The 72,089-nt window shown below is 41.8% G+C and overlaps 1 protein-coding gene across 1 annotated transcript; it reads right to left on the bottom strand.

Annotated features, from left to right (window-relative positions):
• Nucleotides 1-17,965: 17,965 nt before the first annotated feature.
• On the bottom strand, nt 17,966-63,620 carry LOC118557027 (NACHT, LRR and PYD domains-containing protein 12-like). Its single transcript, XM_036125896.1, has 14 exons — nt 63,582-63,620; nt 55,235-55,313; nt 54,847-55,075; nt 48,105-49,905; nt 47,820-47,993; nt 47,382-47,555; nt 47,059-47,232; nt 31,005-31,178; nt 30,399-30,572; nt 30,140-30,186; nt 29,413-30,000; nt 29,090-29,216; nt 18,295-18,412; nt 17,966-18,220 (listed from the first exon to the last, which is right to left on the bottom strand). Exons 1-14 carry the CDS (start codon nt 63,584-63,586, stop codon nt 17,966-17,968), a joined length of 4,119 nt encoding a protein of 1,372 aa, XP_035981789.1. The 5' UTR covers nt 63,587-63,620.
• Nucleotides 63,621-72,089: the final 8,469 nt, after the last annotated feature.

Below are 72,089 nucleotides of genomic sequence, written 5' to 3'. Positions count from 1 at the left end.
CGTCAGCTGGTCTCTCAACGCTATTGATAAAATTTTTTCAACTGGAAAGCAAAGGACCGGGGAGCGTGCCTGTCCAGACGGAACTTTTTTTGCGGGATACATCTTGGACCCGTGGCAGAAATGGTCCACGGTGTGCCTCTCAATTCTTTCTGTTGAGGACGTCGAAGATGTCTACTTATTCGGATTTATGATACTTGGATTCCTCATTTTTGGCTTTGGAGGATATTTAATGTATCAACACCTTCAAAAGCTGCTGGCGGTAAATATGGCCCTGATGAGACTGCCAGTGGCAGTCGACGCGATCACGAGGTCGTTGAATGAACAGAACGGACGGCTTGATAAGCTGACCGCGGTTGTGGTACAGAGGTGAGATGGGATAAAACCTGGAAGTGTGAACGTTAACTAGCCCATCGATTGGATTATTGGAATATTGGATCCTGGAGCCAGCGGCGAAAAGACTCTAAGGCTGACAGAAAAGTTGGTGTCAGCTTGTTCTCATAACAAATTCTGTTTTCTTCAAATCGGACTCCCCGCTATCAAATTCTCCCTGGTTGTTATGGCGACATCGCACAAATTCCCTGCTACCCCACATTCCTGCGGACATCTGTGGAGGAGTCAAGCCGGAGCGGCAGAGTGATAAGACTTTCCATCAAGGACACTTGCCTGCCGGAGGACGGCCTTCATGGACATACAGATTTCCACACAACATGCACCCAGACACACATATGCTCACAAATACAGATGACTTACCCGACCAGAACTCAAATGTTTACCTTCTGCATATATGTGTCTCGTCATTGATTGTGCTTTTTGTGCAAATGAGGTTTTTTTGTCGGATGCTTCACATTTTGTGTGGAAACACAAATTGTGCAGCACCTGTCTTTTTTCTCTCCTCCACTCGCCCAGTGTAAATCTTTTTTCAACAGATCTCAAGGCAGCGCCTAGGGACCCCGTGTAAAGCGGGGTCTGGGGCAGTTTGGGGAACGCACCTCACGGCTAGCGCTCATGTAGCAGCGGCCGACTGGGTGTGTTCCTGGCAACGAAAGGCCTCAGTCAATCGTTCCCCCAAAATGTTTGTTAAGTGTATGTGATGGACGGTTGTACTGGAACTGAAATTTTGATTGTAATGCAAATTCCAGTTGACTAATAAAATTGATTGATTGATTGATTGATTGATTGATTGATTGATTGATTGATTGATTGGTTTCCTTATATAGGACATTTTTGACCAATCTGTATAATCTGACCCAATCTGTATAATATGATTGAACTTGACTTTGTAAAGTGCCTTGAGATGACATGTTTCATGATTTGGCGCTATATAAATAAAATTGAATTGAATTGAATTGAATACCAAATGCTGTTATGAATCAATTAGCTTATTTAGCTTATTCCATGTTGTTTGGATGAATTTAATAATTTAATTCAGATTCTGCACTGCATCCTGCTAACTGATGATCTCATTGCTTAGTAGCTTCAGTTAGCCTCACGCCTGCAGAGAGGATCCGTAATTAAAAATAGTATCAACCAGACAACAGCACCTTCAGTGATGCTCTCTGGATATTCATCTTGAATGAATTCTTGAACCTAAAAGAAGAAATAGACAATCCCTAAATACATGAGCAAGTTGCTGTTAAAGATTGCCCAATACTCAAACCATCCCCACAGCCATCCCGATGTCGGGTCCCAGCTGACATTCAGACAATACCTACGAACAAAAACCTTAAATAACTTTAACATGTATAATTTCACAACACCTGAAGAATTGATTGGCAAAACATTGAAATGACAAGAGTGACAGAAGTGGCCTGGTCAGCATAAATGAGAAGTCTGAACCCAATACAGACCAGTCCAAGCGGATGCCAAATTGCACCAGAGTTGCAGCGGTTTAATAACGATTGGTATCAATTGCTGAATTTAAAATGCACTTCATACTCCAACCAGTAGGTGGCAGCAATGCCACCACAAGCCCGGTGGCTACCGGCAACACCAGAAGAAGAAGAAAACGAAAACAAACATGGGTGAATACATATTACCTGAGCTGGCTCCGAACGCATTAGCGAGTGAATGAGAGTAGATCCGGCTGAAAAGTTGCGGCCGGGACGAGCGGCAAGGTGGTGCCGCAAAGCCGATGAAAACCAGAGGAGGTCCCGGATGAGTCGGCGGATCCGCGAACCAAGAGCCAGCCCCACGGGATCAGTTTGAGAAAGACCCCGGCGCTATGAAGCGAAGCTGACCGGAACTTAGGCAGAGTTGGGACGCGTCTGCGTCGCTTGCGAGTTCTTTGCGCCAGGAATCGGAGCTGACGAAAACAGAGGTTGGAAAGGAAGATGTGCAGCTAGACAGTATTCCTATGGCAGGAGGATTTCAGGATAAGTTATTGTCTCTTGAAACTGGTCATCAGAGTCCAAACCGGACACGGCGCAGACACCGCTTGCTCGCTGAGCAGAAGGCCGAGACGAGGATGTGGAGTTCTTTTTAAGATGAACCCAGGATGCTGATTGGCTTCGAGGAGGAGCAGTTCAAAGCTGATTGGCTTGCGTCGGAGGTGGATGAGTCCCTGATTGATGGAGGTAGGCAATAGAGTTTCTTCAGTCTGAATTTTCGCTTAAGCTGCATTACGGAACACAACCCCATTAGCGGCTAAGGACTGTCATATAGCTAATCTGAAGTACTTGTAGGAAGGTTCCTGTGCTCCACAGATACACCAGAAATGGGAGTGTGAAACAGCAATTATCAAACCACTGCTGAAAAAGAACAATTTAGACAAACTTCTACTCCAGAACTACAGGCCCATCTCAAACCTCCCCTTTATCAGTAAGATCATTGAAAAAGTTGTATTTCAACAATTAAACACCTTCTTAACTACGACCAGCCGCTTTGATGTTTTCCAGTCTGGCTTCCGTGCTCACCACAGTACAGAGACCGCCCTTATCAAGGTGTTTAATGACATCCATATAAATACAGACTGTGGAAGAACCCCCGTGCTGGTTCTATTGGACCTCAGTGCAGCATTTGATACTGTTAATCACTCCATTCTGTTAGAACGCCTGGAGAACTGGGTCGGCCTTTCTGGTACAGCTCTCAACTGGTTTAAATCCTACTTAAAGGACAGGGACTTTTTTGTATCAGTAGGTAACTTTACATCAGAGATGACAAAAATCACATGTGGGGTTCCCCAAGGGTCCATCCTGGGTCCCCTCCTTTTCAATATCTACATGCTCCCTCTAGCCCAGATAATAAAAAATAACAACATCAGCTACCATCACTATGCAGACGACACACAGCTCTACATCACCATGTCACCAGGTGACTATGAACCAATTCAGGCACTGAGTAAATGCCTAGAAGAAATCAATGCATGGATGTGTCAAAATTTTCTTCAGTTGAACAAAAACAAAACAGAAGTAATAATATTTGGACCAATAGAGGAGAGATCAAAAGTTAGCACACAGCTTCAGTCGCTTCAGCTAAAAATCACTGATCAGGCCTGAAATCTGGGAGTAGTGATGGACTCAGACCTGAACCTCCAAAAGCATCTAAAGACAATTACAAGGTCAGCTTTCTATCACCTGAGGAACATTTCCAGGATTAAAGGACTGATGTCTCAGCAGGATCTGGAAAAACTAATCCATGCGTTTATATTTAGTAGAATTGATTACTGCAACAGTGTTTTTACAGGACTTCCTAAAAAGTGGGTCAGACAGCTACAGCTGATCCAGAATGCTGCTGCCCGCGTCCTCACTAAGACTAAGAAAGTAGAGCACATAACCCCAGTTCTAAAGTCCTTACACTGGCTCCCTGTATCTCAGAGAATAGACTTTAAAACCCTTCTGTTAGTCTATAAATCCTTAAATGGCTTAGCACCTAAATACATCACAGACTTGTTATCAGCGTATAAACCCTCCAGACCACTAAGGTCTTCTGGCTCCAGTCTACTCCACATACCTAGAACCAGAACTAAACATGGAGAAGCAGCATTTAGTTCCTATGCTCCACTTATCTGGAACAAACTTCCAGAAAACTGTAAAAGTGCTGAAAGCCTGAGTTCCTTTAAATCAAGATTAAAAACACATCTGTTTAAAATTGCCTTTGACTGTTCTAGTTAAACAGTTTTACTGTTTTTAATGTTCTTTTTTGGTTACTACATTCTATCCCTACTTGCTTTTATTCTATTTTCTATCTACATTTTATTATTTTGGTATATCTTAATCATGTAAAGCACTTTGTATTGTCTTGTACTGAATTGTGCTATATAAATAAATTTGCCTTTCCTTGCCTTTGACCCGACTGCTAAGGCTAGGAAGCTCTGATCTGGATGTGCATGTTGACTGAGTTGAAAAGCCTGATTAGACGATTAAAACAAGACCTCCCCTTCCTCCATAAGCAGTTGGCAAGTGCCAGAACTCAACCCTAACATGACAACTAAGGTCTTCTATTAGGCATAGGCTGGAAGCAAGGACTCTCGTTCATCAAAAGCTTAAAAGCTATCTTTCTCTGGGGCCCACTGGGGAGCAGCAAGTGAATAATAGGAGCATGCATGGACAATTAATTTTACCAAAAAGTTTTTTACCATCAGTGTGAGAACCGAGGAGTCCAACCAACTTTTTCTGTCATGTTAAGTAATTGAAAAGTAAATGTACTTAAGATTTGAAAATAAACATGTTTTTTATGTTTTCCTGATTAATGCACTGAAGAATAAACCTATGCTGTACATAAAATTGAACCTTGAGGTTGTCCATTCATCCATCCATTTTCCAAACCGCTTTATCCCTCATGGGGTCGCGGGGGTTGCTGGTGCCTATCTCCAGCGTTTACTGGGCGAGAGGCGGGGGTACACCCTGGACAGGTCGCCAGTCTGTTGCAGGGCAACACAGAGAGACAAACAACCATTCACACCAAAGGACAATTTGGAGAAGCCAATAGGGGGTTTTCACTGACGTCACTGGCCAACTTCCGGTCCGCCATATTGGGTGGCACACTTCCTTATCTCTAGTTGTCTTACACGTATTATCGTATCGCGAATGGATAAGTACGCCAGCACGCTAGAGCGACCAGATAAGGACGTATATCTGAGGAAATGTTCCGTGATCGACCATATGGACCCCTATGCCCTCCACGGTGCCTTGTTTAGCCGTAATCCAGATGATTGGCCAAATGTAGAGCACGGCGACATAGTGCATTACCTGGTGTTCGGTGAAAACCCTCTGCACACTCTTGAGGAAATGAGAGCTTACAAGGATCTAGAGGCTCACAACCAGTTCACATCTGGTTATGTACATCAAGGAAATCGCCATCATACGTGGACGGGTGAGTTTTAATAAGATGGTAAAAATGTAAACAATCCGACGCAAATGTGTCGCATGCTTCTGCGGTGGCTGACGGCGGGCGGTGCGCGAAGGCGCTTGGCTGCAGGGCCGATCGACGCCGCTCGCGGCTTTAATTATTTAAGCAGAACAATGACCAGTGAAAAATTAAGTTGTATTTACCGTGTTTACGCCGGTAGGAGCTGCAAATCATAAAGCCAGCAAACAGTGGGAACACAGCAACTCGTTCAAAGGTAAGCTGCGCTCAGACGGGCTCTGGCACATGCTAGTTTAGTAGCTGCTAACCGTTAGCGCTAACAACCACTCACGCATGTAATGTACTTTTAACTTGCTGCTATGTGTTTCAAACGTTTAGAACACTCTCTCATTGACATCGGGATACTGTGGAAAGTTATGTTCGGTCTTACAGCCGCGATCCAAGCGAGCCGACGACTCTTTGTTATCTATGTAACTCGTTCAAAGGTAAGCTGCGCTCAGACGCGCTCTGGCAAATGCTAACCGTTAGTGCTAACAACCACTCGCGCATGTAATGTACTTTTAACTAGCTGCTATGTGTTTCAAACGTTTAGAACACACTCTCATTGACATCGGGATACTGTGGAAAGTTATGTTCGGTCGACTTACAGCCGCGATCCAAGCGAGCCGACGACTCTTTGTTATCTTATCTCTTGTTCTCCGTGGTTGCGCCTCCAGGCAGGAAAGCGGTGGAAAATTAATCTGTTTCTATGTTTTTCCCATGGCGATCATGTGTTGCGCTGTTACAGCCCACAATACAGCAACGGTTTACCATGGTTGAAATCAAGTTACGGTGAAATTAATCAAATTAAAACACGGCTGAGAGACGGAGTACAGTATGCGGTAGTAATAGGCAGTAGAGGCGGCGGAGGCAGTCAACATGACAGCCGCGGAAAGTAATAAGTCATAACGCCCAAGCCCTATTATTAATATATTCTTCTTATATGTTTTAAATACTTAACAGTTTATTACCTGTGACAAAGTGAGCACCGCAGACTCTGGTGTATTCCAGCTTAACACCGTCCAAATCGGACCTGGATATCCGTGTCAGCCATAGGTGACGGCGTTGTTCAGACAGCTGTTTTTTTTTTTTTTCACACTGATTCACTATCACGGCTGGTAGGCGATAGAAAGCGTTGATCTCCACCTCCACGGGCCGTGCAACCAACCATTAAACACGTTTTCCCCATTGTTCACTTCCAATACTGCCTAAGGCGTCATACAATGCAGGTCAACGGTGCGAAACGACTGCCACCCAATATGGCGGACGCGCTGAGTAGTCACGTGAGCGCGACGTCAGCTAAAAACACCCTATTAACCCAACAGAGCCACCCAACCTTGAGGTTGGGTGGCTCTGATTTATTACCCCCTGATAAATTAATAATTGTAACAAAATAATCCATTGTACTTTGAATAATGTTTATTTTAGAAACAAAGCATTTTTGTGGACATGAGCAGAGCCTAACAACTGTTGTTCCTAATCTGCAGCATGAATTCCTCTTGCACATTGCAGAATCCACATGCATGACTGTGATTGGATAATAGCTTGATGAGCCATCTGCAGGTTGTGAATGTTGCAAAGTTGAGGGTCGGGGAGGGGTCACTCAGTGGTTGCTGCCTCTGACTTAAGTCTGAGATGTTTTCTTAAGTAAAAATAGCCATGACTTTGCACTCTATTCTAGGGGCATAGTCACTCTCGTGCGTGAAAAACTGATTTTTTCACGCTTGTCTTTGCTCTTCAGACACAAAACACCTGGGGTCTGAACCATGCATTCTTTTAAAAACTCTCCCGTGGAGAAAGCCTTGCTAGCCTTTGCTAATTTGAATGCCAGCAAAAAACTTGCCTTGGTACTTGAGTCTTAGAATGCAGTTTGCCGATGAAAAAAGTTATGCTGAGTTTGTGAATTAGCCGCCAACTGCCAGTTCTTGCATTAGCTGTTTCAAGCATAACTGGAAGCTTCATAGCAAAGCGAGAGCTGAAATGTAGTCTTTGAAAACTGTAACCATTTTATTGGCATATCAAACATACATTGTTGATCGGACTTCAGTAAAAAAATATTTTGTTGTCCACTTCTTATAAAACACTCTGCACTCACTGTCCATTTTTATTTTCTTTGGTCCACTCATTTATACTGAAGAGTTCAAAGGGCAAAACATATGAAGAAGTGTTAATAAAGGCCATTGGGGTTGGAGTGTTCCACCTTGTGGGAAAATGGTGCATTACAGGAAAAATGCTAAATTAATTAAATTTGATTATAATTTTAATTAGACAAGTAAACAGGCTGGATTAAAAAGCTTGAGGGGCCATCTATGGCCCGTGGGCCATACTTCGCCCATGCCTGATGTAGAAGGAGGAAATGCGTGGGCTTTTAGATAAAATAAATTCATATTCATTTTGTGCAATCCATTCTTTTTATTTTGTACGTGCAAAATAAAAAGCTGTTCGGGGATCAGAAGATCTTTCTGTAGCTTTATTAGATGAACAACAGGTTAATTTAAAGCATGTGACACTTAATAAAAGAGAATAGAATGGAACATGGCGATAAATAAAATGTATGCGCAGCTCAACAGCACATTGGCAAGGTATGTTGGTTATGGGTTCTGGGTCATGGGTTGTAATCCTTTTTCTTTCACCCCTTCTCATTCTCTACACTTTCTCAATTATCTGTCTTGCTTCATGTTATTCCCCTGCTTCTTTCCAGTGGATCAGACATTCATAAGCACTTTATATGATGTCACTTGGGTCTATGTATAACTATTTCTATAGAGTCATGCACTTTCCAGCTTTAGCTTCTCGCTCAACCAAAGGTGAATCTAAGGTTTGTGACATGGAATGGGCATGGAGCTGGCACCAGAGAGATGCAGTTTAAGATTTTTAACCAGCTTAAAAGATTAAAGGCAGATGTTGTCTTATTGTAAGAAACCCATAAATCAGATACAACTGTAAGTGATCTTAACTCACCTGAGTTCCCCAATGTGTTTGCTGCCTGCTATAACTCTAGACAGAGAGGAGTAGCAATTTTAATCCACAAAAACGTTAGTTTTAAAATATTAGACAAAATTATTGATCCTGAAGGTAGATTCATAATAATTAAAATATCTATTCATAACCAGAAGTTATGTATTGTTAGTGTATATGGTCCAAATGTTGATGAACCCTCATTCTTCCACAAACTCTTCCATGCACTTTCAAAACACGGGGATTGTTCTCTAATTATTGGGGGTGACCTCAACTTTGGTCTAAATGAGGAAATAGACAGGCTGAATACAACAGGGGCTCAGCGTAGTTGGCAGTCATTAAATATAGTCAAACAATACATGAGTGATTTTGGTCTTTGCGATGCATGGCGTTCTCTTCATCCTAATAGTAAGGAATATACTTACTGTCCACCATTCTGACTCTCATTTGCACTTGTTTGTTTGATGCTATAATGATTTCATATTGTTGTCAGTGATCATGCTCCTGTGTAACCTCGCAAAACAAATTACAGAGATTTAATACATAATTTGTTAGGGATGAAGAATTTATCAAATATTTTAAAGAAGAATCGGCAACGTACTTGGAGTACAATGATCCACCAGGGACATCAGGCTCCATCTTCTGGAAGACAGGAAACGTAAAATAATTTCATTCTCATTTCATAAAAAGAAGACAGAAAAAAAAAAGGATTCAGGAATTAGAGGAAAAAACTAAGTTACTAGAAACCTCCCAGAAAGAGAAAAAGTTGGGTAAAATTCAAAAATTACATTAGAATTAAACCAGTATATTGAAAAGCCAAATAAATTTCTAATACAAAGACTTCGAATAGAAAACTTCAAACATGGCAATAAGTCAGGAATCTTCTTAGCTAATCAGCTAAAAAAAATAAAAAATAAAAAACAACTTTATTTGCAGTTACAAACTCTACTGGTAATACATTATGTGGTCCAGAAAGTAGAAACAACACCTTCCGAGATTTCTACAAATCTTTATACACATCGCAGATAAATCCATTAGATAATGACATTAAGCAATTTCTGGATAAAATTACACTTCCTAAACTATCAGATAACCAAAGAACGACACTGGATTCCCCGCTGACAACAGTTGAACTTCAGGAAGCTCTAACAAGCATGCCCAATAAAAAGGCTCCAGGTCCAGATGGATTCCCCACTGAGTTTTATAAAGAGTTCTGGAATATTCGGGCACCAACGTTCCATAGAATGTTGCAAGAAATTCAGGAAAATGGCAGATTTCCAGCTAATATGAACTCTGCCACCATCAGTCTTCTGCTCAAGCCAGGCAAAGATCCCTATGTTTCCCACCAGCTATCGTCCCATATCCTTAATCAACGTAGATATTAAAATACTCTGTAAAGCTGGTGCAAAACGATTAGATAAAGTCACTCCTTTCATAATCCACCCAGACCAAACTGGCTTTATCAGAGGAAGACAGTCGTCCACAAACACACGCAGATTACTTAATTTGATAGATTATTCCTTCAGTAAAAATATAAAAACCAATATAATGTCTTTAGGTGCAGAAAAAACATTTGCTACTCTGCATAAATTTGGTTTTGGCAATTTTTTCATAAAATGGTTAAAAATCTTATACAGTTATCCTACAGCCTGTGTCAGGACAAATAATCAAACATCTTCCAGCTTTTGTCTCCAGAGGGGCACTAGGCAAGGATGCCTGCTTTCCCCCTCACTTTTTGCCATTTTTATTGAACCTCTAGCAGCAACAATTAGACAAACAAAGGTTGTGAAAGGTATAAAATGCATGAATATAGAGCATAAGATTAGTCTTTATGCTGATGATGTATTACTCTATCTTCAGCACTCAAACTCTTCCCTCTTTCAAGTAATTAGATTACTAGAATCCTTCTCAAAGGTTTCAGATTACTCTATAAACTGGTCTAAATATACGGTACTGCCAATTAATTGCTCTTTTCAGAACCTCCTAGATTTACATTTGCAATCAGGAAATATTAAATATTTGGGTATTACTGTGTCATCTAAACTAGCGAATTTAGTAAAATCTAACCACATCCCCCTTTTAAAAAAGATTGAAGAGGACCTTGAAAGATGGGAATCGCTTCCAATTTCACTTATGGGCAGGGTAGCTTCAATTAAAATGATGGTTTTACCTAGAATTAATAACTTATACTCGATCCCCAATTAACCACCTTCCGTCTGGTTTAAATCTCTGGACTCCTCCATCTCTAAATTTATTTGAAAAGATAAAAGATAGTTACAGCCTCAGTTGTCAACAAAGATACACAGCTGAGCAATCACGTCCAGTCAGCACATAATCTTGTAGCTGAGTCTTCTTGTTTCAGGAAGGGAAGAAACAGAGTGTCTTCTGTTTCTTCACACAGACATGATTAAGCTATCATGTGAGTAATATGATTATATCAGAAGCTTACATTACTACATCATAACAAGATAAATCGATTAATGAAGTATAAACATTAATCCCAACATTTCCCCCTGTTTATGGTGTATAATGTCAGATGAAAAATACCATTACAATTTTCCCTAAACTGACACTTCATCGACGATTTTCGGCTGCTAGATCATGGAGTAACAGCAACATTACCACGTACACTGGAGGGGTTGTGAGTTCACACATGGTCGACAAATAAAGTTTCTATGTTACAATTGTCTTCTTCTTCCTGGTCATCTGCATGGTCACTGGGAGCAAAAAGAGGATACTGTTCCTGCGGAGGAGCTATTGCAGTAGTTATTAACTGCTGCGTTAAACCTCGAAGAAATGGGATGCAGCAGCACCCACAAAGGGTCAAGATGGCGGCAAACACAGCTGTGGACACAATCACCGATGAAATAAGGGTGCAGTATTTCCCAAAACCATCCAACCATGAGTCCCACATGGACATGTCCACTCCGGAATGCTCCTTCATTTTACCATTCAGTGACCGTAGGCCTTCGAGGGCAACAGTGAGACTGCCGTCTGAGGCTGTGTTGTTTGGAATAAAAGTACAACATTGCTCAAAAATTGCACAGATTCCTCCTTTTTCTGCCAGCAACATGTCTAGAGCAATTCTATTCTGAAAAGCCATGAGTGAAGTCGCAGCCAGTTGTCCATGTACTGCTTCAAAACCCCTCTGTGTCCAGTTTCCTAGTTGTTGCAAATTGTAATGAATGTAATTTATTCTGTCCACATTCTTGTTGATAGTACACCACCAGCACAATGCTGATTCAATGCTGATTCAAGAACAAAGGTTTTTGTTCTTGTGCCAAAGGGTACATTTTGTCCCATTGTGAACAGTTGGTAGTTGGAACAGTTTTGTTCATTACCTCTAGTAAACATTCAGCATCAATTACTGCTGGAACAACTTGGAGTAGCGGCCTGGGACCCATACACACTACGCAGCTTTGTCCAGACATGTTAGCAGCTTGCTCTACCATTAACAGCCAGTTGTTTGTTTGTCCTGAGACTCCTGCTGTGACCTGAAGCCATTCATTGGTAGTGAGGGGGCTGTTTAATATTAAGGGTACCATCTCTGAATCTGTTTTGGGTCCCCGTGTGAGTGTTCCTTCTTCAGAGAATTTGTTATTCATTTTGCTTACATTGAAGGTAGTTACATTAGGACACAATCCTAAACAAACACAAGGGTCCTGTTTGTGTTCTCTACAAATACAAAGTATTAATACATGACAAGGAGGATCTATGTATTGACCGGAGGATTCAGGTTTTACTGGCAGTGGCTCACTAGTTGTATTGAATGTAAAAAATAAATATTTTCCTGCTAGATGCATTGTCATCTTCTTTTCCATATTTTAGCTCTATTGAAGTGGCCATATGATCTTTCTGGCCATCAACCAGTGGTTGCAAAAACATTTCCTCAATAATGTCCTGACTGTTTTAGGCCGGTGCTGTCCAAGTACCAATCTTACCCTTTCCAGGAAACTCCGCTGTAGCCTCCTATCTTTATTTTGCTGATATCTTGTACCAGAACTGCCTGAAATCTTGTACAGTTATAACAGAAATACAGATCTCATGTTCTTCTATGTTCTGTTTTTAAACATGGGTCCGGGAAGGTTGTTGATAATTCGGGTGATTTGTCATCAAAAGTCTATTGTGGTTTCTACCAGATTGAAGAAAACACCCACAGTCAGCAGTAAAGGAGTATTAATTTTTTCCTATTTAGTGTAATACAGCCTAATGCGTCATTCAAGTTGAATTCCTCTACTTGGTTCCGTATCCTCTTTTTCTTCACTGACTTTCACCGACTTTCGGATCTTCCTCTGTACTCTAAATGTCTTGGGTCCCCCCAACACTCGACCCGTTCCAGTTTGCCTACCGACGGAACCGCTCCACTGAGGACGCCATCTCCTCTGCTCTTCACCTGAGCCTGACACACCTGGAGGAGAAGAACACGCACGTGCGGATGCTGTTCCTGGACTTCAGTTCAGCGTTCAACACCATCATCCCACAGCATCTGGTGGGAAAACTAGAACATCTGGGCTTCAACACACCCCTTCAACTGGCTGCTAGACTTCCTCACCAACAGACCTCAGTCGGTCCGGGTCGGACAGAAAACCTCTGATGTCATCACCCTCAGCACGGGCTCCCCTCAGGGCTGCGTCCTGAGCCCCCTGCTGTTCCCCCTTATGACACATGACTGCGTCCCCAGGTTCACCACCAATCACATCGTGAAGTTTGCTGACGACACAACGGTGGTGGGCCTGATCAGAGACGCCAACGACCAGGACTACAGAGAGGAGGTGGAGCAGCTGGTGGGCTGGTGCAGAGACAACAGCCTGATCCTGAACGTGGAGAAGACGAAGGAGATCATCGTCGACTTCAGGAAGAACCGGCCGCACCACGCTCCTCTGCTCATCAACAGCTCAGCTGTGGAGGTGGTCAGCAGCACCAAGTTCCTGGGGGTGCACATCACGGACAACCTCACCTGGACTGTGAACACCACGTTACTGGTGAAGAGGGCACAGAAACGACTGTACTTCCTGAGGAGGATGAGGAGAGCCCGCCTGCCCCCGCCCATCCTCACGACCTTCTACAGAAGCACCATAGAGAGCATTCTGACCAGCTGTCTCTCTGTGTGGTGTGGAGGCTGCAGTGCCTCTGACTGGAAGAACGTGAGGAGAGTGGTGAGGACAGCAGAAGGGATCATCGGGGCTCCTCTTCCCTCCATTAAAGACATTTCATCGCAGCGCTGTGTGTCTCGAGCCCGAAACATCATCAGGGACCCCTCACATCCCCACCATGGACTGTTCTCCCTGCTGCCCTCTGGAAAGAGGTTCCGCAGCATCCGCTGCAGGACCACCAGGTTCTGCAAAAGCTTTTTCCCTGCTGCCATCAGACTGTTGAACTGCTGAAGTATAAAATGGACTGTGTACCACACTCGCTGATTTGCTCATTTGTATCGTATCCTTATCCAGCATTATAAATACTGCTCAACTCTTAGTCTCCAATATCACTGCAGCACTTTATCCGGAAACTTACTGCATAATTGTTTACACTGCAACTGTCTACTGTTAAATCACTGCTGCATTTTATTGGAAACTTACTGCATATTTGTTTACATTTGTTTACATTTCAACTGCCTACTGTTCACTGCTGCACTTTATCCGGAAGTCAATTGAAACTTATCCTGTAACTGACTGCGATTTATTACTGCATTTTTATCCTGTACTGTAATTCACTGCAAGGTATCCTGTAGAGTTACTGCAATATTTCTGAGCTGTGTGAAAATGAAAACGAAATTTCGTTCTGTATGCACTCTGTGTATACAAAATGACAATAAAGAAAGTCTAAGTCTAAGTTTTGTTGCTGTAACAACAGCATAACCTGTCTGTGTTTTAACATTGCTGTCTTTTCTTGATGAGCCATCTATGAAAAGAGTTTGTCCCTTGGTTAAGGGTTGATCTTTTAGATCTGGTCTGGATTTAGTCAACTGTTCAGCTGTTTGTTGACAGTCATGTTTTCTGCCGGCGACGATTACTGCATGTACACATGCTGATAAGGTGCAGCCCACACTATCTAGTTTAGGTGAAAAGTAAGCAGTTGGCTTCATTTTTGCACCGTGCTGCTGTACTAAAACAGAGGTGATGTAATGGCCTTTGCAGTCTACCATTTGAATAAACTGTTTATTGTAATCCGGCAACGCTAGAGCGGTGCTGGAAATTAAGGCCTGTTTTAGATCACAAAAGGCTTTTTCTGCTTCTGCCGTCCTGTTTAATTGCGCTGACATTTTCAATTCTTGTTTATACATTAGTTTTTGTTAGGGCTGGGCAAGTTAACGCGTTAATTTCGCGTTAACTCATTAGACTATTAACGGCGATATTTTCTTTAACGCGCGTTAACGCATGTTGCTCACATGCTTTTATTTTGTGAAGGTCTGTTGCTGCGGTGTAGGGGTTTGAATCAGAACAGTAGGTGGCGATAGTGCGCCAATAACCTCGCTGTCAGTCAAACCTCGGATTCAGAGTAAGAAAGGTGCTGGCTGGAAAAAAACACAGCTGACATGCGGAAGGCGGTGTTTCCCTGCTTAGGCGAGGCGGTGAGTTGGTGAACGGAACAAGTTTTGTGCGGAGCGGGGCGGGGGGGGGGGGGGGGGGTCTGCTTAGACGCCGTCGGTGAAGTCGCTTCTCGTTTCAAAGTATCCATGTGTTTTTGCCTGTTTTTGCCTGCCATTCACTATATGCACGCGAGAAAGCAACAACAAAAAACCGCGTGTTAACGTCAAATAAACGCAAGCAACGCAAGCATATCGAGTTAGCAAGCATTTCAGTTTAAAGTTCTTCCAGCATGGAATATGACAGAAACAAGTTAGTTGTAACCACTGCCAAGTTAAACTTTGGTATTGAACATAAAATGGTAATGCTGCTCCCTGCTGTTACCTCAGAAATTGCCTGTTTTTGGTAGATTTTTTCCCCATAAAGAGAATTCCCTGTCAGTGGCAATAAGCTTTAATTTATTATTATTGCTATTTTTTGTTTTACATGTTTAAGTTGAGCTTTACACTAAATATGTGTTACTGATAAGTGCTACAAATGTTACAACACTTTTGTTCATATGGCAGCAGAACATTAAAATAAAAGTGCTCTTTACACTACTTTTGAATTAATTCTTGGAGTTTGTAAATACAATGCGATTAATCATGATTAATCAGGCAAATTATGCGATTAATCGCGATTAAATATTTTAATCGTTGCCCAGCCCTAGTTTTTGTAGAGGCCCTGCTATTTCCGAGTAATTTGGGTTCTTCTTTCTGCAGTAGTTTGTGAGGCCTAAAAAGGACATCATTTGCGCTTTCGTTACAGGTTTTGTTATAGCTGTCTTCCTTTCCTCTATGACGGTTCTTCCTTGTGCACTCAGGTTATAACCTAAATATTACCCTCACTGTTTTGCATAGTTGAAGTTTGTTTTTGCTGATTTGTCCACTGGCACAGAAAAGAATGCATTGACGATGTCGACAACAATGTAATATGTTGAATCTGGTCTTAAAGTATTGGCAAGAGTGTAAGGATCTGATACTCATGGTGCTCTTTGTACTACTGTGTTGTTAACTGCCTGTAGGACCATCCTCCATCCGACTGATGGGGCTTTTTTCCTCACAGGAAAAATTGGAGTGTTGCATGGTGAGTCATCACATTAAACAACTACACCTGCCATAATGAGATCTTTAATCACTGACTCAATTCCTTGTTGTGCATCAGGTTTCAAAGGATATTGTCTGACACAGGGTCCGTAGTCAGATCTGGGTGTTATTTGCACTGGTACTGCTCCTTTAACTAGTTCTACGTCAGTGGGACCCTGGGACCAGAGGGAAGGTGGTGATCTTTTAGATTTCTGGTTTAATTCCCCCCACTGGGGTTTAATTCTCCCCACCAAAATGGTTCATACAGATTTAGCATTACTTCTTCCTCTGAGGGTTCTTTTACATTTTCCTCTTCCTCGGTTAGTCATGCTAAATGGTTTCTCCCTTGTTTTGGAGTACGACAATCTCTACTGATGTGTCCCACTTGTCCACACTCCCAACATTTATTTGATACTTTATGATGACCGTGGAGTCTTCCTCTCCTTCCTCTGCCTCCACCTCTGCCTCTGTTATCGGGCTGGCCTCTATGGCTTTGATAAAACACTTCTTCTTCTGAGAGGAAGGTGTCTGACTTTGTTTTAGTTTTTTGTCGTTCTTTATTTTTATTTACGCTTTCTGCGTGGAGTGCATGATTAATGTACTCTTCTGTTTTACCAAACACCATGCCTATGTAATGTCGATTTACCCATTGCTGTATTGCGTTACTTGAACCTGCATGCAGAGCGTTCTTTAACTGCTGCTGATAGGGACTTTGGGCGTTTTGTTCCTCATTCAGACCTGAATGCATTTTGATCACAGCAGTCATTCTTACTCGGTATTCATCAAAACTTCCATCTGTTTTTTGTTTGGTTCTTCCTATTTTTATTTTAATATTAACATGAACTTGGTCTGCAGGCCCTGTTTCATTATCCTCCTGCCTACAAAACATTGTTCTGCTTTCCTCCTTTTTCTTATTTCTTTGCCCTTTTTCTCTGGATTTTGCTACATTTCCCCACCATTCTAAATCCTCTTTTAATTCTGCAATTTTTTGGGAATTGAGGCGTCCCTCAAATCAGTATTTTTCTATCCATTTGTCTAAGTGTTTACTTTTATCAGGATCCCTGGCTTGCACAAATTTCCAGTCGCTGCATATTAATCCTTCCCTTAATTTGCTTAAGCTTTTTCCCATTTTGAATCAATTTGGACCAGTGTGTTTAACACCTGGGGTGTTCTAAAACACTGGGGTTTGTTTTTCAGCAGGACAATACTAAAAACTATTGTGGTAATTTCTGCTTCAACCTTTTCAGGTTGAAGCAGAATTCTTGCCTTTGCATCCACAAAAGTCGTATTGTACTTTTCCTGCTGTTTTAGAATGGAGCAATAGAACCTAGTGGTTCTATTGCTCCCAATTACACTCTCAGTCACACTTTAAGGCCTATTTAATTGAGATGACAAATATCCTACTTTTACCACAGACAGTTTCGGGGGCCTGCTCCCCTGGTAGGAATTATTTTACTCCATTTTGTCTTTTTCACTCAGGTTTTTTGTTTCAATGAAAAACCTACTTACGAAATTTAGGACTCCGCCGTCCTCCTTTGTGCCTTAATCCCTCGCATCCCCGTCAACCTTCAGAATCCTAGGGGACGGGATGAAACCCAGTCCCGTTAAAGGGTCTGAAGGACTCTTCAGTCCTGCTGTGGCCACAGTCTTTCTGGATTTTACCCGCGTCCACCAGAATCTTCAGGTATGTTGGTATCCGGCTCAAAGGACCAAGTTAATGTCAGGTCTAAGCACCTAGAACATCATACTGTCATGTTTGGCTTGATGTGTTTAGCCCACATGCAGAATACACTCGGGAAACAGATGGATCAGAAAAATGTTTATTTATGAGAATCACAAAGAGGGATATGTTCGTACAGAGCTGAGTAAGAACGGGAACCAGGAAGACACGGGACCAGAGCAATCTAGGGGAACGAGAGAAGTTAATTACTACAGAAGGGAACAAGGGGAATGTGCTGCTGGACGTAAGCTTACCACTGAGTGGGGAAAACGGACCGGGGAGGAGGAGGTGTGGACTCAGTGCTTGGTTGGTGGTGGAACCACAGGTGTCCGAGAGACCAGAGAGTGGGGGCGAGAACGGGTCCGAGCAGCACCGGAGAATCCGAGGATCCAGGACAGCGGGAGAGACGAGTAGATGTCCGAAGGAGGCAGGATCCGTGGATGAGGAATTGACTCAAGAGGAACCCAGAGGAGCTCAGGTGAGTAGCTGACACGAGTGAAGGACTTGGAGGTGTTTGATACAGGAGGAGGATGTCGGAAGCACAGGGGAACCTGGTAGACACAAAGGTAAGAGTGTTTAGTTTCTGTTGAGATCACGAAGCTAGAGGCCACGACTGGTTGCATACCACGATGGTAACACTCTGGCATCTTCCCGCTGTCAGTGTGCTGTTTAATGGAGAAGTCTGGTGCTGCTCAACCGTCCGCAGGTGTGTGGGCTCCGCCCACTTGCCCAACACCGAACACCTGTGGGAAAAAGAAAGGGCAGCAGAACCGGTAGCAAGCTACACGGCCCTGCTGACTGAGTCCTGACACATACTACACAGGAAAAGAAAGACACAAAGACAATTAGTTTGGTTTAATTCTCGAGGAGAGTAGGAAGAGACTGCAGTTACAGTCTCTAACCCACTCTGCCGGTCTCAGCGTTCTCCTCAATTTTATTACGTTTGGGGCGTTTCCCTAGTAACAGGACTAAGGCTGTTCTGAAGGGTGGGGGAACAGATAGTTACAGCCTCAGTTGTCAACAAAGATACACGGCTGAGCAATCATGTTCAGTCAGCACATAATCTTGTAGCTGAGTCTTCTTGTTTCAGGAAGGGAAGAAACAGAGTGTCTTCTGTTTCTTTGCACAGACATAAGTAAGCTATCATGTGAGTAATATGATTATATCAGAAGCTTACATTACTACATCATAACAAGATAAATCGGTTAATGAAGTATAAACATTAATCCCAACAGAAAATATGCACTAATCTCATAATTTCAGATTTGCCATTAATTAGTTTAAATATAAAATGGCATACATGCTTTAAAAATATCAACATCAGCTCTACTCTGACAGCATTGTGGGGTTTCTTAAAATAACAAAGTCATCACTTATCCTATGCAGCCATGCACCCATCTGGAATAACCCTGACATTCTTTTTTTTCTTTTTTTCCCATCCCAGTGTCCTGTCTAGCAATATGGCAATAGGAATTGATGTCTCAATGCCAGATAGAGCTCGACAGATAACCCTGACATTCTACAAAAATATAATCAGTTTGCACGGCTTTCACTGCCTAATGTATCGCATAGAAAACTATCCTCATGAATTGGAAAAGTAAGGAAAATCTCAGTATCAATCAGTATAGAGATTTTTTGTTGGATCATATTAGTCTTGAGACAGCATTTGCATACGCATCAGATCAATCTCTCTGGGATCCTTTGATCAGCTCTGTCACTTAATAAGATAAGATAAGATAAGATAGTCTTTATTGATCTCACAATGGAGAAATTCACTCGTCACATCGGCTCATACAAGAGGGTGCAGAGTAGGAAAGGTGCATTCAGTTATATAGAGTGAATCTTTATATATACAATGGATCAAAAAGAATACCAAAAAATACAAAAAGAAATAGGAGTGGGGGTGGAGGGCTGTGGGATGCATCCTGTTGGGCATGGTGGCTGATTCAGGGGGTGCCTGGGTCTTAGGGCTCTGGGGGGTGCTCGGACTGGGGTGTCTGGTGGGTCTGTGGCCCAGGAATACACGCCGGGTGGGGGGAGGCACCACTTGGGCCTCAGATCACAGGGGGCCATGGCTGGATCCGCTCCGGTGTAGCTGGCTCCCGGCGGAGCCACGGGTTCGTTCCCGCAGCTCCCAGGGGTTTGGCATTGTGGCTATTGGGGGGTTTCCTGGGGGCTATCTCTCCTCCTCCCTTGGGTAGGGGAGGTAGACTCCCTGTATTGTATTCAGTGTGAAGGCAAGGCAAGGCAAGGCAAATTTATTTATATAGCACAATTCAGTACAGAGACAATGCAAAGTGCTTTACATGATTAAAATATAGGAATAAAAGCAAGTAGGGATAGAATTCAAAAACAAAAAAGAACATTAAAAACAGTAAAACAGTTTAACTGGAACATTCAAAGGCAATTTTAAACAAATGTGTTTTTAATCTCGATTTAAAGGAACTCAGGCTTTCCGCACAGTTTTCTGGAAGTTTGTTCCAGATAAGTGGAGCATAGGAACTAAATGCTGCTTCTCCGTGTTTGGTTCGTGTTCTAGGTCTGCAGAGTAGGCTGCAGCCAGAAGACCTGAGTGGTCTGGAGGGTTTATACGCTGATAACAAGTCTGTGATGTATTTAGGTGCTAAGCCATTTAGGGATTTATAGACTAACAGAAGTATTTTAAAGTCTATTCTCTGAGATACAGGGAGCCAGTGTAATGATTTTAGAACCGGGGTGATGTTCTCTACGTTCTTAGTCTTAGTGAGGACTTCAGAACCGGGTCCATGTTCTCTACGTTCTTAGTCTTAGTGAGGACGCGGGCAGCAGCGTTCTGGATCAGCTGCAGTTGTCTGATCCACTTTTTATGCAGACCTGTAAAACACCGTTGCAGTAATAAATTCTACTAAATATAAACGCATGGATTAGTTTTTCCAGATCCTTTTGAGACATTAGTCCTTTAATCCTGGAAATGTTCCTCAGGTGATAGAAAGCTGACCTTGTAATTGTCTTTAGATGCTTTTGGAGGTTCATGTCTGAGTCCATCACTACTCCCAGGTTTCAGGCCTGATCAGTGGTTTCCAGCTCAAGCAGCTGAAGCTGTGTGCTAACTTTTGATCTCTCCTCTATTGGTCCAAAGATTATTACTTTAGTTTTATTTTTATTCAATTGAAGAAAGTTTTGACACATCCAGGCATTGATTTCTTCTAGGCATTTACTCAGTGCCTGAAATGGTCCATAGTCACTTGGTGACATGGTGATGTAGAGCTGTGTGTCGTCTGCATAGTTATGGTAGCTGATGTTATTTTTTATTATCTGGGCTAGAGGGAGCGTGTAGATATTGAAGAGGAGGGGACCCAGGATGGACCCTTGGGGAACCCCACATGTGATTTTTGTCGTCTGGGTTGTAAAGTTACCTACTGATACAAAAAAGTCCTTTAAGTAGGATTTAAACCAGTGGAGAGCTGTACCAGAGAGGCCGACCCAGTTTTCCAGGCGTTTTAACAGGATGGAGTGATCGACAGTATCAAATGCTGCACTGAGGTCCAATAGAACCAGCACGGTGGTTCTTCCACAGTCTGTATTTATATGGATGTCATTAAACACCTTGATAAGGGCGGTCTCTGTACTGTGGTGAGGAAACCTGACTGGAATACGTCAAAGCTGCTGGTCGTTGTTAAGAAGGTGTTTAATTGTTGAGGCACTTTACAAAATCAAGTTCAATCATATTATACAGATTGGGTCAGATTATACAATTGGTCAAAAATGTCCTATATAAGGAAACCAGTTGATTGCATCAAAGTCCCGACAAGCAGCATTCACTCCTGGGGAACCGTAGAGCCACAGGGAGAGTCGTCTGCATTGTACATGGCTTTGCTGCAATCCCTCATACTGAGCAAGCATGAAGCGACAGTGGGAAGAAAACTCCCCATTAATGGGAAGGAAAACCTCCGGCAGAACCGGGCTCAGTATGAACGGTCATCTGCCTCGACCGACTGGGGTTACAGAAGACAGAGCAGAGACACAACAAGAGAGACAAAAAAGCACAGAAGCACACATTGATCTAGTAATCTGTTCTACATTAGATGGTAGTAGCGGGTGAGCCGTCTTCTCTGGATGATGTCACAGTTAACAGAACGCCAGACCAGGTGTACCTACTATGAAGAGAAAGAGAGAGAGCAAAAAGTTAAAAGCTGAAATGACGAGAGTCATTTCAATGTAATACAATGTAAAACTGGAGAACAGTAGACTGAAGAACAGTAGAAATCAGTAGAGTGAGAAAATTAGACCCTGATGTCCTCCAGCAGCCTAGGCCTATCACAGCACAACTATAGAGATAGCTCAGGGTATGAGCCACTCTAACTATAAGCTTTGTCAAAAAGGAAAGTTTTAACATTAGTCTTAAAAATAGATAGGGTGTCTGCCTCACGGACCAAAACTGGGAGTTGGTTCCACAGAAGAGGAGCCTGATAGCTAAAGGATCTGCCTCCCATTCTACTTTTAGAGACTCTAGGAACCACCAGCAGACCTGCAGGCTGAGAGCGAAGTGCTCTGTTAGGAACATACGGGGTAATCAGAGCTCTGATATGTTATGCCATAAGCTGGTTGAATATGCTTATTATTATTATTAATTATAATTTGGTATTATAATTTAAATAATAAATCATTCAACTCAAAATTCCGCTATAACAAATATAGTTCAAATGGTGGTGATGTTAGCTATAAGCTTGTAAGTATTTATACCACTAATGCACTAGTTAATTTGCTGTTATGAACTCATTTATGCTGGAATAAATGATCAGGTCGGACTGTTAACCGACGAGGTTTATCCAGCAGGCTGTGAGAACCCCAATGTAACTGCAATTAGAGTTTAAATCCTTATTCCTTATCACCATCCAATGATATTGTCTCTGTATTAATAACAGATGTTAACTCCAAAGGAGGTTAGCTCTGAATTCTGAATACCCATGTAACTGTGAATTGGATTGAACACAAAACAATGTCTATTCCGCAGTCGTTGGTTTTATTGAACCAAAAGCAATTCCCTGTTACAGTAATTCTCTGATTCAACAACTTTGGAATTCTTACTCATTACTAAACTAACATGCAAAATATATATGTGGAAATAAAGAACAAAACAAAAATAAACAATGGATTAAAATGAGCGGTTAGCAGATCTTAACTTAACTCACAGTTCAGATACACGTCACCCTCCCAAGATGGCTGCTACGATGACGTATGAGGGGAGGTCCTAATGACGTAACCACGCTTACGCTGATGGGATAATGCCTCGCTTCGAGAGGGCGCAGCTAACTGGGAGTTTAAAGCAAAGCCTGCGACTTGAGCTCGGACAAAGAGATTAAATTGATAAGAAGAAGCGAATAGAGAGAGGGGGAAAGCAGGGAAGAAGATGGAAAGAAATGAAGCAGTAACCCACGGCGGGGTTCTTGATGGATCACAAATCAACACAGCAAAATCAATTGTAAAATGCATGCACATACAAAGAAAATGTTCAGCAAAATAATTCCAACTTTGTCGTGGAATAAAAGCATTAACCAACACCTACAAAGTTCTAACGCCTGCCCAGGCACTTCTAAACACCCTGTTGGTGAGACAGAAATAAAAGGGGAAACCCCGTTACTTTGAGGTGCCTCGGGGCTGGTCCGGAGCGCTCCGAGTAATGCGGCTTTCTGGACGCGCCTTGACGAGCGCAGTTGTCCGCAGGCTGCAGCGGGACGGGGAAGAAGCTCCTTCGTTTCTTCCTCCGGGTTCACAGTCGCTTTGTTGGCCAGACAAAGCGGGGTCCTCTTCGATCACTGGGAGATACGGCGTCTCTCAGTCTTTTGATCAGAGGGAATTTAAAAGTACTTATTTAAGTCGACCTCCTGTTATAAAAGCAGGGAATAACCGTTGCGTCGAAAACTCTCGGTCCAGCGAGGAACTCGAACACGTGGCGTGGGATTACCCCAACGGAAACAGCTGTGTGTGTGTCTTCTCGGGTTGGCTAAAAGCCAGGGAAGAAGGAAGATTGTCGTGTGTGATCGGCTTTTATAGCCATCACCATAGCAACCTTATCTTGATCGGCGGCCATTTTGCCGTGTTGCGTGATGGGAGTTGGTGGCCATTTTGACCACATGAGTTGGTGGCCATTTTGACCACATTGCATCATGGGTAACGCAGTCCGTTATGTCCCGAATTGATGCCGTTTTCTGTCACGTCTGAACTGGCACAACAGATATATGATGGAGCTTGATTATTAAGGGCTTTATACGTTAGAAGGAGAATTTTAAATTCTATTCTTGATTTAACAGGAAGCCAATGAAGGGAAGCTAAAATTGGAGAAATATGATCCCTCTGGTTGATTTTCATCAGAACTCTTGCCGCAGCATTTTGAATCAGCTGAAGACTTCGAACTGCATTTTGTGGACTTCCTGATAGTAAAGAATTACAATAGTCCAGCCTTGAAGTAACAAATGCATGGACTAGTTTTTCAGCATCACTCCTGGACAGAATGTTTCTAATTTTGGCGATATTCCGGAGGTGAAAAAAGGAAACTCTGGAAACCTGTTTAATATGGGATTTAAATGACATGTCTTGGTCGAAAACAACACCAAGATTTTTAACTTTATTACCAGAGGCCAAGTTAATGCCATCCAGATTAAGTGATTGATTAAGAACTTTATTTTATTTTATTTATTTATTTTTTTTGAAGACTCTGGCCCAAAGATTACAACTTCTGTCTTGTCAGAATTTAAATGCAGGAAATTTAAAGTCATCCAGCTATTGATGTCATCAAGACATGACTGCAGTCGAAGTAACTGATTGGATTCATCAGGATTTATGGATAAATATAGCTGAGTGTCATCAGCATAACAGTGGAAATTAATCCCATGCTGTCTGATAATTTTGCCAATCGGAAGCATATATATAGTAAATAGAATTGGTCCAAGGACTGAACCCTGTGGTACTCCACAAGTGACCCTAGAGTTTGAGGAAGATTTATTAACATGAACAAACTGGAATCTGTCCGACAGATAAGATTTAAACCAGCCTAATGCTTTTCCCTTAATCCCTACAGTATGCTCAAGTCTGTAGGAGAATATTGTGATCAACTGTATCAAACGCAGCACTGAGATCTAACAGGACAAGTATAGACACAAGTCCATTATCTGAGGCCATGAGAATATCATTGGTGACCTTCACCAGAGCTGTTTCAGTGCTATGATGAGCTCTGAAGCCTGACTGAAACTCCTCAAGTAGGTCATTACTTTGTAAATGTTCACATAGTTGATTAGCAACTACTTTCTCAAGAATTTTAGATAAGAAAAGAAGATTAGATATAGGTCTGTAATTTACTAACTCATCTTGATCAAGAGATGGTTTCTTAAGTAAAGGTTTAATAACAGCTACTTTAAAAGCCTGTGGTACATATCCATTTACCAAGGATAGATTAATCATGTCTAAAATAGGACCACTGATCAGAGGGAATACCTCTCTAAACAACTTGGTTGGGATTGGGTCTAACATACAGGTAGAAGGTTTAGATGAAGCTAAAATTTTAGATAGCTCAGAAAGCTGTACTGCTTTTAAACAGTTCAGACACTGCGCAGGTTCTAAAGATTCCTCCAATGCTGCCTCACTTACTGAGGACGAGGTAATCATGTTTGGGAGGATGCCAATTATTTTATTTTTAATGGAATCAATTTTATTTATGAAGAATCCCATAAAATCATTACTACTAAGAGCTAAGGGAATGGATGGATCAACAGAGCTGTGGCTCTGAGTAAGTTTGGCAACTGTACTGAAGAGAAATCTAGGATTATTTTTATTCTCTTCAATTAATTATGAAAAATATGCTGCTCTAACTCTGTGAAGGGTCTTGTTATACAACAAAAGACTCTCCCTCCAGATTAAGTAGGATTCCTCTTGGTGTGTAGAGCGCCATTTTCTCTCCAATTTCCTAACATTGTGCTTCAAGGAACGCAGCTCTGAAATAAACCAGGGAGCCAGCTTCCTGTGAATAATCACCTTATTTTTCAAGGGAGCTACATTGTCTAATGCAGAACGCAATGTGGAAGTCACATTGTTAGCAAAGGTATCGATTTGTGAATTGGAAGAAACAACATTGCTGCCATCTACAGGGCATTTCTGCAATACGGAGGATATTAAAAAGGGGACAGACTCTTAAATTTTGATACAGCATTATCCGATAAAGATCTACTTTAATGGAACCCTCTTTTGGGAGCGGAGAACTCAGTTAGATTAAACTCAAATGTTATTAAAAAATGATCAGATAGGACAGGGTTGTGAGGAAATACTGTTAATTCTTCACAATCAATGCCATGTGTCAGCACAAGGTCTAAAGTATGGAGCCAAGAGTGGGTCGGTTTATGCACATTTTGAGCAAAACCAATTGAATCTAGGATAGTTTTAAAGGCTACACTAAGGTTATCACATTCTGTGTCAACATGGATGTTAAAATCACCCACTATAATAGCCTTATCAGTATTTAACACCAAATCAGATAAGAAATCTGACAACTCATCCAAAAACTGAGTGTAAGGGCCTGGTGGACGATACAAAACAACAAACAGAAGAGGTTTTATTGCTTTGCAGTTTGGATGAGGGAAACTGAGGGTTAAATGTTCAAAAGAACTGTAGTTATTAATTGGCCTGGGACTAATTAATAAATCAGACTGAAAGATGGTTGCCACTTCTCCTCCTCTTCCCACAGATCTGGGAATGTGGAAATTTGAATAATTGGAGGGAGTTGACTCATTTATACTAACGTAGTCCTCTTGTAGCCAGGTTTCTGTGAGACAAAATAAATCAATCTGTTTATCAGAAATCAATTTGTTAACTAACAAAGTCTTTGGAGGGAGAGACCTTATATTTAATAGACCACATTTAATTGTTTTATTTTTAGGTTCAAGGTGAACCGTATTGATTTTTATTAGGTTTTTATGATTTGTTCCTTTTAGATAAGTTTTTGATCTGTTAAGTTTTGGCCGTGGGAAAGACACCGTCTCAATAGGATAATGGATGGGTAACAGTAGAGAAGCTGCAGAGAGGTGTGTTAAACTACAGCTCTGCTTCCTGGTCTGGACCCTGGGTTCAGACCAGGAAGCAGGGTTCACATGGTTCAACATTGACATGTGAACAGGGTTCACATGTCAATGTTGCTACTCCTCCACCTTTCCTTTGCTGTCTGCTCTCACAAAGGAAATTGTAGTTTGGAGGTGTCGACTCCATTAGTATAGCTGCTTCACTAAATTCATGTAACCATGTTTCTGTTAAAAACATTACATCAAAATTATTGTCAATAATGAAGTCATTAATTAAAAGGGATTTTCCTGACAGAGATCTAATATTTAATAAACCCAGTTTATATGATTTAGTGGTTGATGATGTCTCTGTGACAGGTTGCATCTGACAGTTTATGACTTTTAAGTATTTGTTCCTGTTTATCCTTTTGTTTTTCTTATTTATGCCACGTATTATCACAGATATTCCATAATCTCCGGCAAAAGGCCCAGGCTGATGCTGGAAACTGTCATGTCTGATAAATGAGTGGCCAGGGCCCAATCTGTATCACAGTGAAGTAATTTGGAGTTCCTCAGTACCAGAGTGTTCTGTGATACATAGAGGAGGAGGATCTGAGGCTCTGAGGCCTTTGGAAAATCCTGGTTTATTCACAGCAGAATGGCTATGTGGAGAGGATGTCATCTGTAGGCCAATCTTAAATACTTTGTTCATGTTGTGAGAAAATTCCAGAAAAGGAACTTCTGGGCTTTGTGGAGAAGAAGGGGAGGCGGGCCAGTCTAGACCGGTGTTTGTGACGATGGAGGTTCTTGGTCCTCTCTTTGTCCTGCTGAGATCTGGGATGAATCCTCCTGTAGTTCTGACGTAGCCTCTTTCTGTGTCATCTTTCTGGCCATCTTTATCTTGGCTTGTTTGGGCTGCACTGGGCTTATCATTTGTTTTGGCACTGGATGTACTTTGTTTTGGAACAAAGCTGATGGTGCATGGTTCACAGAACAGAAGATGTTTGAAATAAGCCGTTTTGCACCTGACCTATTTAGAGAGAAACCATTGTTGCTGAACAGCTGTCTCCTCTCCCAAAAGATGTTAAAGTTGTCTATGAAGGTTACAGTTGTTTGTTTGCATGTTTTTTCCAGCCATTTGTTTGGTATCAGAACTCTGGAAAACATCAAATTTCCACAATTAACGGGCGCCTGAGGGCCGCTGAGAAACACCTTGACATTAAGGCCATCAACTAAGTTCAACAGACGAATGTAATCCTCTTTCAATACTTCTGACTTTCTTATCCGGATGACGTCCTTCAGGGCTTCAGCTTGTATTATGAGTTTTTCCAAGGTCGGCGTTTTTTCAAGACCCTTGGAAGGATGTCTGAAACATCAGACACCAGGCCACAGTTCCTGTCATATAAATCAACACCTCTTTGTTTTTCTTGTTACAGAAATGTTTAATCCCCCTTACAGATCCATTGCATAATATCAGGGTCCTTGGCCCTGTGGCATGTCTTTTCTCTGATGTCTTAGAACGAAAATCGTTGACATACCTCTGATTTTTGTCCTCCTGGGTCACATTTTGGAGCGGAGAGAATCTGTTTAGTAACGGAATTCCAGCATTTCCAGCAGGTTTACTCCTATCATTTGTTTTGAGAACAGCCCGCTGTTGTTTCACTTGTCCTGGGACATCTCTCTGTAGTCTCGGCCAGTTTTCTTTGTCTAGGCCTGGGGTTTGTTGATCCTTTGGTCTTGCACCCAGAGTGGTCCAGGGATTCTCATTTTCCTCAGGGAACTGTTTGTTTGCTGAGTCGCTGAGCTGGTGGTCATCGTTCGGAATCACAGGCAGGGTTGTTTCATTTCCATGCGTGGCGTTTACATCATAATTCACTTCGAGTCAACAGATTTTCAGTTCCATAACAGCTATCTTCTGTAAAAGCTTGTCAAAGTCCATTGTGGTGAAGGAAAGCATCTTTTCAAAATCAACAAATAAGTAAAAGAAAATAAATGAAATAACTAAATCCAACTTTCTGTGGTTTAGGTTAAGAGATAAAAAGGAGATAAAAAGTAAAAGGCAGGAAAATGCAAGCAAGCATGGAGCAGAGAGCAGAGAAAAAAGCGCAAAGCTTTGCCTGTTGTTGTGAGAAATAATACATTTAAAAGGAAATTGTGAGTCTAGTCAAGTTCCAGCACAGCAATTTATTTAGAGACAGAGCAAAAGTAAACACACCCTTGGCTCGGCTGCAGTCTGCACCCCTTCTGTTCCCATGTTCTATGTTCTTCTCTGAACCTGGGGCCACCACCTTTTGCATGTTGTTATACCAGGCAGCAGCTTTTACCATGAAGACATAACAAAAGCAACTCATAATCCAAATATTGACAATGCCAGACAGAAAATACGCAAGTATTGACCTTGGCAGACAAGGGAAGAGTTGAGCCAATAGCAGGCACTTCTCGTGTCCTCCGTTTTGCAGCTGCTCACATGTTTTAGCTAGGTCAGAGGTGACTTCAGAACCCAAGCTGTAATTTTCCATCCACACTGGAAACAGGCAGAAAAACAACATGTGGATCCTGGAATAATCCCAGCTTCCCTCTTTAAAGGACTGGAAGAGGAAGAAGTTTCCAAGGAATCATTTAGAAGAGTTTCACAAAGAAACAGATTGAATCCATGAATGTGAAAACGTGTTTCTGAGTGAAAGAGACAGACACGAACAGACTGAACTATCTGTTCAACAGGGAGAGGCTTTCTCTGACAGGAGGAGACTCTCTAGACTCAATTCTGCACAAAAACACTGAGGAACCAGAACTGGACCAGAACCCAAAGCCAGGAAGCAGATGTTCAGTGAATGTGGTGTTGAAGGTATGGAGGTGGATCAGTGAGTCAGAGGAGACTCTGTAGAAGGAGATGATGCCAGCAGGATGGTCCACATACACTGCTACTCTGTTGGTGACGGAGGAGGAGGAGGAGGAGGAGGAGGAGGAGGAGATGGGTGTCCGGCTGTTATTGTGCCAGACAGAGTAACCATCATCAAAGCAGCTCAGAGTCCAGGAATGATCATTGAGTCCAAACCAACAGTCTTCACTACCTCCTTTCCTCTTGATTCTTCTGTAACTCACTGATATATAAACATCTCCTCTCCACTCGACCTCCCAGTAACAGCGACCAGTCAGACCAGTTCTACACAGCAGCTGAGGAACACCAAATCTTTCACCATGATCAGAATATGACTGAAGCTCCTTCACATATGTCACCGTCCTGTTGTCTTCAGATAGTTTGAGTTCTCTGTTCACTGTGTTTGTGTCGATTGTGAGTTGACAGGAATCTGATGGAGAGAACAAAGACAATCCAGCTGCAGTTATTGATCATTTATTGATGATGACTCCTGAATGAGTGATGGACAGTCTGAAGATGGTTGAATGTGAGCTGCTTTGTTGTCATGAATCAAATAAAAACACACTTACACTTCCTCAGACCTGGTGTCAACCATCGTTCTCCAGCAGGCTCCACCCTGAAAGGAGGAGGGAGGTCAGACCATCAGTTTCTTTCAGCAGCAAACATGGACATTACATGTCTGTCAGACACACATTGTCCTCCATATCAGGACAAGATATCAGCAATGTATTGATATTTTGCTCCTCAAAATACTGTTTCCTGTCAAATGTTTCTCCCTCATCCTCCTCTACCAGACCTTCTCTCCACCTGCAGCAGGTTCCTCCATACCTGAGAGCTTCCAGTCTCCAGAGTGGATCCCTCAGTCCAGCCGACAGCAGCTTTACACCTGAGTCTCCTGGATGATTGTAGCTCAGGTCCAACTTTTTCAAACAGGAGGGGTTGGACCTCAGAGCTGAGATCAGAGAAGCACAGCCTTCCTTTGAGACCAGACAGCCTGACAAGCTGCAGACACACAATTCAACATTCATTTTCAGCTGGGGAAAAAGCAAGAAATTAGTGCTTAATATGTTTGAAAAAAATACTGTATGTTGCTCTGTAAAGAATAAAAAGTTATACCTGACCCATTTAAACAGAATATTCCTGACTAGAGCTCAACTGAAATGGAAACTGACACAAACTATGCGGAAGAGTCTGGCTTTAAGGTTTCCTCAAACTGTTAACCTGGTGCTCCCAGTGGAACCATGGTTCTGGTGTTTAGATAACTTTGATGTTCATTGGTGGAGTCAAGAAATGAAGCTAAGATAAAGAATAAATCTGTGGTTTGTATTCAAAGAGAATGAAGGTCAGAGAAGAAAAGTTAACAACTCTATTAATGAAATAACATTTAGATAATCTATGATAGCAGGTAATGGACAAAAATCTGTAAATTTGTACTTGAGAGTTTCCAGTTTGCAGTTTGGACTCTCCAGTCCAGCAGAGAGAAGCTTCACTCCTGAATCCTGCAGGTTGTTGTTACTCAGGTCCAGTTCTCTGAGACTGGAGGACTGGGAGCTGAGAACTGAGGACAGAGCTTCACAGCTTCTCTCTGAGAGTTCACAGCCACTCAGTCTGAGGAGACATGGAGACATATCTGGTATTATATTCTAAAATAACTGAAACAACATGATTCAACATTGACTTCATTCACAGATTTCTCACTATCAGAAATAAAAGCAGCAACAACCTGTGTCCTTACAGAGCTTTGTTGGAGGCTTTAACCACTGGCAGCAGCCTCAGGAGAACCTCCTCTGAAGCAGAGTATTTCTTCAGGTCAAACACATCCAGATCTTCTGCTGATGACACTAAGATGAAGATCAGAGCTGACCACTGAGCAGGAGACAGTTTATCTGTGGAGAGACTTCCTGAACTCAGAGACTGTTGGATCTCCTCCACTAGAGAACGATCCTTCAGTTCATTCAGACAGTGGAACAGATTGATGCTTTTCTCTGCAGACACATTCTCACTGATCTTCTCCTTGATGTACTGAAGTGTTTCCTGATTGGTCTGTGAGCAACTTCCTGTCAGTGTCAGTAGACCTTGTAGGAGTCTCTGATTGGTCTGCAGTGAAAGTCCCAGGAGGAACCGGAGGAACAAGTCCAGGTGTCCATTTGGACTCTGCAGGGCCTGATCAACTGCTGCCTGGTGAAGAGACTTTAGTTTAGGCTTCTTAGAAACTGAGGACCCCTTAGATGATTGTGTTTCTTCCATCAGGTTGACAGATTATGTTGATGACCTGGGTAGACTACCATGGCTAATCTCCACGTTAGAGTTTTTGTAGGATCCTTCCATCCAACCCAGATCTTTATGATGGCCTTCAGTTCATCGCTAAATGCTGCATTAATGTCTTTGATGTCTAGAAACTCCATGGCAGCTTCTACCACTGTCTTGATTCTATCACTTTTTCTTTGTTGTCTTGATGTAACATTGATAACTTTGCATATGAAAGCTATAAAGCCCTTATTTTCTGCAATCATTTCATTTTTTTCCATTATACACTTATGGCTACATGTCTGCTATGGAATCTGTTCTTTCTGGTTGAACTGTCCTTGTGTGTTTTCTCTGGGGTAGTCCTTCCTGTCTCGTACCATCATTTGATTTTTGTTGATATTCTGTTAATCTGTTTAGTTCCATTCCACCGTTTCATACAGTCTCTGCAAATTAAAAATTTAATATTTCTGCACTTCTATTGCTTGGTTCTGAACCTCACATCCAGCATAGGCAGCACTATGTTCTCCCCCACAATTACAGCGCTTTAACTTTGCATCCTTATTACACTTGCCATACTCGTGTTCTTCCCCACATTTCGCACACCTTTGCCTCCATTTACACTGTTGCGCTGTGTGTCCCATTCTTTGGCATTTAAAGCATTTTAAAGGTTGAGGAATATATTCCCTAACTTTATAATTTATCCAGCCAAAATATCACTTCAGAAGGCATTGCTTTTTCAGAGACTAGCAACACAGACAAGCTATCTGTTTTAATACCACCTCTGTTTGTTTGGAGTCTTTTGGCCTGTGTTACTTTCCCACATTTTATTTCTTTCTTCAATTCTTCCATGGAAATTTCTAGAGGGACATTCGAAATTACTCCTTTTAATCTAGCTGCCATTCCTGTGGACTTGAATTTTTTCTCCACCGAGGTCCTTCATTTTTAACATAATTTCTTGCTGCTTTTTACGTACTGCTGAGATTAGCTGCACAGCATTTGAACTGTTTAGAAGCAGTAGAGCTTTCTGAGCTATCTAAAATTTTAGCTTCATCTGGCTTTCCTCGATGCTCCTTCAACCTTGCCCCTACCAGAGTGTAGCTCCTCCTGGACTCTCATGGAATTCCCTGTCTCATCTAAAATGGTCCGGCAGAAGACCGCCATGTTGAGCCTGGTTCTGCCAGAGGTTTCTTCCCAAAGGGGAGTTTTTTCTCTCCACAGTCATGGACAGTTTATGCAAACTTTGTTTATCAAGTTGGACATTTAGCTCAAGCAATCACCTTGCAAACCAGCCTCTATGGATTTACCAAATGTATCTATCTCAACTCCACCACCAGTTTCAGGCCTGGGGGAAATATCCCTACTCTCATACATCTGCTTATGTACATTAAAGTATAAATCAGCGTTCATGTTTCCTGCCGAGGTCTGAGCGCCAAAGTTTAAATTATTGTATCAATAAATTCTTCTAATTGCTTTTCTCTCTTTATGAGTTTTTCAGATTTAATAAGTCTTATCAATCTTTGTGAATATGGCCACTGGGCTCCAGAGAACCAAGGGGAGAACCTTGGTCCAAAGTTTTCTTTCTGATGTCTTGGTTGATTGGTTTTAATATTTCCATGATTTCACAAAAAGAAACAGAGAGTTTGAGCCAATGCCTTAAAATAGATGAATAAATGTCATTAATTAACAAAAATAACATGAATCAACCCATCGGAAGCTTACAAGGCAAGGCAAGGCAAGGCAAGGAAAATTTATTTATATAGCACAATTCAGTACAAGACAATACAAAGTGCTTTACATGATTAAGATATACCAAAATAATAAAATGTAGATAGAAAATAGAATAAAAGCAAGTAGGGATAGAATGTAGTAACAAAAAAGAACATTAAAAACAGTAAAACTGTTTAACTAGAACAGTCAAAGGCAATTTTAAACAGATGTGTTTTTAATCTTGATTTAAAAGAACTCAGGCTTTCCACACTTTTACAGTTTTCTGGAAGTTTGTTCCAGATAAGCGGAGCATAGGAACTAAATGCTGCTTCTCCATGTTTAGTTCTGGTTCTAGGTATGTGGAGTAGACTGGAGCCAGAAGACCTTAGTGGTCTGGATGGTTGATACACTGATAACAAGTCTGTGATGTATTTAGGTGCTAAGCCATTTAAGGATTTATAGACTAACAGAAGGATTTTAAAGTCTATTCTCTGAGATACAGGGAGCCAGTGTAAGGACTTTAGAACTGGGGTTATGTGCTCTACTTTCTTAGTCTTAGTGAGGACGCGGGCAGCAGCGTTCTGGATCAGCTGCAGCTGTCTGACCCACTTTTTAGGAAGTCCTGTGAAAACACCGTTGCAGTAATCAATTCTACTAAATATAAACGCATGGATTAGTTTTTCCAGATCCTGCTGAGACATCAGTCCTTTAATCCTAGAAATGTTCCTCAGGTGATAGAAAGCTGACCTTGTAATTGTCTTTAGATGCTTTTGAAGGTTCAGGTCTGAGTCCATCACTACTCCCAGATTTCGGGCCTGATTGGTGGTTTTTAGCTGAAGCGACTGAAGCTGTGTGCTAACTTTTGATCTTTCCTCTATTGGTCCAAATATTATTACTTCAGTTTTGTTTTTATTCAATTGGAGAAAATTTTGGCACATCCATGCATTGATTTCTTTTAGGCATTTACTTAGTTCCTGTTACAAAGCAAATCATCTTCACTTTAAAGAAAAACAAAGCAATACTCCTAAAGAAACCCTCTAATTGGTAGCATCCAGCAAGACAATCAGTGATATCACTCAGACACTTAAGCAGGAAGTACTGGGCCGGCCCCTCCCATACTCCTGCAGATCTACAAGGGACAAACAATGGTGAGTAAAAAGGTAAACAAATATGAATATACTTTGAAACCAAATAAACAAATTCAACCAATAATCCAGGAGTAGCTTTAACCTAAACATATAGATGGAAACTGCAACCTAATGCTAACACAAACAAACCCGGGATAGTAAGTGGAGCAGAGCTGCAAACTAATGTTTAAATTTAAGCTATATGGCCATCTACAGAAAATAAATGAATCAGAAATAGGAATAAGGGACAAATGGTGAACACAAACTGAACCACTTTGTCACACTGATATTCAGAGTGAAGCTTTTACTGGAAACAGGCAGAAAAACAACATTTGAATCCTGGAATAATCCCAGTTTCCATCTTTAAAGGACTGGAAGAGGAATACGTTTCCAAGGAATCATTTAAAAGAGTTTTACAAAGAAACAGATTGAATCCATGAATGTGAAAACGTGTTTCTGAGTGAAAGAGACAGACATGAACAGACTGAACTATCTGTTCAACAGGGAGAGGCTTTCTCTGACAGGAGGAGACTCTTTAGACTCAACTTAGCATAAAGACAATGAAGAACCTGGACTGGTATACCAGAATTCAAACCCAGGATGCAAAGGTTCAGTGAATATGGTGTTGAAGGTGTGGAGGTGGATCAGTGAGTCAGAGGAGACTCTGTAGAAGGACAGAATACCAGCAGGATGGTCCACATATACTGCTGCTCTGCTGGAGACGGAGGAGGAGGAGATAGATGTCTGTCTGTTATTATGCCAGACAGAGTAACCATAATCAGAGCAGTTCAGACTCCAGGAGTGATCATTCCCTCCAAACATACAATCTCTAAAATCTCCTCTCCTCTTGATTCTTCTGTAACTCACTGATATTTTAACGTCTTCTCTCCACTCAACCTCCCAGTAACAGCGACCAGTCAGACCATCTCTACACAGCAACTGAGGAAAACCAAATCTGTCTGGATGATCAGGATATGACTGAAGCTCCTCCACATGTGTCACCTTCCTGTTGTCTTTAGACAGTTTGAGTTTTCTGCTCACTGTGTTTGTGTCGATTGTGAGTTGACAGGAATCTGATGGAGAGAACAAAGACAATCCAGGTGCAGTTATTGATCATTTATTGATGATGACTCCTGAATGAGTGATGGACAGTCTGAAGATGGTTGAATATGAGCTGCTTTGTTGTCATGACTCAAATAAAAACACACTTACACTTCCTCAGACCTGGTGTCAACCATCGTTCTCCAGCAGGCTCCACCCTGAAAGGAGGAGAGGGGTCAGACCATCAGTCTCTTTCAGCAGCAAACATGGACATTACATGTCTCTCAGACACACATTGTCCTCCACTGAGAAAGGACCAGTCCAACATTTGGACACGCCCAGATTATGATGGAAACACTGCAACCTGCAGTGGATGTAGGAGGACAGTAGGTGGCGCTGTAGCATAACTAATTTCTCCAACAGAGAAGAAAAAGGAAATCCCTCAGTAACAACCTGAAGAAACAGCCTGAAGCCTAAAAGGACATCAGGAAACTAAGTCAACATTTCTGGAAGCTCCACCTGATTTAATAATCAGCATTAAAATACAATCAATCTAAACACTGACACCAACTCTGGATCCCTGTTCCATCCACACTCCCACACACAGATGAGATGGAGGAATGAAACACTAAAGAGCCCTGTGGAAATCTGCTGTGGCCACACTGGAAGATCCAGAAATACAAACATTAAAAAGGAGAAGCTGCATCACATTCAACAAAAAGTTCAACAAGAATCAAAGAGCTGATCTGAGCTCAGACTCAAACCAGGGAGAGGCTTCCATCATCACAGACCTCTGACAAGCACCACCAACCTTTCAGCTCTTCCTCTACCAATCAGCACAACCAGGTGGCGGTGCACACATTTACAATGAGACCAATAAAAAGATGCAGCTTCCTGAATCCAGCAGCTGCAGTAATGGGTTGTGAAAGTGTCCAAGGAGTAGATGTGGGCTGATACCAAGAAAAGGTCATACCAAATAAAAGGTCAGTATCGTCGATATTGATACCGGTACTTTTTATATTTAAGCTTGATGTATCATGAAACTGTTGACTTTTGGTGTTTTTGTGATTTCTACTTTTATATTACAATGGAATAATAATAATAATGTTCTGTTCATGGTGTTTTTTCTAATTCACTTCGTATGATATTATATCTTTCAAACCTTATGTAATTTTGTTTGTGTTGTGTGCAGTCGCCTGTTACTTTAATTCTACAATTTTCCCTGTCGTGTGATAAATAAAGGGTTATCTAATGTTGTCTTACATAACACTTTTTAACGGGATAAATGTACTGGGTTCTTTCAAGGTCTTAATTACATGTTCTGAGTGGGCTCCAGTAACATATGACATATAATATCTACTTTGAAAATTAATATGAAGTGCTGCTGAAGATGACCACTCTTTTCTACCAGAATATTATCTGAAGGACTGAAGCACTCTCTGTCTCTCTGTCTCTGTCTCTCTCTGTCTCTCTCTCTCTGTCTCCCTCTCTCTCTCTCTCTCTCTGAGTCTGGGCAGCAGCAGCATGGTTGTTTGTGTCAAGTGGAGAGAGAGCTGAGTGAGCTGTGAGGGAGTACGCTATGGCCTCTGGTACCCAGCTGAGCTGAGAATAACGACGTTGGATGGTCTGCGCACAGGCTTTAAAGATCCTAAACGGGCCAAGGATTTTATAATGGAAAACTTGAAGCGCGCAGCCTGAAGACGTGACAGCGCTGAGAGAAATGTGTGGTTGCCCCTATACCGCATACAGAGGTATGTCTGAATAATTGTTGTCCTTTTAAGTACTTTGTTTAAGCAAATGGGATTTTAATGTCTCCAGTCATAAGACCGACAGCAGGGCCACAGATTTGCGGCGAACTTTCTATTCTGGGCTGGTCCCAGGGGCACGGGACTGAAAATAGCGCTCTACACACCAAGAGGAATCCTATCTGATCTAGAAAGACAGTCTACTGTTGTATAACAAGACCCTTCGCAGAGTTAGAACAGCAAATTTTTCATCATTAATTGAGTGGATGGATCAGCTCCGTTGATCCATCCATTCCCTTAGCTCTTAGCAGTAATGATTTTATGGGATTCTTCATAAATAAAATTGATTCTATTAAAAATAAAATACTTGGCATCCTCCCAAACATGATTACCTCATCCTCAGTAAATGAGGCAGCATTGGAGGAATCTTTAGAACCTGCGTGGTTTCTGAACTGTTTAGAAGCAGTAGAGCTTTCTGAGCTATCTGAAATTTCAGCTTCACCTAAACCTTTTACCTGCATGTTAGACCCAATCCCAACCAAGTTGTTTAAGGAGGTATTCCCTTTGATCAGTGGTCCTATTTTAGAAATTATTAATCTATCCTTGGTAAATGGATATGTACCACAGGCTTTTAAAGTAGCTGTTACCAAACCTTTACTTAAGAAACCTTCTCTTGATCAAGATGAGTTAGTAAATTACAGACCTATATCTAATCTTCTTTTCCTATTTAAAATTCTTGAACGTAGTTGCTAATCAACTTTGTGAACATTTACAAAGTAATGACCTACTTGAGGAGTTTCAGTCAGGCTTCAGAGCTCATCATAGCACTGAAACAGCTCTGGTGAAGATCACTAATGATATTCACATGGCCTCAGATAATGGACTTGTGTCTATACTTATCCTGTTAGATCTCAGTGCTGCATTTGATACAGTTGATCACAATATTCTCCTACAAAGACTTGAGCATACTGTAGGAATTAAGGGGAAAGCATTAGGCTGGTTTAAATCTTATCTGTTGGACAGATTCCAGTTTGCATGTTTGTTAATAATAAATCTTCTTCGAACTCTAGGGTCACTTGTGGAGTACCACAGGGTTCAGTCCTTGAACCAGTTCTCCTTACTATATATATGCTTCCGATCGGCAAAATTATCAGACAGCATTGGATGAATTTACACCGTTATGCTGATGACACTCAGCTATATTTATCCATCAAAAGCTGGAGATGACTTTAAATTTTCTGCATTTAAATTCTTACAAGACAGAAGTTGTAATCTTTGGACCAGAGTTATCAAAAAATAAACTTCTTAATCACTTAATCTGAATGGCATTAATTTGGCTTCTGGAAATAAAGTAAAAAATCTTGGTGTTATTTTTGACCAAGACATGTTGTTTAAATTCCATATTAAACAGGTTTCCAGAGTTTCCTTTTTTTCACCTCCGGAATATCGCCAAAATTAGGAACATTCTGTCCAGGAGTGATGCTGAAAAACTAGTCCATGCATTTGTTACTTCAAGGCTGAACTATTGTAATTCTTTACTATCAGGAAGTCCAAAATTCTGCAGCAAGAGTTCTGATGAAAATCAACAAGAGGGATCATATTTCGGGAGTTCCGGTTTGAGCAGCGCCATGTGAGGACGTGTTTCTACTGAGCTCTTTACCAGCACTATTAATAAATATTGAAGCAGCTATTTCATGAAAAAAAAATTGAGTCACGCTTGCCAAGGCGACGAACCAGGCTTTTATCTTTGGATCGAACGCTCGCTGAAAATGTCTAAAAAACAACGGAAAGCGCCCGACACACAGGCTAGCTCCAAAACTAGCCCAGAGGCTAACGCTGCACCTGACGCTACACCCGACCGAAGACCCGGACATCAGGCCATCCTCTCAGCGATCGCCGAACTGAGGATGGAACTGCTCACTAAAGCAGAGGCAAAATCCACTGAAAAACACTGCCAGGTTGATCAGCTAAGAGCAGAGATCAAACTGGCCAACGATAATGCCAATGCCAAGAGTGAAGATGCTCTGCGGAAATGTGCGGAAGACAACAAAGCACACTTCAACCAGCAGGTGATTGACACCATTCTACATAATTTCTACGTGGATGACTGCCTTGCTTCAGTAGGCACTGAAGAGGAAGCAATCTCTCTTTACACAGACCTCAGACTCATCTGCGCCAAGGGAGGCTTCCACTTAACAAAGTGGATAAGTAATAGCTGCAGGGTCCTGGCAGTACTACCTGAGGAGGAGAGAGCTAAGGAAGTTAAAAATCTAGATTTGGATTGTGACCTATTGCCTGTTGAGCGAGCATTAGGAGTTTGGTGGTGTTTACAGTCAGATGCGTTTAAGTTCTCCATTTCCATCCCAAACAGGCCATTGACCCGGAGAGGAATTCTTTCTATGGTCAGCTCCTTCTACGACCCTCTGGGATTCCTTGCTCCTGTCATTTTCACAGCTAAAAGGATACTTCAAGATCTGCGTCAGAGGGGGATTGGATGGGATGATGCTATTCCATCAGATGTTGCTCAAGAGTGGCAAAGGTGGGTGGAAGAACTGCACCTGTTGGACAACATCAGCATCAAACGATGTTTAAAACCTACTGAATTTGGAGAAAAAACTACTGCTCAGTTGCACCACTTTGCAGATGCGAGTGAGAAGGGGTATGGTGTTGTTACCCATTTGCTGCTGCACAACAGTCTCTTACAGGCACACAGTTCCTTCATAATGGGGAAGTCCAGGGTGGCACCTTTAAAACCAGTCACAATTCCCCGTATGGAATTGACAGCGGCTGTGCTAGCAGTTCGCATGGACAGACTTTGGAGAAGAGAGCTGAGGCTACCTCTTTTGGACTCAATGTTTTGGACAGAAAGCACCTCAGTGTTGAAATACATCAATAACAAAACTACGAGGTTTCGTGTTTTTGTGGTGAACCGAGTGTCTGAGATTCTCACGTCTTCTGGAATATCACAGTGGAGGTATGTGAATACAACGCATAACCCTGCAGACCTTGCCTCCAGAGGTATGAAGGCAGAATCTTTTCTGCGTGACACTAAATGGTTATCTGGTCCTGCATTCCTTACACAGCCAGAGACAGAATGGCCTGTTAACCCAGAGAACTTGCAGGAACTTTCACCTAAAGACCGTGAAGTCAAGATGTGTGCCTCTGTGGTTGTCTCACCCACACATGATCATGACCATCCATTGGATTCCTTGATTCATCGTCCTGGACTCGTCTTGTCAGGGTGATGAGTTGGATTTTGAGATTCAAAACATTGCTCTTACATCGCAAGAAGAACAAGACACATTTCCAGCCTGCATCTAATACAGCTCAGTCTAAATGTGCTCATCCTAGGGTTGAGTTCTGTAATGACTTTCTCTCATTGGGAGAGATTGAGGATGCTGAGATGCAGATAATCAAGTTTTGTCAGAGGAAAAGATATGCTGAAGAGATCTCCTGTCTTCAAAAGGGAAAGAGCGTGAAGCGAAGCAGTCACATATACAAGTTGAATCCTGTTCTAGAGGATAATGTGCTGCGTGTTGGAGGACGTCTCAGCAAGGCTGTCATGTCTGAAGATTCCAAACATCCTATCATAATTCCTAAGGACCTTCACATTGCTGATCTCATTCTTCAGCATATCCATAAAAGTGTGGGTCATGGTGGTAGGAACTACATGCTCTCAAAGCTGCATCAGAAATATTGGATTCCTGGTGCTGGAGCCTTGATTAGAAACATCCTGTCGAGGTGTGTGACCTGACAGCTTCATGGAGCTGCAGGCCAGCAGCAAATGGCTGACTTGCCTGAAAGCAGAGTGACTCCTGAGAAACCCCCTTTTAGTTTTGTTGGAGTTGATTATTTTGGTCCATTTGAAGTCAAGCGTGGGAGAAGTCTTGTGAAGAGGTATGGAGTTCTCTTCACGTGTTTAGCAATTAGAGCTGTATATATTGAGGTCGCCTCATCTCTTGACACAGACTCCTTCATTAATGCCTTTCGCCGTTTTATTGCAAGGCGAGGCCAAGTTCAAGAGCTGCTGTCTGATAATGGAACCAACTTTGTGGGTGCGGAGCATGAGCTGAGACAAGCCATAGAAGAGTGGAATCAGGAAAAGATCACTGATACGCTGTTGTTGAAGGGAGTGAAATGGATCTTCAATCCTCCAGCTGGATCGCACCATGGCGGAGCATGGGAGAGATTGATTCGTTCCATCAGAAAGGTCCTTAATTCCACCCTGCAGACACAGCATTTGGACGAAGAAGGACTTTAAACTGCTCTCTGTGAAGTGGAGTCAATCCTCAACGGTAGACCTATTACATTGGAATCTACCAATCCAAATGATCTGGAAGCTCTAACACCAAACCACCTCCTTCTGCTCAAGTCTAACCCGTGCTTACCACCTGGTTTGGAAACCAAACCAGGTGGAAACGACGCCTGATGGTGGAAACGACGCCTGATGGTCTGCGCACAAGCTTTTAAGATCCTAAACGGGCCAAGGATTTTATAATAGAAAACCTGAAGCACGCCACCTCAAGACGTGACAGCGCTGAGAGACATGCTTTCTATGGTTGCCCCTATCCCGCATACAGAGGTATGTCTTAATAACTGTCATCCTTTTAAGGACTTTTGTTTAAGGCCTGGTCAACATAATTGGACGGTTCAGACTTCACTGAGGTTAATAATGTTCTCGGATGTCCAGTTGGTGCTAGTAGAAATTTAATTCTTTATATTAAGTTCTTGCTTCGAACTGTCAGAGCCCTGATGACATATGATGGGTGAGTTCAGACACTTTTGTTTGTTGGTTTTGTCAAGATTACTCACATAAAGTATATATAAATAAGGTAGGGCATGAGAAACTCATTGAGTGTGCATTTAATAGATTACGGTTAAGATTAGCTGCAGCATATTATTCATGTAGTGTTGGTGAGACTCGGTCTCACAAGGTAAGTTTTGTTATGTCGTGTGATGCAGCCTTTCGTTTGGGGAGAGGCCGGCAATGGGATTGTGTAGGGGACGTGTGTGATTCTATGTTTTTGTATTCCTTATGGTTTTAATGTTTTATATTATTGACTCCAATGGTACAATGTCTAAACAGAGATCTATCATGTACAAAAAGGTTTAATGATGAGGCTGTTTCAAAGCAGGCTGCTGCCATACCATTTCAGATACCAGAATATGATAACCCCTAATAGTAGCAGTGCGGGGAGGGGGAATATTAATTTTACAAACTGGAACACCAAAGGGCTTAACCATCCAGTGAAGCGTAGTAAGGTGTTCTCTCATCTATCAAAGCTGCAAACAGACATAGCATTCTTAACTGAAACGCACCTGCTTAATAAAGATCACTCCAGGCTTGAGAGGGGGGTTTTCCCAGATTTTTCATTCCAGATTTAACGCTAAATGTCGTGGAGCGGCCATTCTCGTACATAGAGAAGTGCAATTTGTTCAAACAAATATGATCCAAGATAAAGATGGTCTGTTTATTATTTTTCAAGGACACTTATTTAACTTACCAGTGGTACTGGCATGCGTTTATGCTCCAAATTGGGATAATTCTAAATTTTTTACTGACTTTTTTTCGCGCCTTCCAGAATTAAATAGTCACCAGCTGGTCCTCGGGGGAGATCTAAATTGTGTTCTGGATCCCAATATGGACCGCTCTAGAGATGTAAGGGGATCACTTGGTAAATCAGCAGAGACTATTAATGCTTTTCTCCAAGCATATGGTGTGATTGATGCATGGAGATACAGAAATCCGCTTTCTATACAGTATTCATTTTTCTCTACAGCCCATAATTCCTACTCCAGGATAGACTATTTCTTATTAGACAAGAAACACCTCCCCCTACTGAGGTCTAGTGAATATGAGAGCATTGTTATATCTGATCATAGCCCAATGACAATGGTGCTTTGCTTTCCGGATAATGAGCCTTCACAACGCACCTGGAGGCTTAATCCAAGTCTTTTGTCTGACAAAGATTTTGTCAATTTCCTGTATACCCAAATTGACTTCTTTCTAGAAACAAACCAATCTTCAGAAACAAGCCACTCTACCCTGTGGGAAGCTATGAAAGTGAATTTACGGGGTCAGATAATATCCTATAATGCAAGCATGAAAAGAAGACGTCAGTGTTGCGCTGACCTGCCAGCACTTTGCCTGAAAGACATTGATTAGGGGTAAATGACACCTGGGAGAGCAGCTGTGCTCATCAGCAGGTATATATGAGAGACACACTGCAAACTGACTGCAGAGAAGCAAGGACCCACTGACAAACACTGAAGGGGCAGCCGTTAAGAAAATAAGTTTTATTTAAGATTCCTGCTGCTGTTCCAGAGCTTAATGTGTAATGGTTGCTGTGTTGGAGTCCTGCTTACATGGTTTGTGCACCTGTGAAGGTGGCTGCAGTTAGTTAAAACAAACATGCATTTCACATTGTAAATAATAAGCTTGGGGATATGTGTGATGTGGGTATATGTTTGGGCATAATGCAATATGATGGTGAATGAGCCAGTAGGATTTTAGGTTAGTTGGTGCATAAAAAATACAAGCAACTTTTATAAAGCTCTGCTAATTGAAATGGGAATTAGATTGGTATAATTGTTGTATATGGTATTTATGAATTTGTGTGTTGTAAATATTGGGCGTGTATTAATTGTAATATTTGTTTTCAAAGGTTTTTACCTGACTGGTGTTCAAGCACTGAGAAGAAAAGAATCAAACTAAATAAAGAATGGGAAAAGATTCAACTGTTCAGTCTGAGTAATTCCAGCTATACTCTTGTTGTTGTGGGTCCTTCCCTTCAAGTGTGGGGTGCATTGGCAAAAGCACTTGACAGTCAGCACGCCTTAATGAGCTGATCTCTTTGATAAAGGAGGTTGATCAAAAAAACTGTGAAGCTCCATCTGTAGATCTCAGTAAAGAAAGAATTGGTTTGCTGACAGAATTCGATACCCTCTCATATGAAGCTGCTGAGGAGCTGCATCGTAAATCTCGTCAAGAATTCTACGAACATGGGGAGCGAGCCAACAAATTACTAAACCATCAGTTGAAACAATCCGCAGAGGCGGGGTTTAGAGCAGAAATTAATGCTCCGGATGGGATCACCACAGATCAAAAAGACATTAATAAACAATTCAAAATATTTTATGAGGACCTTTACACTGCTGAATAAATGTGATGGTACTAAGTTAGCTCAGTTTTTCAATGGTCTTGAGGTTCAAACCTTAGGCAGACAAGACAGGGCAGCCCTCTATAGCAGCATGTCAGCAGTTGAAATTGATCGGGCAAATAAAAAGATGAAGAGCGGTAAGGCTCCAGGGCTGGATGGCTTTCCTATTGAATTCTTAAAGAAATTGTCATCCAAACTAAGCCCTCTTTTAAAAAACGTATATACCGAAGCTTTGGAGCGCAAGACTCTTCCCCCCCCCCCAACAATGACACAGGCCACTATTTCAGTCCTTCTGAAAAAAGGAAAGGACCCCCTGAAATGTGAGTCATTCAGGCCGGTGAGTCTACTCTGCTGTGACTACAAGATCTTGACTAAGGTTCTGGCTACTAGATTAGAATCAGTTATGTGTACAGTGATTCATCCAGCTCAGACTGGTTCTATTATAGGGTGACAGCTTTATACAGCGGAGGTTTTGCTCTCTCTCGATGCTTACAAGGCATTTGACCGGATTGAATATGAATATGTTTTTGCGGCTCTGGAGACGTTTGGTTTTGGTCCGGCTTTCTGTTGGTGGATAAGGATTTTATATGCTACACCACAGGCCTCTGTCCGTACTAATAAAACAACCTCAAACTATTAACCTATATGTAGGGGGACAAGGCAGGGCTGTCCATTGAGTCCGCTTTTGTTTTACGTAGCCATAGAACCATTAGCGGTTGCACTTCGGGGTGCAGAGGAGATTGTGGGCGTTGTCAGGGGTGGTAAAACTCACAAACTGTCACTATATGCGGATGACTTGCTACTTTACTTGTCCGATCCTTGCACCTCTATTCCCAAGGCATTAGATATTATCTCTAGTTTTGGAGAGATCTCAGGCTATAAAATCAATCTCTCTAAAAGTTTGCTCTTTCCCATTAACAACCAGGCTCAACAGATGTCTTTTGGGTCATACCCACTGAAAGAAACTTGCAATAGGGCTGGACGATAATTCAATAACAATATATATCGATCGATAGACGTGTGGCGCGATAGGAAAAAATAGGGTTTATAAAACTTCGATAGAGAGTTTTCCTTCCTTCCTTTCAGCCTATCATATTAGTTGATGCTACAGTTACTACTTCCTCTCGACCAATTGTAATTGCGGACCCAGGCCCGCCGTCACAAAGCGCCGCCCTCTCAAACCACAACACAGAGCATGTGAATATGTCGCAGCAAGTATTGGCGGAGGAAACGGTCCCAAAACGGGGTTTTACTAGTTCGCCAGTCTGACAGAAATAAACCAGTGATTTGTAAAACTTGCAAGGAACCAGTAAAAACAAAGTCTGGTAACGTAACCAACTTGTTTCATCACATAAGCCGCTTACACCCGAAGCAGTGCGAGCCGTTTTAGCAGCGCGAGCCGTTTTAGCAGCGCACGCCACAAGCCCTGCGCCGCTCCGCGTCATCTTCGGAGAAATCTTACAGAGCTTCTTCCAAAACAAAGCAGGTATAGCAGCTAAACTGGTCTCCCTTCTTTGTCATAAAATGGTATTGGTATATTTATTTTGGTCATTTTACTGGTCACTTTAGTTTATTTTTTGTCAGTATTTAATAACATAACTCAGGTCTCTTAAGTAATTTTCTTTAAAAAAAATTCTGTTATGGTTAAAAAAGTTGGTTAAATAAAGATTTAATTGGAATTCTGTGTTTGTGTTCTTTATTAAAATTAAATCATTTAGCAATATCATAAAATGTCCAGGCAGAGCTGCACATAAAATATGGTTTTAAATATTTTCGATAATTATCGATATCGATCAATATGCATTTTTTTATCAATAAGCTTTTTTTCTATATTGTCCAGCCCTAAGAAGTAACGGGCCAAATTTGGTCTTAAGAGGACTGGAAGACAATCTGAAGCTCATCCGACTCCAAATTCAAACACACAGAGAGAGTTTAGGTGGAAAATAATAATGAGGTTCTTCAAAACTCCAGAACTTAACTCACATGCAAATAACCCAGTTTATGATGGAGAAACTACAGCACTAGATAACACCATATGTTCTGGTCCTGACCCAAGGTAAATCTGCTCTGGAAGGATGGAGTAGATGCTATAAAGCAGGTGTTAAAGCCAGCATATCTTCATAACCCAGTTCTATATTGTGGGTGTCATCCCAGACAGGTCAACAGACAAACAAAGATCTACGTCTTCAACCTGCTACGGACTTCAGCCTTGAAATGCAGAACAACTAACTGGATCGTCAGAATCTCCATCTTACAACTTGGACAAAATGGAGAGAATAACCAACTTGACCAGAATTTAAATGCATGATGATGGGACTCTGCTGCATCTTAATCTTCCCAGGTCCATTCAACATGACAAGCTGACTATTTTCTGTCAGACTGACTAAAGGACAAAGGAAACATTTCTCTTTCTTCCTCCTCTACCAGATCTTCTCTCCACCTGCAGCAGGTTCCTCCATACCCAAGAGTTTCCAGTCTCCAGGGTGGATCCTTCAGTCCAGCCGACAGCAGCTTTACTCCAGAGTCTCCTGGATGATTGTAGCTCAGGTCCAACTCTTTCAGATGGGCGGGGTTGGAGGTCAGAGCCGAAGCCAGAGAAGCACAGCCGTCGTCTGAGACCAGACAGCCTGACAAGCTGCAGACACACAATTGAACACATGATGAGAAAGTTTAGCTGGGAATAACCTAAGAAATTGGTGTTTAACATGTTTAATAATATACTGCTTTTGTTCTGTAGGTAATAAAAACGGATACCTGGTTTCTACAGGATTGAGAACTTTGTACCTGAGAGTTTCCAGTCTGCAGTTTGGACTCTCCAGTCCAGCAGAGAGAAGCTTCACTCCTGAATCCTGCAGGTTGTTGTTACTCAGGTCCAGTTCTCTGAGACTGGAGGACTGGGAGCTGAGAACTGAGGACAGAGCTTCACAGCTTTTCTCTGAGAGGTTACAGCCACTCAGACTGAGGAAATGGGGAGAAACATTTGATGTTAAAGAATTCACCAATTTTTATTTTTTTTCTTCCAGAAATCAATGTTCTCTGTGGAAAGATTAATGAATAAATCTTATTTTGTCTATGTTGCTTATTATTATGAAGTGGTTTATTATTAGTAACCTATTATAAATAACCTAGAAAAGTTTACAAACCTATTTATGAAATATTTATATCCTCTTAGATAACAGGTATTGGCCAGAAATCTGCTCAACAGCATTCAGAACTTTGTACCTGAGAGACTGCAGTCTGCAGTGTGGACTCTCCAGTCCATGAGAGAGAAGCTTCACTCCTGAATCCTGCAGGTTGTTGTTACTCAGGTCCAGTTCTCTGAGACTGGAGGACTGGGAGCTGAGAACTGAGGACAGAGCTTCACAGCTTCTCTCTGAGAGGTTACAGCCACTCAGTCTGAGGAGACAGGGAAACACATCTGATATTATAAACTAAAAAACATGAATCAATATTTACCTCATTAGCAGACTTCTCAAAAATAAAAGCAGCAACAATCTGTGTCCTTACAGAGCTTTGTTGGAGGCTTTAACCACTGGCAGCAGCCTCAGGAGAACCTCCTCTGAAGCAGAGTATTTCTTCAGGTCAAACACATCCAGATCTTCTGCTGATGACACTAAGATGAAACCCAGAGCTGACCACTGAGCAGGAGACAGTTTATCTGAAGAGAGACTTCCTGAACTCAGAGACTGTTGGAGCTCCTCCACTAGAGAACGATCCTTCAGTTCATTCAGACAGTGGAACAGATTGATGCTTTTCTCTGCAGACACATTCTCACTGATCTGCTCCTTGATGTACTGAACTGTTTCCTGATTGGTCTGTGAGCTACTTCCTGTCTGTGTCAGCAGACCTTGTAGGAGTCTCTGATTGGTCAGCAGTGAAAGTCCCAGGAGGAACCGGAGGAACAAGTCCAGGTATCCATTTGGACTCTGTAAGGCCTGATCAACAGCTCTCTGATGAAACTTCAATTTAGGCCTCCTAAAAAATAGGAGGCCTAAAATCCTCTTAGATATTGATTGTGTTTCATCCATCAGGTTTACACCAGAGTTGATGAAGGTAAGATGAACATGAAGAGCAGCCAGAAACTCCTGAACACTCAGATGGACGAAGCAGAACACCTTGTCCTGGTACAGCCCTCTCTCCTCTCTAAAGATCTGTGTGAACACTCCTGAGTACACTGAGGCTGCTCTGATATCGATGCCACACTCTGTCAGGTCTGATTCATAGAAGATCAGGTTTCCTTTCTGCAGCTGATTAAAAGCCAGTTTTCCCAGAGACTCAATCATCTTCCTGCTCTCTGGACTCCAGTGTGGATCTGTTTCAGCTCCTCCATTATACTTGACCTTCTTCACTTTGGTATGAACCACCAGGAAGTGGATGTACATCTCAGTCAGGGTGCTGGGCAGCTCTCCTCCCTCTCTGGTCTCCAACACGTCCTCCAGAACTGTAGCAGTGATCCAGCAGAAGACTGGGATGTGGCACATGATGTGGAGGCTTCTTGATGTCTTCATGTGGGAGATGATCCTCCTGGCCTGCTCCTCATCTCTGCATCTCTTTCTGAAGTACTCCTCCTTCTGTGGGTCAGTGAACCCTCTGACCTCTGTCACCATGCCAACACACTCAGGAGGGATCTGATTGGCTGCTGCAGGTCGTGTGGTTATCCAGAGGCGAGCAGAGGGAAGCAGTTTCCCCCTGATGAGGTTTGTCAGCAGAACATCCACTGAGGTGGACTCTGTAGCATCAGTCAGGATCTCCTGGTTCTGGAAGTCCAGAGGAAGTCGACTCTCATCCAGACCATCAAAGATGAACAGAACCTGGAAGTGTTCAAAGCTGCAGATTTCTTTGGTTTCAGTAAAGAAGTGATGAACAAGGTCCACCAAGCTGAACTTTTTCTCTTTCAGCACATTCAGCTCTCTGAAGGTGAATGGAAATATGAAGTGGATGTTCTGGTGGGCTTTGCCTTCAGCCCAGTCCAGAGTGAACTTCTGGGTTAAGACTGTTTTCCCAATGCCAGCCACTCCCTTTGTCATCACTGTTCTGATTGGTTGATCTCTTCCAGGTGGGACTTTAAAGATGTCTTCTTGTCTGATGGTTGTTTCTGGTCTGTGTGGTTTCCTGGATGCTGTTTCAATCTGTCTGACCTCATGTTCATCATTGACCTCTCCAGTCCCTCCCTCTGTGATGTAGAGCTCTGTGTAGATCTGGTTCAGAAGGGTTGGACTTCCTGCTTTAGCGATCCCCTCAAACACACACTGGAACTTCTTCTTCAGACCAGATTTAAGTTTAGGTTGACAAACGGCAGCAAAATGTTCTAAATTAACAGAAAAAGTGAAATCAGGAAGGAAAACTGTTAGATATTACATGAAGACAAAGGTTGTTGGAGCTGTTGAAAGCAGTTATTGGATATTAACAGATAATTTACAGGCATTGTGTACGTCACAGATGTTAAATACATGGATAGGGGCAAAGGGACTAAAGGAAATGGTCAGTTATCTCCTGGCAGCAGATACACTTGTATAAACTTGGACTCCATGCTATTCTACAGTCTGCCAGATAATACCCAAGTGGTGACCAGTTTCTACTGGCAAAATGAGAGGAGCTGGATGAGGAAATTGGCTTTTAGAAAGACTTGTGGGACCAACATGCAGAACTCATCCTTCCTTTTTTGCCATTTTTATACCAGAGCCTCAGTACTGATCTATACCATTTCTGTAGTTTGTTTTGATTCAAAGTGTTAGAGTATAGAATTCTCTTTCAAGAGTCATTTCTATACTTTAACCCTTTGAATTCAATGTTTCAATGCCTCTCTGGGATAAAAGTTCTGGACAGAACGCACAGGCGTCTTACTGCTGACAGGGGGCGACCTGGAAGAAGAAGACCACTATTTTTTTCAACCTTTATTGAGATTAGGTATAACAGAACACAGCATACTTCAAGCTGAAACATAAAAAACACCGAAACAATAATGATAACAATTCAATAAATAAGAACCATATTGAAGTATAATGCAGCGTAAATTTTTCCTGCCGAGGTCTGAGCGCCAAACTCTTAAAATATTGTATCAATAAAATTCTTCTAATTGCCTTTTCTTTCTGTGTGAGTTTTTCAGATTGAAATGCTAATTAGCAAAGATTCCAATTATGTTTTGAATAACAAGGATAAATCTTCAACTAAAAAGCTCTAGGATCAAAATGTTAAATCTTCAGCCCTTTCAAGTTTACTTCAGGGCTAAGTTAAATTCAGGCAAAGTAAATATTGCCTTTTTAAAAATCTTTCCCATTTTATTACAATTTAAATACCTTTCAATTCAAATACAATGGGAACGCCTCTCCTTGGCCTGACACCTTACTGTGGTGGAGGGGTTTGAGTGTCCCAATGACCCTAGGAGCTATGCTGTGAGGGGCTTTATGCCCCGAGTAATGTCACCCATGGCAGACAGGTCCTAGGTGAGGGACCAGACAAAGAGCAGCCCAAAGACCCCATATGATGAGTACAACAAATGGACGTTGTGTTCCCTTGCCCGGACGCGGGTCACCGGGGCCCCACTCTGGAGCCAAGCCTGGAGGTGGGGCACGCTGGCGAGCGTCTGGTGGCCGGGCTTTTACCCATGGAGCCCGGCCGGGCACCTCAACTGGCTCCACGTCAAGAGGAGCCAGTTGAGGTGGCTCAGGCATCTGGTCAGGATGCCTCCTGGACGCCTCCCTGGTGAGGTGTTGCGGGCACGTCCCACCGGGAGGAGGCCCAGGGGAAGACCCAGGACACTCTGGAGGGACTATGTCTCTCTGCTGGGAACGCCTTGGGATTCCGGAGGAGCTGGCCCAAGTGGCCGGAGAGAGGGACGTCTGGGCCTCCCTACTGAAGCTGTTACAGATGGACGTGTGGATGAAATACCTTTACTGTCCCACAACAACGGGATCTGGGTGTGACAGTGGCAAAAACAGGTAGGCTTGGACACCAGACTTATGCACAAGATTAATTTATATGAAAAAAGCAAAATTTAAAGGTAGCTGTACAGTAATGAAGTGAAAGAAAAATACTGTGCAATGATAGATAATAAGAAAATAAAGTGTCTAAATTAAATAGAAAAAACCTGTTTGTTTACAGAACAATATTTTTGTCAAACTTTTTTGTACCACAAATTAACAACTGCAAAGACATCCACTGAACAGAACCAAACGTTCCTCTAATTATATAGTTCAGATATTTCTCAGGTTTTTAGTGGAACCTGCTCTTAAAGTTATTTTAATTCTGCAGTGAAGAAGTTCTGCTTTGATGTCTCCAACGTCTTTAAACTAAAACCCAGATGCTTTGTGTTCTCCTGTCCCTCATAGTTATTTTACAGAACAACCCCACAAACTCACTCTTAACTCACTGCTGCACTCACTGCAACCCTCTCTGTTTTCACATAATGGTATAGCCCTCACGTAATTGGCCGTTTGGCCACCACGTTGAGCTATAAGACAAGTCCTGGCGAGAATGGAAAGGTGAGGGTCGAGCAGCGAGAGAAGTGCTGATCTTTGGCTGCTAGAAGCCTGGTCGATACCAGGCAGCTAGCTGCACAGTTTCTTTTCTGGTAAATTTAAAGTGTCCCTACACCTTTAAAATGTTAGTTCTCTTTGTCCGCTTTTTTGCCTGTCTCCATAGTGGACATCAACACTTGACATCTATGTATTAGCAAGTTAGGCTATGATTAGTGTTAGCTGCCTGGCCGGCACAGAGTGCACAGAATAACTAAACAATGTAGCCAGGCTTCAAGGCAGATAATTTTGCCTCGAATCATTCAAGGAATCATGACAGCCCTAATGATGATATCAGACAGAGGGTTGCTTGATGAGGCTTCAAACAGGCTCACTTTGGCTTTCTTCAGTTTCTTTTTCCTGTCACAGCTCGACATTTATGTCTCTATGAATTACCTGTAGGAAAACTGCAGACGTGTTATGCAAATTTCCCATGTGCTTCCTTCTTTTAGCCAGTTAGAAGTTTATTTTCCTAGAGCTCAGTTGAGTTAAATCTACTCGGCAGCCATCTTGGACCGTTTTTTTGGGTCTACAGGCCACAGAGGAGATGACGTCACAGCCAAGAGGCCCCATGAAAGGTTTGTCTCCTTTTTAAATATCTCCAGTGGCAGTCTTGTAAGCTCCTGAGTGAGAGGTTTTGTATTTTTGGGGGCAGAGAAATGGTTTAGAATAATAGTTTGCAAACATGTAAGAAAGAGAGAGTAATGTGTGCCCAGCTCGCCCTTCACTACCGGAAACTTTATGAACAGCCAGCTGGTCTATTCAGTTAAGTCGTCTGTGTCTGCATGCTGCAGTTCTGCCTATTTCTCCATGAGTTCCAGCCACTTGCTTTGTCTGTTCTGGTGGTCCCCGGTCCACATGGCCATTTGGGTTTGGCACCGCCTACATCTTCTGGTCCTCTGCTCATCCCTGCAAGCTAGCACTTTCAGCCTTAACTCATCTGCCAAGTCTGTTACTGTCTGTCTTCCTCACCCTCCGTTATTCATCCTCTGAATAAACATTTAAACATATCTCTGTGTATGGCTGAATATCCGGTTCTCCTGCAGCAATCTTAACAGAAAGGGGGCCTGTAGAGACTAAGCATCACTAATTACAGATGATTCTCACCGGGGGTTAGCAAATCTCTTCTCAAGAATAATAAATGAAACATCTGTGCTCAAGTCAACTAAATGTAGCCCGCTTATATACTATGTAACCAGTAATTACATTAATTATGCAACTATTTTGGACAAGGTGCAAAATCAGCTCACTTAAAGTCTTACCTTAGATCAATTAAAATATAAACAGTTGCATACATTTAAAATAGCACTAAAATTCACCTGGTGAAAATCACCAGAAAGAAATAAACACTCAGTAATAAGCTAGTAATCCATTGTCCTAACGAGATAAATATTAATAACCTTGCATATAAGATGAATTCTCGTGGTATTTGTGTGTTCACAAACACAACTGAATCCATCTTTTACTGCTTCGGCTTCAACCGTTTATGTCCGAATCAAAAACAGTGCGGGCCAATCACATTGTGGTACTATGGTTCAAGGCGGGACATACCAGTAAAGCAAAGAGCTGACAAAAATTAATATTGCAGTGCAGGAAAACGTGCCTGTAGCTGCTGCTATAACATCTGTTCGGTAAGAATCCATAATTTCTTCTTTGAAAGAAGAACAGGAAGGAATGTCTTGACTAGCTTACCTTCATGTGGTTTGTCATTGCAGGTGCTGCTCACGCTTTAATTTGATACAGTGACTGGTTTAAACCAACCTTTGATAGGTGGGCACTAGGTGTCGCTTCACCCTGTCAGCACACAGCAGACCCAGTTCATAACGTGCAGAACGTTGAGTGCTACTCATTATAAACTTGGCTGGACAGGTTATAGTATTAATGTGCTCTTTATAAGCCAATATTTCTTATATTTTTTGCTGTTCTTTTATGTTTTGTTTAGCTTGTGTTTATTTTTGTTTGCTTTTATTTTGACATCTCCAATACCATGCAATAACTTCATCTAGAAAAATGTCATAAAGGATTATTTTAAAAGATTTAAAGATGAAGATGCTAAACTATGGAGATAAAAGAATTAATAGATTTAATTTGTTATACTTTCCTAGAATCAGCCATAACTTGAAAACCATCATGTTAATTTGAGACGAAGGGGACCAGGTTTTGACTGCAAGCTTTACCTCAACATGAACAGTGACAATAGCGTTTTATGTCTGAGCTGTTGCTTACCCAAATGCTAAACGGAGGTTCTACATCTTAAAAAAAGTCCACCTTCTTACAAAAATAGACTTTCAAGACAAGGTAAGAATCATAATTAATATTGGACATGCACATATAAGTAAAGATGACTTAATTAAGCTAAAAATAGACCAATTTATTTGAGACTAACTGACATCTTCTTGCCAAAAATGGTGATTGCTTAAAACTCTCTGCTTTTCCGTTCCTCTACTGACTTTACTTAAAACTCTTTCTCTGCTAATTTCTTTGTAAAGAAACCTGATCAATGTTATTGGAACATGCTAAAAGAAGAGATCTAGTCTCTTTGAGACATTCTCAGGTGTGATTGGAGAACCAAACTGCCCAAAAAGGACATGAAGGCTCCTAAGTACACACATGAAAAGGTAAGAGCAAAATGATCTTCTGAAGTTCTGATGTGAATAAATGTGATTCCATCTCTTCAGACATCAGTAAATGTGTGATTTATCCATCAGGTTATATCTTGGTAGAAATCCTCTTACTGCTCTGCAGACGGTCAGCCAGCTCCTCCTGCTTCATTCTCCTCAGGAAGTTCAGAGTGATCTTCATCAGTGCCTCTCTGCTGCTCCTTCTCTGCTCTTCATCCTCACCTTCCAGCACCTCCTCATCATCTCTCTGACTCTCTGAGCAGTCTGGGTCATCTGGACTCAGAACCTTCTGGATCTTCTTCAGCTCCTTCTTCACAAAAGTGACAATGTTGTCCTCCAGCAGCTGGAACAGAATAATATATGAAGGACACATCAGACTGAGATCATGGATCCAAACATCAGAACCATGTTGGACAGACTGACGGTCCACTGGTCCACAAAGTCCAGCATGGAGACTACTGAACAGAACCGATGGAAAAGTAGTTGTTGTACATGTACAGACCATAAATATGGAGTCCAGGTGGGTTTGATGCTGCTGGGCAGATGGACCTCTGGGAACCTCTGAGTTCTGCTGGTCCACTCTGTGGAGGAACCAGAACAATTAGGAAGGAAGTCAAAATTCATCCAGCAGCTGATGCTGGTGGGGACAGTGACCCAGAGCTTGAGGTCAGTGGAGTTGAAGGTTCTGTCCACACAGGTCTTCAGGACAGTGAATAGAACATTTAGCAGGTTCTGATGACAAGATATCACACTCTCGGCTCCATAATTTAGACCTTGTTCTGACATATGGCATTGATTGTGAAGAATTAACAGTATTTCCTCACAACCCTGTCCTATCTGATCATTTTTTAATAACATTTGAGTTTAATCTAACTGAGTTCTCCACCCCCAAAAGAGGGTTCAATTATAGTAGATCTTTATCGGGTAATGCTGTATCAAAACTTAAAGAGTCTGTCCCCTTTATAATATCCTCAGTATTCCAGAAATGCCCTGTAGATGGCAGCATTGCTGTTTCTTCCCATTCACAAATCGATACCTTTGCTAACAATGTGACTTCCTCATTGCGTTCTGCATTAGACAATGTAGCTCCCTTGAAAAAGAAGCTGATTATTCACTCAACTCAACTCAAACTTTATTTATAAAGCACATTTAAAACAACCGGGGTTGACCAAAGTGCTGTACAGATAAAAGATAAAAACTGAATGCTAAAATACATAAACACAATGCAAAAAGAAAAATTGAATGCAGATAAAAATATAATAGGATAAATGTTTCAATTTAAATAAAATATTAAAATAGATTATAATTTGCCAAATGTCCACATAGACTTGATTAAAAGCCAGGGAAAAGAAATGTGTTTTTAGAGAGGATTTAAAAACCTCCAAGGAGCCTGCCGATCGAATATGCCAAGGAAAGTTGTTCCAGAGTCTCGGTGCCGCTGCTATAAAGGCGCGGTCACCTTTGGTTTTAAGTCTGGTTTTAGGCATGGCCAGTAGCAACTGATTAGAGGATCTCAGTGTTCTGGCCAGGACATGGATTTTGAGAAGCTCAGTCAAATACTGGGGGGCTAGACCATTAAGAGCTTTAAAAACAAACAATAAAATTGTAAAATCTATTCTAAAAACAACCGGAAGCCAATGCAGCGAGGCTAGAACGGGTGATATGTGGTCACGTTTACGTGTGCCAGTAAGGAGACGGGCAGCTGCATTTTGTACCAACTGCAGACGGTGTAAAAGTGAGTGGTCCAAGCCAGCATATAATGAATTACAGTAATCTAATCTTGTATTAATAAAAGCATGGATTACAGTCTCCAGATCTCTGCGTGGCAGGTACCCTTTCACTTTTGATAAAATTCTTAACTGGTAAAAACTGTTTTTTACGACCGAACTAACCTGGTGATCGAATTTCAACCTATCATCAAATATTACACCAAGATTTTTAACTGATGATCGAATGTTAGGTGTAAGAGGGCCCAAGGAGCCAGGAGGAAAAACTGCTGGACTACAACCAAACGTAATAATTTCGGTCTTATTTTCATTTAGATTGAGGAAGTTTGAGGTCATCCAAGATTTTACATCGTTTAAGCAGTCAGAAAATGACTGTACAGGGTTGTTGGATTTTGATACTAAAGGAAAGTAGATCTGAACATCATCAGCATAACAAGGAACACAGGAATAATCACCTGTGAATAATCACTCTCACCCTTATTCGGGTGATCAAAACATTGTTCCTTTAAGCCAAGCCAATAACGACCCTGACGACTCCTCGTTACAGAGGAGTGGACCAGTTTCGGTCCAATCTCCTGGCGTAATGGCTTTAACGACCGCCCATTACTAAGGGGTGGTCCTGTTTCTGTTGAATTTGCATGTTATCTAAGCCATTACAAGGCTTTGTTTACCAATTGTATAAACCTTGTTACTCCACATTACTCCAGACTTTTTGAATTGAGAAAGCTTCATGGAGAGGAAGCGAAACGTCTTCAACTACGGAAAACAAGTCCAGTTGCTTTGTTTTTTACCTTTTTTGGAATGACCATGACCTGGGTGACTGAGAATCTTCACCAGCATTATTCACAGGAAGCTGGCTCCCTGGTTTAATTCAGAGCTGCGTTCCTTCAAGCACAATGTTAGGAAATTGGAGAGAAAATGGTGCTCTACACACCAAAAGTAATGCTACTTAATCTGGAGGGACAGTCTATTGTTGTATACCAAGACCCTTCGCAGAGTTAGAGCAGCATATTTTTCATAATTAATTGAAGAGAATAAAAATAATCCTAGATTTCTCTTTAGTACAGTTGCCAAACTTACTCAGAGCCACAGCTCTGTTGATCCATCCATTCCCTTAGCTCTTAGTAGTAATGATTTTATGGGATTCTTCATAAATAAAATTGATGCCATTAAAAATAAAATAATTGGCATCCTCCCAAACATGATTACCTCGTCCTCAGTAAGTGAGGCAGAATTGGAGGAATCTTTAGAACCTTCGCAGTGTCTGAACTGTTTAGAAGCAGTAGAGCTTTCTGAGCTATCTAAAATTTTAGCTTCATCTAAACCTTCTACCTGTATGTTAGACCCAATCCCAACCAAGTTGTTTAAGGAGGTATTCCCTCTGATCAGTGGTCCTATTTTAGACATGATTAATCTATCCTTAGTAAATGGATATGTACCACAGGCTTTTAAAGTAGCTGTTATTAAACCTTTACTTGAGAAACCTTCTCTTGATCAAGATGAGTTAGTAAACTACAGACCTATATCTAATCTTCTTTTCTTATCCAAAATTCTTGAGAAAGTAAATGCTAATCAACTTTGTGAACATTTACAAAGCAATGACCTACTTGAGGAGTTTCAGTCAGGCTTCAGAGCTCATCATAGCACTGAAACAGCTCTGGTGAAGGTCACTAATGATATTCTCATGGCCTCAGATAATGGACTTGTGTCTATACTTGTCCTGTTAGATCTCAGTGCTGCATTTGATACAGTTGATCACAATATTCTCCTACAAAAACTTGAACATACTGTAGGGATTAAGGGGAAAGCATTAGGCTGGTTTAAATCTTATCTGTCGGACAGATTCCAGTTTGTTCATGTTAATAATAAATCTTCCTCAAACTCTAGGGTCACCTGTGGAGTACCACAGGGTTCAGTCCTTGGACCAATTCTATTTACTTTAAATATGCTTCCGATTGGCAAAATTATCAGACAGCATGGGATTAATTTCCACTGTTATGCTGATGATACTCAGCTATATTGATCCATAAATCCTGATGAATCCAATCAATTACTTCGACTGCAGTCATGTCTTGATGACATCAAAAGCTGGATGACTTTAAATTTCCTGCATCTAAATTCCGACAAGACCAAAGTTGTAATCTTTGGGTCAGAGTCTTCAAAAAATAAACTTCTTAACCAATCACTTAATCTGGGTGGCATTAACTTGGCCTCTGGTAAAAAAGTAAAATATCTTGGTGTTATTTTTGACCAAGACATGTCATTTAAATCTCATATTAAACAGGTTTCCAGAGTTTCCTTTTTTCACCTCAGGAATATCGCCAAAATTAGAAACATTCTGTCCAGGAGTGACGCTGAAAAACTGGTCCATGCATTTGTTACTTCAAGGCTGGACTATTGTAATTCTTTACTATCAGGAAGTCCACAAAATGCAGTTCAAAGCCTTCAGCTGATCCAAAATGCTGCAGCAAGAGTTCTGATGAAAATCAACAAGAGGGATCATATTTCTCCTGTTTTAGCTTCCCTTCATTGGCTTCCTGTTAAATCAAGAATAGAATTTAAAATTCTCCTTCTAACGTATAAAGCCCTTAATAATCAAACTCCATCATATATCAGAGCTCTGATTACCCCGTATGTTCCTAACAGAGCACTTCGCTCTCAGACTGCAGGTCTGCTGGTGGTTCCTAGAGTCTCTAAAACTAGAATGGGAGGCAGATCCTTTAGCTATCAGGCTCCTCTCCTGTGGAACCAACTCCCAGTTTTGGTCCGTGAGGCAGACACCCCGTCTACTTTTAAGACTAATCTTAAAACTTTCCTTTTTGACAAAGCTTATAGTTAGAGTGGCTCATGTTACCCTGAGCTACCTCTATAGTTATGCTGCTATAGGCCTAGGCTGCTGGAGGACATCAGGGTCTAATTTTCTCACTCTACTGATTTCTACTGTTCTCCAGTTTTGCATTGTATTACATTGAAATGACTGTTGTCATTTCAGCTTTTAACTTTTTGCTCTCTCTCTTTTTTTTCATAGTAGGTACACCTGGTCTGGCGTTCTGTTAACTGTGACATCATCCAGAGAAGACAGATCACCCACTACTACCATCTAATGTAGAACAGATTACTAGATCAATGTGTGCTTCTGTGCTTTTTTGTCTCTCTTGTTGTGTCTCTGTTCTGTCTTCTGTAACCCCCAGTCGGTCGAGGCAGATGACCGTTCATACTGAGCCCGGTTCTGCCGGAGGTTTTCCTTCCCGTTAATGGGTGGTTTTTCTTCCCACTGTCGCTTCATGCTTGCTCAGTATGAGGGATTGCAGCAAAGCCATGTACAATGCAGACGACTCTCCCTGTGGCTCTACGGTTCCCCAGGAGTGAATGCTGCTTGTCGGGACTTTGATGCAATCAACTGGTTTCCTTATATAGGACATTTTTGACCAATCTGTATAATCTGACCCAATCTGTATAATATGATTGAACTTGACTTTGTAAAGTGCCTTGAGATGACATGTTTCATGATTTGGCGCTATATAAATAAAATTGAATTCAATTGAATGTTGGAACAAACAACAGAGGGTTGGGACTTGCTCAACAGCGGGTCCGCTGAGTGACGTCACAAAATGGGAGGTGACAGTACTATTCTTGAACAAGATGGGTTCCTCCACATAAACAAGATTAAATGAAAATTATTCTTAATTTAAAAAAACTTATAACTTATTGCACAGTATGTAGTAGTTTTATATTTAAAGTACTTTTAGCAGTTTGATTTCTGATTTTGACCGGACTTCTCCTTTAAGTCCCCCCCCCCCCCCCCCAAAATCTTTTGTTCTGTGCCCCTGTGAAAAAACACTGGCCCCACCCTGGCCCCCCTGCTAAATTTGGTCTAGAACCCCCACTGCCAGGGTCCCCTCCTCTTTAATATCTACATGCTCCCTCTAGCTCAGATAATAAAAAACATCATCAGCTACCATCACTATGCAGACGACACACAGCTCTACATCACCATGTCACCAGGTGACTATGAACCAGTTCAAGCACTGAGTAAATGCCTAGAAGAAATCAATGCCTGGGTGTGTCAAAATGTTCTTCAATTGAATAAAAACAAAACTGAAGTAATAATATTTGAACCATTAGAGGAGAGATCAAAAGTTAGCACACAGCTTCAGTTGCTTCAGCTAGAAACCACTGATCAGGCCTGAAACCTGGGTGTAGTGATGGACTCAGACATGAACCTCCAAAAGCATCTAAAGGCAATTACAAGGTGGACCTTCTAGAACCTGGAGAACATTTCCAGGATTAAAGGACTGGAAACACTGGATTAAAGATCTGGAAACACTAATCCATGCGTTTATTTTTAGTCAAATTGATTACTGCAACGGTGTTTTCACAGGTCTGCCTAAAAAGTGGATCAGAACGCTGCAGCTGATCCAGAACGCTGCTGCGCGCGTCCTCACTAAGACTAAGAACATAGAGAACATGGACCCGGTTCTGAAGTCCTTCCACTAAGACTAAGAACGTAGAGAACATGGACCTGGTTCTGAATTCCTCACTGAGACTAAGAACGTAGAGAACATGGACCCGGTTCTGAAGTCCTCACTAAGACTAAGAACGTAGAGAACATGGACCTGGTTCTGAAGTCCTCACTGAGACTAAGAGCGTAGAGAACATGGACACTGTTCTGAAGTCCTTCCACTAAGACTAAGAACGTAGAGAACATGGACCCAGTTATGAAGTCCTCACTATGACTAAGAACGTAGAGAACATTGGCCCCGTTCTGAAGTCCCCACTAAGACTAAGAACGTAGAGAACATGGACCCGGTTCTGAAGTCATCACTGAGACCAAGAGCGTAGAGAACATGGACCCGGTTCTGAAGTCCTCACTAAGACTAAGAACGTAGAGAACATGGACCCGGTTCTGAAGTCCTCACTAAGACTAAGAACGTAGAGAACATGGACCCGGTTCTTAAGTCCTCACTGAGACTAAGAACGTAGAGAACATGGACCCGGTTCTGAAGTCCTTCCACTAAGACTAAGAACGTAGAGAACATGGACCCGGTTCTGAAGTCCTCACTAAGACTAAGAACGTAGAGAACATGGACCCGGTTCTGAAGTCCTCACTAAGACTAAGAACATAGAGAACATGGACCCGGTTCTGAAGTCCTTCCACTAAGACTAAGAACGTAGAGAACATGGACCTGGTTCTGAATTCCTCACTGAGACTAAGAACGTAGAGAACATGGACCCGGTTCTGAAGTCCTCACTAAGACTAAGAACGTAGAGAACATGGACCCGGTTCTAAAGTCCCCACTAAGACTAAGAACGTAGAGAACATGGACCCGGTTCTGAAGTCCTCACTGAGACTAAGAGCGTAGAGAACATGGACACTGTTCTGAAGTCCTTCCACTAAGACTAAGAACGTAGAGAACATGGACCCAGTTATGAAGTCCTCACTATGACTAAGAACGTAGAGAACATTGGCCCCGTTCTGAAGTCCCCACTAAGACTAAGAACGTAGAGAACATGGACCCGGTTCTGAAGTCGTCACTGAGACTAAGAGCGTAGAGAACATGGACCCGGTTCTGAAGTCCTCACTAAGACTAAGAACGTAGAGAACATGGACCCGGTTCTGAAGTCCTCACTAAGACTAAGAACGTAGAGAACATGGACCCGGTTCTGAAGTCCTCACTGAGACTAAGAACGTAGAGAACATGGACCCGGTTCTGAAGTCCTTCCACTAAGACTAAGAACGTAGAGAACATGGACCCGGTTCTGAAGTCCTCACTAAGACTAAGAACGTAGAGAACATGGACCCGGTTCTGAAGTCCTTCCACTAAGACTAAGAACGTAGAGAACATGGACCCGGTTCTGAAGTCCTCACTAAGACTAAGAACGTAGAGAACATGGACCCGGTTCTGAAGTCCTCACTAAGACTAAGAACGTAGAGAACATGGACCCGGTTCTGAAGTCCTTCCACTAAGACTAAGAACATAGAGAACATGGACCCGGTTCTGAAGTCCTCACTAAGACTAAGAACATAGAGAACATGGACCCGGTTCTGAAGTCCTCACTAAGACTAAGAACGTAGAGAACATGGACCTGGTTCTGAAGTCCTTCCACTAAGACTAAGAACGTAGAGAACATGGACCCGGTTCTGAAGTCCTTCCACTAAGACTAAGAACGTAGAGAACATGGACCCGGTTCTGAAGTCCTCACTAAGACTAAGAACGTAGAGAACATGGACCTGGTTCTGAAGTCCTTCCACTAAGACTAAGAACGTAGAGAACATGGACCCGGTTCTGAAGTCCTCACTAAGACTAAGAACGTAGAGAACATGGACCCGGTTCTGAAGTCCTCACTAAGACTAAGAACGTAGAGAACATGGACCCGGTTCTGAAGTCCTTCCACTAAGACTAAGAACATAGAGAACATGGACCCGGTTCTGAAGTCCTCACTAAGACTAAGAACATAGAGAACATGGACCCGGTTCTGAAGTCCTCACTAAGACTAAGAACGTAGAGAACATGGACCTGGTTCTGAAGTCCTTCCACTAAGACTAAGAACGTAGAGAACATGGACCCGGTTCTGAAGTCCTTCCACTAAGACTAAGAACGTAGAGAACATGGACCCGGTTCTGAAGTCCTCACTAAGACTAAGAACGTAGAGAACATGGACCTGGTTCTGAAGTCCTTCCACTAAGACTAAGAACGTAGAGAACATGGACCCGGTTCTGAAGTCCTTCCACTAAGACTAAGAACGTAGAGAACATGGACCCGGTTCTGAAGTCCTCACTAAGACTAAGAACGTAGAGAACATGGACCTGGTTCTGAATTAGCACCTAAATACATCACAGACTTGTTATCAGTGTATCAACCCTCCAGACCACTCAGGTCTTCTGGCTCCAGCCTGCTCTGCAGAACCAGAACCAGAACCAGACATGGAGAAGCAGCATTTAGTTCCTGTCATGGTTTAAGTTTTGTCTGGCTTCTTTGTTATGTTGTAGTTCACTTAGCTCTCCCTCGCTCAGCTTTAATCACACCTCTGGACACTAATTAGTTTTCATTCCCATCACCTGTCAGGCAGCAATTACCCCTGATCTGTTGCCACCTGTGTTCACCTCTTTATAAGACTCACCTCATCCTGTTCTCGTCGCCGGTCCATAGTGTTCACTCCCGCTCCGTTTCTGCCAGAATCCTTGTCAGCTTTGTTTTTGTTCCAGTCTCAGCCTAGATCCAGCTCAGCTCTGTTCCCACTACAGTTCTCAACTCCTGTTGAGCTGTTCCAGTCTCAAGTCCACGACTCAGACATTCTGGTCTCAAGTCCACGGCTCAGATGTTCTGGTCTCAAGTCCACGACTCAGACATTCTGGTCTCTAGTCTTCGGCTCCAGAGTTCCTCCCGGTCAGTCTCTCCACACGCCTCCTACCGGCCAGCTTCTGCACCCTACATCTCCGTCAGTTAAGAGACTCAGGTTCTTTTCGTCATCCATCATCCACCCTGTTCAATAAACTCTCTTCTAAGAACTAGCTCTGTGTGTGCGTGCTGTGTCTGGGTTCATCCTAGAAAAATATCATGACAGTTCCTATGCTCCACTGATCTGGAACAAACTCCCAGAAAACTGTAAAAGTGCTGAAAGCCTGAGTTCCTTTAAATCAAGATTAAAAACACATTTGTTTAGGATTGCCTTTGACTGTTCTGTTTAAACAGTTCTACTGCATCATGAGTTCAACTTGTTTTTGTCCAACCGTTTTAATGTTCTATTTTGTCTCTACATTGTATTCCTACTTGCTTCTATTCTGTTTTAATTTCCTTTATTTTAAGCACTTTGCATTGTCTCTGTACTGAATTGTGCTATACAAATAAATTTGCCTTGCCTTGCCTTTAATAAAACCCGCTAAACCTTGACTTGTTTCCCTGAGTGCTTCTGCATGTGGGTTAAACACCTGAAAACCATGACACATTGTAAATGGGATTTGGCCGCTGTAACATTTCCTTATTTAATTCAGAAAAATAAAATCAAAGGTTTTTCTTCTACTTGGTTGTAGCGTAGATTATGTAACCTCGCCAGGCTGCTTCCACGGGCCTTGTTTTAATTCTTCTATTTGAAAGAAGTTCTCATTTACACAGAAGCTAATAACACTGCAAGTGTTGTTTAAATATAATCTGGCAAAGTATCATTGAAGCACACATGTTACTGTACATGGGGATAATTCTCGCTTTTGTCTCTTTGGGCATGTTAATAAATTGCGCTGGGTGGATGCTGCCTGGCTTCTAAACACGCAAACATTTGGTTTGGGTCTTTTTCTAGACTAAGCAGGAGCACAACCTAAAGGAGAGACAGAGAAACATCGTCACAGCCTCTCAGCATGAATCTCTGGTGGAGCCAGATAACAGTTCAGGCAGGGCCATAAAGTGTGTGTGTGTGTGTGGGGGGGGGGGCACCACCCAGTCTGGCACCAGTGCTAAAGGCTGATATGGAGTGAAACTGAACGTCTGAGAGGAACCATGATGCAGTCTGGCTGTAATTCACCACTTCATCATCTGTTGCACCAGTTTCCCCGTCTCTAGGATTAACGCACGCCTGCGTCAGAGCCACCGTTAGGACCACACATTTTAAAGATAAGGTTTTTATTTTCATACATCAAAACTTTTGGATGTGGTCAATGAGAGCCCAGAGCTGTTAAACATGATGTAGCAGCATCCAGGAAGCCTCCACCAACATCCATTCTTTCCACTATCACTGCTGTGGTTCTGGAGAACATCCAACACACACCGCTTCACATATGAACATAGAAATGTGGGAAAAAGAGCTGAGCTCACGTTAAACACATGTTGGAATAAAAACATTCAGACTGACTCAGTTTCCATAGTTACAGCAGTTAGATACAGCTCACCTCTCTGAAGATGAAGGTCCAGGAGATTTGAAGAAAATAGGCTCTCCCTTTGACATGTCGCTCTTAAAGGACACACAGCTGGGTTCTGGTTCTGGTTTCATTCTCTGGTGGATGCTAACAGAAACATTAAGATAAAAACACATTCTGTGAGGTTCTGTTTCCATTTCAGCCCACATTTACATCACTGACCCATATGGCCAGAACTAGGCTAAAAAACTGGACCCAGATGTAATTATCTACAAGTTAAATAACGTGTTAATTATCTATTTAGGTTTGATGCAGAACAACTCTGGGTAAAAACTGGGACCCATATGGGTTCCAGAGGTTCTGCTACATTTGATCTGATTTACCTGAGACCCATTTGAGACCCAGTCAGTACCTACATAGAGGGACCAGCTGGTTCTGGTCATCTTGGTTGTATTTAAAACATTTCAGACTGACTCAGTTTCTACAGTTACAGCAGTTAGATACAGCTCACCTCTCTGAGGATGCAGGTCCAGGAGATTTGAAGTGAATAGGCTCTCCCTTTGACTTGTCGCTCTTAAAGGACACACAGCTAGGTTCTGGTTCTGGTTCTGGTTTCAGTCTCTGATGGATCCTGACAGAAACATTGAGATCAAAACACATTCTGTGAGGTTCTGCTTTCATACCAGCCCACATTCTGGACCTGTTTAACTGAGCTGAGCTGCTGTGTTCAGTCTGGATGAAGCAGCAAAGAGGACCAGCAGCAGCTTCAGGACCACTTGGTCTCTTCTGGCCTGATATAGTTAGAACGCTGTGTGAAAAGGGCTCTGGACACTTAGAGATGCTGATCTCACCTCTGAGCGTGGCTCTGGCTCTCAGCTTCCCCACACAGAGTGCTTTTAGAGGGAGGGACTCCCTCCTCTCTGTCCTCACGCTGATCCATGCTGCTGAATTCACATCAGCTCACACACACTTTCTACCTTCACCTGCAGAGGAAACACACATCATTCATCTGATCATCAACTCTGATCATCCTTTACATCATTAGTGCTGGAAAAAGATCAGCTGCTCCTCCTCTGATTGGCTCTTCTTCTCTGCTTCATATCAGCTGAATGCAGTCAGACAGCAGTGAGAGGCAGAGGAAGCTGCCATCAGCTGCTGTACTTCTACTATCAGTCCACTAGACGGAGCCATGGAGCAACATTTCATCCACTGATTCACTCTGACTGAACATCAGTAACTATTTTATTTCACAATCATCAAACTCTACAAGTGGATTATCTGCTGCATCAGGGATTAACTATTTAATAATCTGACTCAATCACACACATTTTAACATTGGTATAATTTTATTTTGAAAGGACTCACGGGAAGCAGTGGGAAAAGAATTGCTGATCCTAGCATTAATGACAGAAACTAAAGGATGTTGAAGGAATGAAGTGATTCCAGTTTGACTGGAAAGACTGAAGGAGCTGCAGAACCACAGAGGACGGTTTAGAGCCAGGAGATAAAAATGTTTTAGACTTATTTACCAGAAAACAACCACAGAAAATTATATATTTTAGAATAGAATATTTTGATCTATTCCTTAAATAATTAACATTCAGACACATTAATTATTTTTCCAGTAGATTATTCTTCAAATAAATAAATATTTCTCTTTATATTTCCACAGAGGGGAAATGTGTCTCTGTGTTTAATCGTCTCTTAGTGAACAATGAGCTCCTGACACTGAGTGACACACAGGGAGAAATCTGTGGTGATAAATTTAGATTCTAGTCCATAAATAATTCAGATTCAGACACATTAATTAGTTTCCCTGTAGATTATTCTTCAAACAGCAGAGATGAAACTTTGAGCTGAAATCAGTAATAAACATTTTCTCCAGACATCAGAGAGCAGAAACAAAGAGGAAAGTTCAAGACAAAATCATTGTAGGAAACAAAGCAAACTTAAATAAAGGTTAAATAAATAAATAAAATAAACTTACAGTTTGTTCAAACGCTCCAAAAGGCTGAAGAGGAAGATCTGAACAGACTGAGACACAGGTGAGCTGCTACCAGGAAGGAGGCGGAGCTTCACCTGTGATGACAGGTGGGAGGAATGCAGGTCTGACTTCTTCTAACTGGTTCTACCAGATTTATCTCTGTTGTTGTTCTGCTGAAGAACCCGGGGCTTCTCAGAAATCAGGTTCTGTAAAAACTCAGTTTAACTCTCTGCTAACCATGAAGATCAGAGAAACTCTGGTTGTTTTCTCCAGAGACAGAGACCAGTCCATCTCTGAGGACATCCTCCAGATGCTCAGGTCCATTTGGACATTATTTAGCTACACTGCGGTGTTTCTGTACAATCATGAATTTTGATTATTTTTCTCACATTGTTGTGTAAATCAGCTTTTGTATTTCCTCTGTTAAACAAATATTTCATTTTTGTCTGAATATGCCATATCATCAAATAGTATGCAATAATTTTAATTTTGCCTTTCTGATAAGTTCTTTGTTGCTTTAGGATTTAACTTTACATTGGCTTTTATTAATTATTAACCTAATGTGTAACTTTATGTTGTTTTTCCCCCCACTGTCATGCCATATTTCTTATCACCATGGTAACAGACTGTGTAGACAACCTGCTCCCTGCAGGATCTCTGTGAGGAACTCTGACTTTCTTCTAAAATAAACTGCTAACAACCAGATTTATCGCTTCACTGATGGATGTTTTTCTGACCCAGATGTGATGAGCTGTTATCCCCACTTGTAGTCATTTTAATCGAAAAGTGTTGATTCAAATTAATGAAATTTAAAATGTGTTCTGATTCACAAACACGTAATCAAAAGGGGACCTGAGGTCATGAGTGGCTGTTTTGTGCCTTGTTCTGTTGTTATCCAGATTTAGGTTCCCTCATCATCAGTTGTTGTGCTATTATTATACACTGTTTAAGTTAATCCATGTTAATAATTAACTCTCTGTCTGTTAGGTATTGTCCAGTGAATATCAGCCCAATCAGCTGATATCAAGACAATGGTTGAAAGGGGTGAATTCGAGAATTAGTGTTCTTTTAACAGCAAAACCTGCACACACATAGAATAAAAGAGTGACAACTTATTTTCAAGTTCAAGAATTTAATAACAGAAATAAAATGAACATCCAGAGAACATCACTATGTAATGCTGTTTATCTGAATTAACACAATATTTCAATCAGTAAATCCTCTCTACTAGGCTAGTGAAACTTAACTAAACTACTAAGCAAATGAAGATAAAGGAAGCTAAGGAACTAAGTACACACTAAAGACACAAAAGACAAAATAAAAAGGTTCAAAACCATAATTAGAATGATTCAATGGATCCTGGTTCAATGCAGATCAGAGTTAAAGAACTAACGTTCATCTTAAAGAACATGGAATGAGGTTAAATTGGCTCAACTAATTTAGAAGATCATTTGGTATGTGTCTCTATCGCGTTACGTTTATGTCATAAGTCACGCGAGCAAAATAAACATATTCGCATGTATGTTAAACTACTTCTGCGCATGGTTTATCTGCCGTCGCGCGAGAAACTGCCGCTTCGAGAGGAGAAAATCAGTCCGCGCGAGCCAGCTCCTCCCACACACGCGGTTTGGATCTCACCGTACGCATGATTATCTATACAGCAGCCACGCTGGTGGACACTTGCACGTTCAAAAGTGTCTCTGCGCGCGGACTGATTTTCTCCTCGTGCGAAGGAAAATGTGTTTTGACAGGTTGGGCGGAGACAAACCTCTTCTGTAAGCCTCCTCCTGATTGGGCCTTGCAAGACTGACAGCTTGTCATCCATAAGTGAAGACGACGGCTGGAGGCCACTGATCTCTATTATCCACTGGAGTGCTAATCGCTGCTGTTAGAACGAGTCGCTGTGAAGCCACCAGCCGCCATATTGGTACTCCCTATTTCCCCCCAGTAACTAGGGAATATGTGCGCTACAGCATCGAATAACGAGGATTTTCTCATGTATAGGGGGGGCTTAAGACTTTTAAAATGTCAAATGCCATATACTTTATGTTATGTTCTAAAACTATCAAGTACTGAGAAAGTCATGTGCTGAAATATTTTGCATTTTATTCATTTAAATATATATGTTTAACATTTATAATTATATAAATAATATACAAAAACATATATTTACATATGTGTATATATATATACACATATATACATATACACATACTTATATATACATATATATATTTAATATGAATAACATGTAAAATATTTCAGCACCTAATTTCCTAGTAGTTGATAGTGTTAGTACATCCACTGACTGTAGAATTACCTGTGAAATGTTTTCACTCAGCCAGAAAACTGCTTGTTGTTGCAACCAAATCCTGTGGAATTCTGGGAGAGTAGGGAGTAGCAAGATGGCGGCCAGTGACTTCAGGTTTTAGGCTAAATCAGTACTCCAGTGTATTATATAGCTCAGTGGTCACTACCCGATCCGTACCGGTAGCACGATCCGTACCATCAGCTCATTTGCGCACGTGCGAACAGAATAACTTCAGGGTCGCCAAAAAAAAATAATGTAATTACGGTACTGAAAATACTCATTTCTATACTTAAATCATTAAAGAATGCTAAACTGTACTGTATAGAAAATATTTAAGATTTTTCTGGAAGAAATTGATATGTTTTACATTCTGTACGTTGCAATGCTGGACGTCATCGTCGGATATGCTCAGAAGTCCGGAAATATATTATTGGTCAATGTTTGTCTGTATTGTCTGAATGCACTCTATAAGTTATATTATTTGTTCAAACAGGACTGGAAAAATATTTTTCTCCTTAATTATAAGGTGAGTTTTGTTATTTAAATAATCTTGTATTAAAAATTAGTTTTATTAGAAAGTTAAAACCATATATTAAGAGTTTAGCGCCCTCTGGTGTACAAATCATAAACAAGAGAAGACCCGTCATTAAAGTACCCGCATTTTTTACAAAAACCGAACAGGGAATAGAACAAAGAACACATAACAAAGCCAAGGCATACTTTTTTAAAATGCATTTTTTAAGTACAAAATACACAAATATATATGCAAATCAAATAGGGCTTGGGCGTCATGACGTATTACTTTGCGTGGCCGCCATGTTGATTGCCTCCGTTACCGCTACTCAGACTACTGCCTATGACTACCGCGTACTGTATTCCCTCTCTCAGCCGTGTTTTAATTTGATTAATTTCACCTTAACTTGATTTCAACCATGGTAAACCGTTGCTGTGTTGTGGGCTGTAACAGCGCCACACATTTTCTATGTTTTTTCATGGGAAAAACATAGAAAATGGGTTAACTTTCCACCGCTTTCTTAGACTTAGACAACTTTATTTGTCATTTGGTATGCACAAAGTGCGTACAGAATGAAATTTCGTTTCGTACAGCTTTTGTAAATCGCAGTAGAAGTTAAATTACAGTTTTAGGTGCGGCAGAGATTTAGAAGTAAACAGTAGATTTTAAATATACAGTATACAAACAATTGAAATGTAACAAAAAAGAGACATTATTTATGTACAGATTGGATTGTGCAAGGGCATTTGTGCATGAATGCATTTGTTTGTGCAATTTTAAGACTAGGAGTCCAATAGCATTTTTAATGCTATATGAGCTGCAATGATGCAAAAATGTGCAAAAATGTGCAAAAAAATGCAAATGTGTGAATATATGAGCTACAATGATGCTAAAATGTGCAAAAAATGCAAATGTTGTGCAGAGTTTGTGGGTTGTAGTTTGGCAGTTCAACAGCAGTTTAACAGTCTGATGGCAGCAGGGAAAAAGCTTTTGCAGAACCTGGTGGACCTACAGCAGATGCTGTGGAACCTCTTCCCAGAGGGCAGCAGGGAGAGCAGATCCCCTCTGCTGTCCTCACCACTCTCCTCACGTTCTTCCAGTCGGAGGCACTGCAGCCTCCACACCACACAGAGAGACAGCTGGTCAGAATGCTCTCTATGGTGCTTCTGTAGAAGGTCGTGAGGATGGGCGGGGGCAGGCCCATCCTGGAGGCGCAACCACGGAGAACAAGTGTCAGAGATAACAAAGAGTCGTCGGCTCGCTTGGATCGCGGCTTTAAGACTACCGATCATAACTTTCCACAGTATCCCGATGTCAATGAGAGTGTGTTCCCTGCATTTTCATTCTGGTAAGTTAAAGATGCACGGTTTTATTTTATAGCCTACATTGTTTTTTCCTTCAACCGGGACACCACATACATGCACATAAATACTAAAACGGCAGCGGGAAAAGGCTCAAATACGTGGGAAACCTGGAGGGTTTAGGGAGGGTTGGCAGTTAACGTTACTAACTAAACCTTTGAAACACATAGCAGCTAGTTAAAAGTACATTAAATGAGTGAGTGGTTGTTAGCACTAACGGTTAGCAGGTGCCAGAGCCCGTCTGAGCGCAGCTTACCTTTGAACGAGTTACTGTGTTCCCACTGTTTGCTGGATTTATGATCTGCAGCTCCTGAACCCATCCATTCATGAACTGCACATGAGACTCCAAGGACTTGTAGCTTTGGAACTGTTCTGAAGTATAGGCCACAACCTAGGTAGCCGAAGACGTCCGATATGCAAAACAGTGGCAACAAGTGGTCGTCGGCGCTCCATAATAATGCTGATTATTAGATTATAGAAGCCGGTCCCTGGCTTCTCTATTTAATGTGTTCCGGTAAATTTCAGATCCTTTTTGGGATTTTTACATATTTTTTCGATCTATTCTTTCTCAACTCTACGTCTCTTCGTTCAACAACGTTATGTCATATATAT

Source organism: Fundulus heteroclitus, chromosome 22 (genome assembly GCF_011125445.2).
Source record: "Fundulus heteroclitus isolate FHET01 chromosome 22, MU-UCD_Fhet_4.1, whole genome shotgun sequence".
NCBI classification, from domain to species: Eukaryota; Metazoa; Chordata; class Actinopteri; order Cyprinodontiformes; family Fundulidae; genus Fundulus; species Fundulus heteroclitus.
The sequence above is the reverse complement of the archived record's forward strand: the minus strand, read 5'-3'. Positions and strand labels throughout refer to the sequence as shown.

Excerpts from the sequence above, each read along its gene's own strand:
- LOC118557027 (XM_036125896.1), bottom strand. Across the intron at positions 47,994-48,104 it reads AAAGCCTCCAACAAAGCTCT|ACTGAGTGGCTGTAACCTCT; the intron begins GTAAGGACACAG and ends CTGTCTCCTCAG. Across the intron at positions 29,217-29,412 it reads TGTCAGAGAAAGCCTCTCCC|TGTGGATGGAAAATTACAGC; the intron begins TGTTGAACAGAT and ends GCCTGTTTCCAG.